At 38.7% G+C, this 72,089-nt stretch overlaps 3 protein-coding genes across 3 annotated transcripts; 1 reads left to right on the forward strand and 2 right to left on the reverse strand.

The window, feature by feature from the left end:
* Positions 1 to 23,138: 23,138 nt before the first annotated feature.
* LOC134741737 (uncharacterized) lies at positions 23,139 to 24,362 on the reverse strand. The gene has a single exon (XM_063674630.1). The coding sequence runs from the start codon at positions 24,360 to 24,362 to the stop codon at positions 23,139 to 23,141; it is 1,224 nt and encodes a 407-aa protein (XP_063530700.1).
* Positions 24,363 to 36,189: 11,827 nt separating this feature from the next.
* LOC134741738 (uncharacterized protein K02A2.6-like) lies at positions 36,190 to 40,392 on the forward strand. Its single transcript, XM_063674631.1, has one exon. The coding sequence runs from the start codon at positions 36,190 to 36,192 to the stop codon at positions 40,390 to 40,392; it is 4,203 nt and encodes a 1,400-aa protein (XP_063530701.1).
* Positions 40,393 to 54,174: 13,782 nt separating this feature from the next.
* LOC134741739 (uncharacterized) lies at positions 54,175 to 55,398 on the reverse strand. Its single transcript, XM_063674632.1, has one exon. It carries the CDS (start codon positions 55,396 to 55,398, stop codon positions 54,175 to 54,177), a length of 1,224 nt encoding a protein of 407 aa, XP_063530702.1.
* Between the last annotated feature and the right edge of the window lie 16,691 nt (positions 55,399 to 72,089).

Raw genomic sequence — 72,089 nt, forward strand, 5'->3', positions numbered from 1 at the left:
TTTATGAATTCTAAAATTATTTTCATTATTAGTGTCCTAAGCTGAATGCTTCATTTATTGCCTGTTCATTTATGAATATTCAGTCATTTATTGCCTTCATAGGTACATAATAAGGTATAATTTATTAACACTTACCCATTTCATAATGTATTTATAAGACGTGTTTGTAAACTTTTTAACGAAAATGAAAAATTTAAGAATTTGGATTTGTTATGTAAATTTTTCTTATGTATACTTATGTCACTTTCCGGTAATCATGTCATTACTTATTAATTTCTACATTAATAAAAAAAAGCCCTTTAAAAAGCACTTTAAAAAAGTGACGAAGCCTGTTGCGGATATCATCATTGGTATTTTTGGGACGAAGCATGTTGCTGATTTGTATTTGTGGCCACCTGACGAAGCCTGCGTTAATTTCAACTTAATTGGTCCAGAAGAGATTTTACAAAAAAAAAAACTACATTACTTATTAACCTTATTACCTGTACCTACTCATGTACTCATGTACTAATGTACTCGCCTATAGGTCGATTCACGAGAATCGGCGAGGATTTTCTTTTAGATATAATTTACAGTTTTAGTACAAATCTTCCGCCGGCTCTCGTGAGTTTTACCTATACCTTCAAACTATTACTACCTAGTACCTACCTACATTATGTTTTTGTTGTTTTATAGACTGCAATTTATATACAATAATGAAACTCCAGGTCTTAATTTTAAGAAATATTTGTAAACTTGTTTGTAAACGACTGTTTGTTTCTTAAATAAATAAATTAAAAAAAAAAAAACTACAAAATTGACATTTCGACACAAAATTTAAATAACTAGTTACTAATCTCCTCACACGAAAAGATCATTTATTTCATTGACTTGCTAATTTAAAATTCTTAATATTTGTTTGATAATACAAAAGAAATCAGTTGCACGAATTTAATGATTTTTTCTGTTATTACTTTCTGCTCCACTAAGAAAGGTTTTTTTGGAATTTTGGAATGGCCTCTGCCTCTACAGGGCTTGATCAAGTTTTCTTTGACGGCATTCATTTATTACGTAAAATTAAATTCAATGTCATACTAGGAGTCACAAACGCGGTTTCACCGAAATCGAAAAATTCCAGATAAACCGAGTTTTAACTTTGATAAATTACATACCTTACAAACTAACATACATACAATAATAAAAATCTTAAAAGCACTTACGTAAGACCATAAAAATACGCAAAATTAAGATTACTTCGAAAAAACGTGGACTGATCTAAATCTTATGTAAAGATGAATGATAAAAAAAAACATTAAAATAAAATAAATACTAGTAGAAATTTCTTTGAAAAATAAACATAAAAAAACAGTTCATTTTTCCTTTAGATTCTTAAACAGGGGGAGGGGGTCAATCTATTCCTATTTTTTCTTACATCAGGCGAAAGGGGGACAAAAACTGAAAACATCGTCTTACGTAATAAATGAATGATGCCTTTACTATAATTATGGCATCTATTTCAGTTCATAACTTTCCAATATTATGCTAGGGGCCAGATATCTCGCCAAAGCAGCACACATTTGTACACATAGAGGGTTATTAAAGAAACACGAACCCTGGTAGTGTGCCAGCGCGCGGTCCCGGGTTCGAATCCCATTTGCATTTAACAGTACCGCATGCAATATTAATAGGCTCGTTGCATAAAAAGACAGCAAAAGGATTATTGCGCTACAAGGGGCTTTATTCGGAAACGTATTTAAATTAGATTGGATGAAAAATACTGCTCAGTAGAGGATCCGAAAGTCAGACAAGGAGGCCGATTTTTAATTTACAAATGTATTTTGGTTTTGATCTGCTTTTGACACGACTTTGAAGGTCACTCACGCTGATTGGTACATGCGAAATGAAGGCCGTTCCATCGGTATGCCGCTATCACTGTCACATTTCGCAAAAAAGAACGGGAAAGACCATGCGCGCCAATAAGTGTCAATTTTGATCGAATTCTGTCGATTTTTATTTATTTTGAAAACGTCGCCTTACAATATTGAAATTCGAAAGCTATCAAATTACTATTTAGGTTAAGACTGTTTTTTCTTCTTTTTTGTTTATCTTTCTTTCTTCTTTTTTGTGTCACATAATAAATAACTGAGTAAAGTTTGATTAAAAGTCCGAGTTAGAGGTTACTTTGGGAATTAATTGTATCGGGCGAAGTGTCATAATTCGTGCATCGGAAGCTGTGTTATTAAAGATAATATAATCAAGAACTACGTATATTTTTTCCACGTCTACGAATATCAGCGTCGCTTAGAAAAATATAAGGAGATTTTTCGCCTTCTGGATCAGGGAACGGCCTGAACGTCGTGCGCGAGATGAGTTCGTATCAAAACAAGGACTAAACCATAACAAATTGCTATAAACAGAATATTTATACGCAGCATGGGTGTTCGTAGAACCGACCGTGTTAGAAACACTGAACTGCATTCATTGTGGATGTGGGTCATGTGGGCATGAAGGCCGCCAAGCTAAAGTGGGACTGGGCAAGGCTCGTCTGCCGTATGCACCCGGAGCGCTGGACGAAACTAGCTACAGACTGGGTCCCACAAGATGGATCTACCAAACTAGCTACTTGGTCCCACAGGATGGATCTACCAAACTAGCTACTTGGTCCCACAGGATGGATCTACCAAACTAGCTACTTGGTCCCACAGGATGGATCTACCAAACTAGCTACTTGGTCCCACAGGATGGATCTACCAAACTAGCTACTTGGTCCCACAGGATGGATCGCGGGGCAGAGGAAGACCCAAACGGAGATGGCGGGACCTTGACACATTTTGTAAATTGTGGTGGGAGTGTGCATTGGATAAGACCAAATGGCGGGAAAGAGGGGAGGCCTTGCCCAGCAGTGGGACACTCCTATAGGCTAATAAAAAATAAAAAATAAATTTTATAGCTCTGAATGCAGGCCAAGTTTTGCAATTATAATTTGTTTCCAACTAGGATTTTGTAGAGTTGAACGTGTACTTGTGATCACTCACTACACTCATTCCGTTGTTACATTTCATCTTACTTAACATTTTCAAGAATAGCATTATAATAATTGCATTTATTCTGTAGGAACGGTATTATTCCGTCTTATATTCGTAAATTCGTAGAAGCGAAGTATTTTTCAAACAGCATTACGGAGCCAAATGTCATTTCAGTACTATTTTGCGAGCTTTTGAGTTTCAAGGTTATAAACTGCATGGAGTTGACATCTGTCACCGTATACATGCTGTTTAGATTGTGTTACAAGGGAGCAAAATGACATATTTACGGCGAGGGCGTACATTGAATCCCAAACGAAGCGAAGGATTCTATAATAGAATCCCGAGAGTAACGAGGGATTCTAAAGTAAAATCTTGAGCTTAGTGAGAGTTTCAAGTGTGTTACGTCCAAGATGGAAAAAAAATTGCTACCCTGTGACACATACTGCTTTTCAGATCACCTATGAGGTAATTATGAGGTTTAAAAATATTATTAAAACTGAAAAAATAATGTGCAAAAAAATGTAAAAATAGTGTCCTAGAACAGAAAAGTGTTATTTTGATCCCTCCTAGCGGGGAAGAAAAGTGCCACTTTGATCCCTCCTAGCAGGGAACAAAAACCCCTTTTTCGAATTGGTGATGTGAAAAATAAATTAAACGGCTTTACTCACTTATTTTGAACGTAGTACACGCGACATTTTTTCGGAGGGCCAAAATGCTCTCTATCACTCTTCCATATTAATGCGACAGAAACATTAGCGTATAGTTCGTTACGTTGCGTAAACGATTGTCACCTTGGCTAGGCACCCAGCCGGCCTAGCCAAGGTGTCAATCGCTATCGCTTCGACAACGAAACGCTTTGTGTCTCTTTATCACTCTTCCATATTAGTGCGACAGTGACAGTTGCGTTTCGATCGCTACGTTTAGCATGTTGGCTACGCGGCCTGATCGGATTCACATTGCGCCGCGTACTAAAATAAGAGTAAAATAGCTGATTTAAACGTGTAGTTAAAATGTTCCTCATTAACGTTTTAACAAAGAAACTAAACAGATTAAACCAGATAAAATATATTTGGTATCTTAGTACAGAAAATTCAGTAAGTACTAAAACAAGTTAAACCATAAAACCCTAAAAAATTAAAAAGTATATGCATTTAAAAAAAAAGAAAAAAAAAAGAAAAATCCCGACGAGTCGAGTACGTATTCCTACAAAATTTGATGTCAGCTTAGACTAAATAACCAGTATAGTACAGAATATATGTCCAACCATACCGAAGGAAATAACAAATAAAAACACTACAAAAACTGCAGTATTATTTGTCAACACTAACATACAAAGCTGAAGTTTTCGGCGTATACGTATCATACGGCGGGGTTGATCGGCGATCGTTCGGCGCGTAGCCAACCGCCGTACCGATAGCAGCCGAAGTAAAAAGAAAATATCAACACCCTGATAAAAACCATCCAAAAAGGTACTACTTGCCGGTTTGTAGTTTAAAAAACAATATGTAGTTTTTATTTTACCACTTTGTCGCCATGATTTATGTAATTTATGCCAAAATACAGCTTTCAAGCACTAACGATCACGGAGAAAATCCGCGGACGGACAGACAGATGGACATGGCGAAATTATAAGGGTTCCTACGGAACCCTAAAAACAAAGCTTTATCTCCTACTTTTTGTCTGCTTAAAACTGCAGTATTATATTTTTTTTTTTTTTTTTTTTTTAATTAATTTATTTTCAAAAAAGTATAACACATTTTAAACTTATACAAGTTTCGCCAAACTTGCGTTTAACGGCGAAATGGTGCACTCATTTTCAATGTTAGTACCTTAATCTAGATTTAATGATTAACTTATATTACTAAGGTTAATACTTTTATATTACATTAACAGTGTAAGTTGTAATCAACGTGGGCATACATACACAGCTGAAGTTTGCGGCGTATGCATGGTATCAAGCAGCGGGCTTGATCGGCGATCGTTCGGCGCGTAGCCAACGGCCGTACAGACAGAAGCTTAAGTAAAAATTTTAAAAATAAACCGGACAAATGCGAGTGGGCCTCGCCCACCGAGGGTTACTTTTTAATATTTGTTGTTATAGCGGCAACAGAAACACATCATCTGTGAAAATTTCAATTGTCTAGATATGACGGTTCATAATATACAGCCTAGTGACAGACAGACAGACGGACAGTGGAGTCTTAGTAATAGGGTCCCGTTTTTATCCTTTGGGTACGGAACCCTAAAAAATTTATTATGACAAATTTTATTGTATAAAATTGACAATACTCTAAACCATGATGTTCTGCCCTAAGTAGGTTTATTATTTGTATTATGCATCTGCTGACCGTACCATAACGGCTCTGCGTTCTATTATACGTTGCATAACGCCTTACATAATAATACGGCTACACTTAGCAACTAAACGATCGAGGCACGAATAAATCTAGCTACTGAAACACAAAGGCTGTCAATATCTTAGCTTTTTAGGGTTCCGTACCCAAAGGGTAAAAACGGGACCCTATTACTAAATCCTCTGTCCGTCTATTCGTCTGTCTGTCTGTCAACAGGCTGTATCTTGTAGAAATTTTCACAGTAGATTCTGTTGCCGCTATAACAACAAATACTTTAAACAGAATAAAATAAATATTTGTGGACGCGGCGCGGCGCGGGGTGAATCAATCCTTTGATACCTCCCTAACAGCATTTCTACGTCATTATGACGTCAGCGACGTCATAATGACGCCATAATTACGACATAGTTACGTCATTATGACGTCGCTGACGTCACTTAGCTACCTGGGCTATAGAGGTGTCCTACGTGGGCGATATCGTTGCGAACGCGAACGCCGTGGGACCGCCGCGCCGCGCCGCGCCGTGCCGCTTCGCTTCGCGTTCGCGACATTCTCCCATACAACCCACGTGATTTTACTGTCGTTTTTTGCGCAATGGTACGGAATCCTTTGTGCGCGAGTCCGACTCACACTTGGCCGGCTTTTTAACCCAATGATCTCATTTAAAGCACATTATGCGGTAATATAGGTACAAGGGTAGAAAGTAGAAAGTAACCCGTTTTGTTATCCGAGGCAATTTATCGTTACCATGAGTCACTGACAGTGTCAAAACTAACATATAAGCTAACGTCTACGTAATTTACTTTCTATACATCTCGCTCGCACTAATATGCGATTACGAGCGAGATGCATAGAAAGTAAGTTACGTCGAGAACGTTTAACGTAATAGCGTTTATGTCAGTGCCAAACTGGTGGTACTGGTACCCACATAGGGGTTCTGAGCATAATGCCGTTCCATCGGTTTGCCGCTGTCACTGTCACATTTCGCAAGAAAGAACGGGAAAGATCATGCGCACCAAGTGTCAATTTTGATCGAATTTTGTCGATTTTTATTTATATTAAAAACGTTACCTTACAATATCGACATTCGAAAGCTATGAAATTACTATTTAAGTTAAGATTGTTTTTTCTTCTTTTTTATTTTTATTTGTCACATAATAAATAACCGAGTAAACTTTGATTAAAAGTCCGAGTTAGAGGTTACTTTGGGAATTAATTGTATTGAGCGAAGTGTTATAATTCGTGTATCGGAAGCTATGTTATTAAAGATAATATAGCCAAGAACTACATATATTTTTTCCACGTCTACGAATATCAATGCCTCTTAGGAAAACGTGATCACATAAGGAGATTTTTCGCCTTCTGGCTCAGGGAACCGCCATAAGCATTTAAAATGAGGGCATAACGTCGAGCGGCCAGGTTCTTGTGGCTCTTGAAATAAATTTCAAACCCGTGTTAGATTAGTACGGATGTCATTCCAGATCTAACGCAGAGCCCAACTGGGGAAGTACCTCCACCTTACAGAAAACCGCAGCCAAATAACACTAGACCCTACTCATAGTGTTGTGTTCCTGCCGGTGAGTAAGGTTGCCAGAGCTCGAGGGAGAGGAGTGTTAGGGTCGGCAACGCGCGTGTAATATCTCCGGTGTTGCAGGCCTCCATAGGCTACGATAACTGCTTACTATCAGGCGGGCCGTATGGTTGATTGCCACCGACGTGGTATAAAAAAAAAGGATGATTAGGTATACAAAGCTTACATCAGCAATTTAACCATCCTCCATATATCATATATAAAATACGTCAACCTCAAACTAAATAACTATTAGTTGGCTCTATCTATGAAGTTGCGAGAAGTTCGGCGTTAAACCAGATGCTACGCCAAATGGTAAAACAATGTAAGGCGGAAAAGTAACTTTTGAGAAATCAGATTTAGAACGTGTGGAACAATTTATGAAACTTTCTTTCTAGTGACAAGAAATAGAAATAAACCCGGCCAAGTGCGAGTCGGACTCGCGCACGAAGAGTTCCGTACCATTACGCAGAAAACGGCAAAAACAATCACGTTTATTGTATGGGCGCTCCACTAAAATATTTATTTTATTCTGTTTTTAGTATTTGTTGTTATAGCGGCAACAGAAATACATCATCTGTGAAAATTTCAACTGTCTAGCTATCACGGTTCATGAGATACAGCCTGGTGACAAACAGACGGTCAGACAGACAGTGGAGTCTTAGTAATAGGGTTCCGTTTTTATCCTTTGGGTACAGAACCCTAAAAATTAGAAGACTTTATCGCTTAAAGCTAATAATAACACAATATCCGATAAGTAAGGCGAATCGAGGAATTCGACGATACATTGCTTTTCAATCAAGTCACTAGATAAAATTCTCAAGATTGCTAATAAAAATTTTGGCAACCGTATTGTGATCTAAATAAAATCGCGTTGTTTTTAGGGTTCCGTACCCAAAGGGTAAAAACGGGACCCTATTACTAAGACTCCGCTGTCTGTCTGTCCGTCTGTCACCAGGCTGTATTTGCGTAATGGCACGGAACCCTTCGTGCGCGAGTCCGACTCGCACTTTTATATATTTAAAGTGATGTGTGTAAGTCATGCAGCCACGTCACGCTATAATAGGAGCAATACACTGGCAAATAATATACCTTATTGAATGGTAATAAGAATTACAAATGGTTAGTGATATTAACGAGTTTTAAATTCCCTAAACAAACCGTCGCCGGTTGTCTAATAAATGTCAGGCTAGGGTTTGGTAAATGATATGTTAATTAAATTAGGTTTGTTTGCTGAATACATTTTATTCCACTGAGTGTAATATCAGAGGTTATATAAAGGCTGGCGCGGATTTATATGTTTTTTTTTGATTTGTTGATCATTAACCGAACGCCCCGGCTTCGCACGGGCTACACATAACTTTAACAATTTATACACCTAAACCTTCCTCAAGAATCACTCTATTGATAGGTCAAAACCGCATAAAAATCCGTTCAGCAGTTTTTGAGTTTATCGTGAACATACACACAAACAGACAGACGAGGCGGGGTACTTCGTTTTATAAGGTGTAGTGACAATAAACCATAGTTCTATAGAACCAACAACCAACGAACCACCAACCAACCAACCAACCACCCACACCCTAACTCAGTGGATTTGATCGCTTTCCGCATTTATAAAAAAATTAAGTTTTTTTTTATTTATTAAAAAAGGCAAGCATTTGACCGCAATCTCACCTGATGGTAAGTGCCGATGCAGTCTAGGATGGATCATGCTTACCTAAAAGATGTCTATTCACTCTTGATTTAAAAAGATCCAAGTTATAGTGGACTGGGAATATATTTGCAGGAAGTGAATTCCACTCCTTAGCCGTTCGCATGATAAAGCTGGATGCATAGCGCTTAGTACGAATCAGTGGCAGAGTAACGACGTTGGTCGGTCAGAGTAAGGAAGTTGGTCGTTTTCTGCATAACTTGGCCTACAAAAGTACCCACAGCTCTGTTACTTAATCACGCTGCAATGCAGACTCCCAAGGGTCACTATTAGGCGACCTTAGTGTTCCTAGAAATAGACTTTCCGGCAGAGCGCCCGGGTGGCACAAAGGCAAAGGTCGGGGTAATTCACCTTCACTCTGTTACTGCCCTGACCTTTGTTAATATTTTTATTAAGACATTTTCAAACATTTCTGACGTTCTCAATCAAAACGTATCACATTGTCGCTTTCCATAAGGACAGCTTAGGTTATTCGTACAAAGATACAAGCAAGTTTTGTCTTTATCGTAAGCGTAAAAGGTACCTTTTGATTGAGAACGTCACATTATGACTGCATCGACCGTCCAGTGGCGCGCAGTTGGGGAATAGTGTTTTCTATTAAACCAATTAATTTCTGTATAATCAATATATTACTATTGTTGTCCTACTGATTCCCCAACTTTTGCTCTTGGTCACATAAGCGACTTTCTGAAAAAACCGTTATATTTTGACCAAGCTAAAACGAATCACTAACGCTCTGTCAATGAGTAAAGATTTAACTTTTAGGGTTCCGTACCCAAAGGGTAGAAACGGGACCCTATTACTAAGACTCCGCTGTCCGTCTGTCCGTCTGTCCGTATGTCCGTGTGTTTGTCTGTCACCAGGCTGTATCTCATGAACCGTGGAAGCTAGACAGTTGAAATTTTCACAGATGATGTATTTCTGTTGCCGCTATAACATCAAATACTAAAAACAGAATAAAATAAATATTTAAGTGGGGCTCCCATACAACAAACGTGATTTTTTGCTGTAATGGTACGGAACCCTTCGTGCGCGAGTCCGACTCGCACTTGGCCGGTTTTTTTTTTTCAGAACGGCTCCAGCGAATTTATTTAGCTAAACGTTTTTAAATACTTCATGAAATCCGTTTAATATTTTACTCAATGTAGTGTAAGTGGAACACCGAGCTCGGCGGCGCCACACGCACCAATTAAATTCCAGCCGAATCCAATTATGAGTGTCTTAATAGAGTAATTAGTTGACGACGTCTGGTCTAGTCGGTAGTGATTCTGCCTGTGAAGCCGATGGTCCTGGGTTCGAATCCCGGTAAGGGCATTTATTTGTATGTTCATCACTAGTATTTGTTTCTTACCAGGATTTGAACCCGGGCCCTCCTGCTTTGTAGGCAGGGTCACTACCGACCAGGCTAGAAGGCTGTACTTAAAAAAAATATATTATATAAAGAAAAAAGCTTTCCATCAATTCAGAGCCTCCACTTTCAAAATATTAAAAACGGTTATAAAAACGTTCTGAATCTGTCTATACCTACGTCTAGACGATGGCACAGAATAAGTAATAGTATTAATACAGAACGGCCACGCACCGCCCCGCCCCGACTCGAATTACCTCGCCCCGCGACACCAGATTGACGGCCGTTTGCCGGCCAACTTACACAATGACGCGTGACGCGTGTACAGACGTGCCGTTCACACAGAAACGCAAGTGATTTTTGATGTATAGCGTGTCCGTCCTGTGACGACGGTCCCAAAGCGATCTTAGAGCTGCCCGCCTGCTGTTCCGGAGTTCCGGACACGCGGCTATGTCCATTGTGACGGTCCGGAAAACACCGGCACTGTCTTTGTGAAGCGTCGGTACGAGAGTGTAGGTACAGTCAGTTACAAAGACGTTTGACATGCATTGAAGTTTGTATGCAGAGAGTATTTGTGGTATTTTCTATAAAAAGGGACTTTATTGTCTATGGCGCTTACGCCATTATAAACGATACTCCGATATAAATACAATGCCGCGCGACGCTGTGTGGCGTAAGCGCCATGGTCCCTTTTCATAGAAAATGCGCCATTTGTGCCGAGTTCAACCTAAAGAGTACCTACCTACTTGTTGTCGGTTGTCAATAAGGCGCTATTTTCGCAAAGCTTCATTGTGAAATCAACCTTATCGACAAAAGACAATGTGGTACCTTTTAAATGAAAACGTCACAGTTATCTCTGCGACTGTATCAACGTTAATTAGATATTCTCTTTCTGATTATAAAATTGTGCTATTTGTTGGGCTTTTCGAGCGACTTAAAAAGTATAGATAACCCTATTAAGTATATTAATAACGGGTCACTCACGTATTTTAAGTCGAAAAACGCTCGACATGTTTCACTCCGTACCGAGAAGTGTCATCAGGAGTTTGCGTTGACGGTGACGGACCGGCGCAGACACCGTCACCGTCAACGCAAGCTCCTGATGGTGTCATAATAACGGGTCACTCACGTATTTGGAGTTAAAATACGTGAGTGACCCGTTATTAATATATTTAATATGTCTGTGTCTCACGGAAGTTTTGTTATTAATAAAGATAACCCTATTGTAGAGAGTCAACGAGATTTTCATTTCTTTTTAGCAACGCAACCAAAGTTCGTCAATTGAAAAATGGTCTCATCGGAAGATCAGCGCTGGTTGTGATGAGACCATTTCGCGGCACTTTCTCCTTTTTATGATTTCTGTTTTGTATAATTGTCTCTTCTGTGTTTGTGCTTACGAATATATTATTTCTATTCTATTCTAATAAACAGTTAGGATTAGTTTCAAGTAAATAATGTGAACATTTCTAGTCGGAAATTGAGTCTTATGTGAAAAAAGGATCGCAATCGACAGATTAACATATCGTAATAGAATCGTGACCTAGCCTGTGATCATGGAGTAACTTATACTAGAGCGGTACTGTCATAGTAAATTTTGTAACCCCAGTAAATTCACTGCCATCTGTCAACACACTTTAAAACTAAAAATGAAGATTTATAAAAATATGATAAAATGTATGCATAAATGATTTTTTTCATTTGCATTAATTATTTTTATGATTTTGACCAATGTGCTTTCACTGATATGCGTTAAAATTGTTAAATAACAAACGAAACCGTCAACGCCATCTATACGACAGTAGGCCAAAGCTAGTAGCGCCCTCTGAACGAGAATCAAATTTTCTTGATTTTCGAGGCACGTTTTTTCCTTAGACTGTATCCATCTATTACGGAATTATGTCTATCTTTGCCTGTGATAGATAGATAAAATCTAGATTTGCCTCAAATAACCCGTCACATGCACGAGTCCATCTGAACTATCGTTATATCTGTAATTGGAAACGTTCTGTGACGGCTGTTTGATTGAGGTTAGAGATTACCGTAAAATGGGGTGAGTAGGGGCAAAACTGACATTCAAACCTCCATAACATTTTATTTTTAAATATGCACACTGAATGGTGTATATAATAAGTGTTCCGGACGATTGTATTTTAGTTTTTATTTTATTTTGGGTAGTTCCATTTCATAGCTTTGACGATAAACAGGAAATTCCACCTCACCCCGTAGTCCCTCGTAATTGGGGTGAGATGGGATTTCACACAAAGGTGATTTTGGAAGATTGTTGGATCGATTTTTTATTATTATAAGTATTACTATAGCTCCATTTTAAATTGGAATACATTATTTTTTTAGCAGTAGCCTTAAAATCCCATCTCACCCCCCTTTCATCCTCCTCTCGCCATTCATAACCCAACTCTCCCCGCGAACCCTACTCACCCCATTTTACGGTATACAGTAGTTACAACAACTAAACTAAACTATATAGTATAGTTACTAATAGTGGCTATATGTTATGTTACAATTACAATATTATGTTACAATTTACGTATAGTAGGAGAAAAGAGGACTTTGTTAAGAACTATAGATAATAGAAGAGGAAAGATGCTTGGGCACCTGATACGACACGACGAATTTATCAAAAACATCATAGAAGGGAAAGTTGAAGCAAAGAGGAAGGAGGGAAGACCAAGGAGAGCGTACATGCATCAAATAAAGGAAAAACTCAACGTCGTGTCGTATCAGGCTGTCAAAGAGAAGGCAGAGGACCGCGAAACATGGAAATTGCTCCACCGACAAGAGACTTACTCTTAAGTATATGATGATGATGTTACAATCGGGGGCATTGCCGGTGAACCCCTTCAGAATTTTTTACCCCGATCCTTACGAGCGAGCTAAACTCCGCCTCCCATAGATATAAATAATTACGATGCATTTAGAATTATTTATGGAAAGGGTAAAAGCAGGTAATGAGACAAACAATAGGTAGTAAGGACAGTTTATTAGTTATTGTTGTTTAAGCTAAGCTTCGCCTCCCCATTAAGATAACCAATTAGGATGAATTTTCGATTCCTTTTCTTAGAGTTTTGAATGATTCACGGTTAGTTTCACTAGACTTATATTGACCGGGATATAATAATACAAACAAGTTGTTTGCAGAAATCGCGAAGCGTCTGGTTGACGTAACTGGTGACCGAAGAGCTGGCGGCTTTCTTGCACAACGTATCAGCATTGCGATACAGCGGGGAAATGCCGCCAGCATCCTTGGTACAATGCCTCAAGGGCCTATTTTAGATTTAAGCTAGTTATTAATTTCTTTTACGTAGTACCACTGTATATATCTTGTATGTAAATAAATGTATAATAATACAAAAGGTAATCACGGTCTATATCCCGGTCAATATAAGTCTAGTCCTTTTCTTAGTTTGCAAATGCCGACCGTCACAGAGACAATGGACGGCAATAAACTTTGCTTGATCTAACTTTTTTTTCAACACCCACATTTTTAAGTGCCATGCTATTGGTCATCACTTTTATGATATCGCCTGACTCTGCAAGACGTTTAAACGATTTTTGCCCTTAAGGTGGTTCACCGGAAATGTCCGCGATTGTACCTAGACCACTCGGTACATATAGCCACTTTGTGTTCCTGCTTAGTATAAAACTAGAAGGTCTCACCGTACAAACATTATATTTAAAGCAATCTGATATATCGTTATACTTGGCGAAATAGCAATGCAATTATTGCATCTTATGTTTATTATATAGTCCTCCTCATCGTTTTCGATGACGGCGACCCCAAATAAACATTATGGACGTTGTCTAGCGTGAGCCCTAATGTGGCTGGCCAGGCCGAACTTGTTCTTAAATGTTCTATTGCACGCGTGACAATAAAGTTGGCCAGCTGCGTCTATTACTGCAACACGAAATCAGAATACCGACAGTATGCACTAATTGCTGTGCCTTGTGCATGCATCGTTACATCCGTTAGTGACTGTTGACAGATTTGTGTTCGAATAAAGTAGACAAAGTGGCCAAAATGAAGATATTCCTTATCTGGGTTGTGAGTGTGACAGTACTAGTAGACTCGCAGAATCGCGGTGTATTTTAGGTACCGTGCGAGCGAGATGTATAGAAAGTAATTTACGCACACGTTATAGCCTATATTTCAGTGTCAAATTGGTGGTAGCCATGCAGTTGGTCTTACTCGTAATCCATGGTTTCGAGGTGGCCAAGCCAGTGGAAGGAATGAGCTTTTACCTATTATGTTCGGCACGGCCATTAGTATGTAAGCTTCTTTATAATTAATAGCATAGAGTAACTTATACTAGAGCGGTACTGTCATAGTAAATTTTGTAACCCCAGTAAATTCACTGCCATCTGTCGACACACTTTAAAACTAAAAATGAAGATTTATAAAAATACGATAGAATGTATTTAAATATAGATAAATGATTTTTTTTATTTGCATTAATTATTTTTATGATTTTGACCCATGTTCTTTCACTGATATGCGTTAAAATTGTTAAATAACAAACGAAACCGTCAACGCCATCTATACGACTGTAGGCCAAAACTAGTAGCGCCCTCTGAACGAGAATCAAATTTTCTTGATTTTCGAGGCACGTTTTTTCCTTAGACTGTATCCATCTATTACGGAGTTATATCTATCTTTGTTAATAGTCATATTTTGACTAAGTAAACTCGAGTGAAATCCCCTAGTGTGCAAATATGGTACTAAAGTGTTGTCCAATGGTTAAATGTTATGTGTGTTAAATAGCAAATCTACATTATCATAAATATAATTAGATGAATTTAGACATATTCTATGAACGAATAAAATGATTTAATTCCTCCAATTATAATAAAGTACTGTAATTGACTTGGAATTGGTTAGCGGTTTCCGTTCGCGCTCTTTTATTAAAACGAAGTAGGAGGGATGTTTTTTACCGGTAACCGATACCATGTCCGAGCGCCATTCTGTTATTTGATTGCAAACTGTGAACAAATGATCGTAAAGTAAGGTGACCGAAATATAATCTAGTTATTTAAAATCAAGCCGTGGTTTGATTTATCTATCTAGCGGCATTGGGTTAGTGTGTGGTAGTGGTTTTACAAGTAGTTCTTTTTCGGCATTATTTCGGATCCTCCGACTGCCATCGTTTCTTTTGACGGGTCCCAGAATCTTCCTTAAGGCTTAGAAGAAGAAGAAGAAGAAAAAAGCGGTTCCGCAACCGCAAAAAATGTAACATATTACGGCATGCTTTATAATCGCACGCACTTAAAAGACTGAAACCGCAAGAAATTAGACTGAAACCGCAAGAAAAAAACCGCAGTGCGTTCTAAGCCTTACACCTTACATTCTGTGACTAGAAGGAAAATAGCGTATTTATATTTTTAAAAATACTTTACCTATAACAACAAAAATAATATTTACTATTGAAATCAAAACAGCAGTTTTACATTCATCAGTATTGATAATTGGTGACTTTGTTATATTTCAATGACAACGTAACCCGTTTTGGCTTTAAATAATTATACCGTAAGCCCATGACGACCTACTTAAAAACCCATAAATTAGTTGAAGCACCAGGGCTGGGTTAAATACAATATCACCCGCCGTTTGTCTTACCAAGTTTTGAAACAAGAAGTTAAAGGGTCTCATGTCAGAGTGAAAACGTAGGGTAACTCTAACGTATAATTAATGTCATTACCGGGTCTAACGCAATTAAATTTCATTATTTTACCTTTTCTCCGACGTTTCAGCTAGGATGCACTAGCTGTGGTCACGGAAGACTGATGTCCCAGCAAATGAGAATGAATGAATGTGAATGAGATTTTGGTAAACAACACTAAACTACCCGACATTAGTTTATATAAATGTTCAGGGTAGACAAATAAAGATATCTTGACACGTCGGAAAAAGGGTAAAATAATGAAATTCAATCGCGTTAGACCCGGTAATGACATTAAGGCGGTTCCCTGAGCCAGAAGGCGAAAAATCTCCTTATATGATCCTGTTTTTCTAAGTGGCGTTGATATTTTTAGACGTGAAAAAAATATATGTAGTTCTAGACCATATTATCTTTAATATCATAGCTTCCAATACACGAATTATGACACTTCGCTCGATACAATTAATTCCCAAAGTAACCTCTAACTCGGACTTTTAATCCAACTTTACTCGGTTATTTATTATGTGATACTATCAACAAAAAACAAGAAAAAACAATCTTAACTTAAATAATAACTTCATAGCTTTCGAATTTCGATATTGTAGGGTATCGTTTTTAAAATAAATAAAAATCAACAAAATAAGATCAAAATTGACACTTGGCGCGCATGATCTTTCCCGTTCTTTCTTGCGAAATGTGACAGAGACAGCGGCAAACCGATGGAACGGCCTTAATTATGTGTACAAAACGCGAGAGTTTAAAGTGTTATAACTCTAACGTACTTGAACAGGGTTGAATTTTCATTAGGCATCTTTTTTATGACATAGAATGAAAACGCGCATATGAAACATCTGATGGTAAGCGATTATCGTTGCCTATGGATACCTGCAACACCTAAAGGGCTGTAAGTGTAAGTAACAACACAAATCAAAAATAATTTGAATTGTTCCCGAGTTGGATAGATAGCAGCAGCATCTCTCTCGCCATACCGTAATCCAGTAAAGGATTCGTATAGAAGTCGCAAGCACGCACTGCTCGCCCTAAGAGTTGGTCAAAGGCGCCTAGGTTCTTATCTGTAGATGCCCTACTTTTTTCCACACACTCTGACAATAGGCGCAGCACTGCAGCGTCTTGATGTTAGCGCAAATGTGTTTTTAATCTACTCCTCCCTAGTAGTTAGTTTGTGCCGGTTCTAGCCCCTCCTCCTCCTCCCGTTCTAGACCAAAACTTTTCCGCTAGGGGGCGCCACTAGTTAGTTTGGCAAAGATCCGTCAGATGGCGCCACTAGTTAGTTTGGCAAAGATCCGCTAGATGGCGCCACTTGCTAGTTCCATAAAAGTCCGCCAGAGGCGCCACTAGTTAGTTCTAAAAATATCCGCTATGAAATGTATAGATGGCGCCACTTGTTAGTTCCGCAATGATCCCCGCTAGATGGCGCCACTGTGTATGTGTAAGAGCGCCTGTTGTTATTTTCATAGCAAATCCGTTAGATGGCGCCACTTGTGTTCCATAGAAATCCGCCAGAGGCGCCACTAGTTAGTTTGGCAAAGATCCGTGAGATGGCGCCACTTGTTAGTTCCGCAATGATCACCGCTAGATGGCGCCACTTTGTATGCGAGTTATCGATTCGCTTAATGGTTCTCGATGAAATGTATAGATGTCGCTAGAGTCAGTGGACGTGGAAGTTTTAGTTCCAAAAACATCCGCTACAAAAAGGTATAGATGAGCTGCCGTCCGAGTAGTTCTAAAAAAGTCCGCAGCTAGTTAGGCAAAGATCCGTTAGAGGAAGCTACGTTTCAAAAGTGCGCTAAGAAATGTATAGATGTCGCTAGAGTCAGTGGACGTGGAAGTTTTAGTTCCAAAAACATCCGCTACAAAAAGGTATAGATGAGCTGCCGTCCGAGTAGTTCTAAAAAAGTCCGCAGAATTAGAGCGGGGGTCACGGTAAGTTAGTTATCGATTTGCTTAAAGGTTCTCTATTAAATATATAGATGCCGCCTCGTCAGTGGACGCTGCTAGTTAGTTCCAAAAACATCCGCTATGAAATGTATAGTGTAGTATAGATGCCGCTAATGCCTCGTCAGTGGATACGTACATCTACAGCGTGGGCGCGCAGGTGATCAGGAGTCAAGAAATTCATGGCGCTTGTGTCGTTACGGAAGCGGGGCGCGTGAAACCACGGGGCATAAACGTGTAAGCGTCGTGGAATTCATGAATTTTACGACGTTTTGATCGCGTGGTTCATGCTCCACGTGGGTGATTGGATGCATAATAAAATAATGTATTCACTCACTAAACATTTTTATTTAGTCAATAGACTTAAAACTAAATTTATACCATATATATGTAAAATACAAAAAATATTATCAAATATTAAAATCTAAAACAAACACGTGTAAAATTAGAATATAATATCTAACATAAATCTATAAATAAACTATAATATGCATCTATCTCCTTATGTCCTAATGCCAATGTTTGATGTGGTTTTGATGGGATTGGGAATCGCTTGTCATCATAATTCTTTAGAGCGATTTTGTTGACAGTTTGTGAATATAACTGATGACCTTTACTTCGTATAACATTCATGTTCCTATATTGAGGTGGAGCGTTCATTACACAGTTGTAAAAATCCTCACCTCGTACAGTTTTAGCTATGACATATTTTTTTATGCCCTTGATTTTTTTAATAACATTATCCTCTTCCTCTTCCTTCTCTCTACCCCCTATTTCCCCCATAAAAGCATTCTCTGCTTTCTCTATATAATAACATTTGGATCTTATCCCTATAAATTTTGAAATTATTCTCCCACTAACTTCATCCTTCATTTTTCCCAATACATTCTTATTAACTCTAGGTAAAGCGTAAATATTATCAATTTGCAAATCTGATGTATCGAATCTACCTTCTACATCCGGTTTGATATCCTTATAGAAATCATGAGTATTAATGTTATAGATGAATGAGTCTGTATCTGTGTATAATAGCTGTATATTTTCATTATATTTAGGTAGCATGTAATTATAATGGAAATCATACATATGGGTTTTACTTAGTTCTAAGACTGTAAACCCTACATATATAGGCTTATCATACTTTATACTATTTCTAGTCATTTGTATTATCGAGATATCATCACTGATTATGCATGAGCTATGAAAATTAAGACGACCGATTAGAGCGCGCGCACCTAACCGTCTTCCTTGACTCTCCCAAGCACTAACAACTCTAACATCCTGCCGTTTTTCAACGTTTTCCATAGTTTTACCAAAGACTGCATTGTTCATTAATTTATAAAAGTCTTTCTCAAACTTGTTTCTAGACTGTATTCTTTTATCTGTATTGAGATCAATGTACGATTTAAGCCATGGACGTTGAGTAAACTCGAGGATGCGGTGAATTTTTTTTACTTTCAATCCATGTCTTATAGCCTGTAGCAGATTTATATAATGAATTTTATAATTGCTTTTATCTTCTAGTGTAGCTAATAATTTCTTTGTTTTACTCATACCTATCGATGGAACCTTATTTTCAAGACAAAACGGGAGGTCGTTGTGTAAATCATGCAAGCTCGTAGGATACTCTAAATCTACTTCAAAAAAGTAACCCTTATCATTTTCAGGACATAATGTACTCATATCGAAACTGATGATTTCCTCTTGAGACAGCCAGCGAAAACTTCCTGTAGGCAAATACTGGGACATAGCCCATCCATATAAATTATTAGCATCTAAATAAACGATGTAATTGGAAGGTTTATCCGAATCATAATTTTTCATATATTTATTATTTACTACTGCATATTTCCCACAACACTGACTCAGCCCCCCTCGTATTCCAGATGAAATGAATTTTATCATAGATATGTCAGTAAGTAGTTCTAACTCGATTTTAGTATGCTTTAGCATAGAGTCCCAGCTGAGTCCGGGGGCGGTATAATAATGAGCCGGGTCAAGCTTATACGTCTTAAGACAAACATCACGGAAGTTCTCAAAAACTTCTGCCAATAACATGACGTCGGTCTTAAGGTAGTGGTCACTATACTCCCCCAGAGTTCCGATATTGAAGGCATCCCAAACATCTCGGGCATATTGGTAATCCTCATCGGAAATGGGGGAGCTGGCGAGGCTGTTATAGAAGGCAGTCACAGCAGGTAGTGAAGTTTCCTCAAGCTGGGCCCACCCTCGTACATACTCATATGGGAAAACCCCCTTGCGCGTGAGTAAATCTATTTTATCATGAGGGAAATGCGAGGTGATAATGCTAAATTGATTTTTTGGAAGGTTTTGCACTAATGTATCCAATGAGGATGCCATGAATCTAAAAGAGTCTATAAACCTAAGATCTAACTTTAGAACCTCACTCTTTAAACTAAGTGATATAAATTTCTCTTTATTCTGAGGTATAACATTAACATTATCATACTTTTTCAATGATTTAATTATAAAGTGTGAGTCATACCCACTGAAATTATGCATCACTATGGGGATTGCGTTAATAATCTTATAATTTAAGTTGCAGTTAGAATGTGCAGCGCCCCTAAACTCACCTGTGAGGTGACAATGATCACGTACCCTATCATCTCCTAACACACCCCCACAAATATGACAGTTTATAACAGATTGGAATTCTACCTGCTGCTCTCGTGTAAGAGAACGCATAGGTTCTATAGTATTAATCTTGTTTACAAATGGCACTAACTCTGTCTCTAATGATTTAATAAACTCTTTCGCACAGTCCTCACCGCGAAATGTAACATATTTCGATTTTGATTCATCATATGAGCATTTAATAAAATAACCAAAGCTATACGGTTCATGTGACTGATAGTCTAGAGTATATGAGGAAGATTGAGACGGCAAGCATGTAGGTATTATAGGCTTTAGTAAAGCCTCGAAATCAGCATACACGACAACTGGTGCTCGTAATTGATTTCGAAAGTTTTTAAACTTTAATATATTATCCCCATCATTTGGTATAATTGTTTTAACATGGGAACAGTCATGTTTTATATGCTGCTTGAATTTAATTTCATTAGAAAAAGGTAAGAGACATCCATCACAAAACCACATCTTATGATGATGTCTTGAAAGCTGCGCGCTTATCAATCTACTTAATTTTTTTATCCAACAGAAGTGTTTCTTCTCACCATCTTCGATTATAAGCATATTTATATGACGGTCGCGTCGTTTTTTCGAATGATACACAGGTCCCGCTATTGACTCCTCAATGATTTCAAATACGTTTACACTTATATTATTCAATACTTCAAAACGTTTAATCCCACTCAATGACATGGGAAAAGACACTCCTTCAAGGTTTAGTATCTCCTTATAGTGGGGATATGATGTGGGGCGATCCACATGTTTATCACCAGGGTAGAGAGCACTAACAACGGTCCACGCAAAGCATGCGTTATCATCATTTTTAACATTAATACAGGCCTTCCTCGCTTGCACCCACTTTGGAAGGGGGATGTACGATGATCCTTGCAAGGGTTGATACTTATTAATATTCACTTCTAGATGCAGCACTTTACTTATAGCCCACCCACTGTCACGTTCTTGAAAGTCTTCAGCCTTGACTCGGATCTCCTCCATAAACGATTGATATATTTTATTTATTTTGCTAGCATCTAATGAAATCACTTTATTCTTAGTATTGAAAGATTTCACCTCCTCCACCTCCTGATCATTATCATTAACCTTTATCCATTTACTGTATCGTCCGAAGAGTTCTAAATTCACCTTAACAGCGCTCTTAACCCTAGAAATGTTCTCCTCTATAAGGTTAATAACTCGCAGGCGTACACTCTCCATGAAATCTTCAGGAGTGAGATATTCATCCTTCGAAAACAGTCTATATGAGATTATCCGGCTCTTGAAAGCGGATGTTACTATTTCCGTATCTCCATCATACATCTCACATTTTAGACTCTGTTTATGCATTGCACTCTTCAGGTGATTATGTAATGACGTGACATCTGTTTCACATATATCACATTTTCGCTTTTTGGAGGTTGATGCGTCATCTTTAGCTCGTAGTGGTAGCTCTTCATCGCTAACTCGACTGCGTTTCTCCCCCAACCGCTGATATGAATTTTCACATTTGGCAGGTATATCTTGCTTTGGAAAGGTCTTATCACGTTTAGAACACGCTGACTTATCCGACTTTAAATGTTTCTTACAGTAAACCACATGTCGAAGCATGTTATCTTTCCGAGTAAAGTTTTGGTTACAATATTCACAAACAATGACCATGTTTACTTTTTACACATCTACATACACTCAGACTGACGAAATTATTATTAGCTGGAAATTATTTACGAGGTACGGGGCGTGCCACGTGACGGCTGACTCGCAGGCAACTGGGCGTGCGTCTGCGGGGCGCGGGGAGCGGGGGACGTGGAAGTGTCTAGAAAGATGACGTAACTCAGGAATGCGGCGGTGAGGTGCGCTGGCACTGCCTGGTACACTCACATACACACACACACACACACACACAAATGTCGCGACGGCAGGTGCAGGACGGCGGGTGCCGCCCACGCACATATTATTATTATTGTGATTATTGCATCATCAATCAAAGACAAGTCAAAGAAGAGACTGCATTTTTTTTTTGCTTAAAGAATAATAAGGGTTTATGTTAAAATAAAAAAAATGGTTAGTTATTGATACTTTTTATTTTCATCAATCTTTAATCTATTCAATGAAAATATAGGTATTAAACAAAATATCGGCTGCATAACACTTTATTTCAGAGTCGACAATATCGTTTACGTTGCACAAACTACTTATAATATTGCGTGCCTGCTGAATATTGGTGGGGTAATATATCTTGAAATGCTTTTTGAAAAAGTTGAGACGGTTCTCATATGTAGACTTTATCTTGTTCAAGTATCCGATACGTGCGTTAATACACTCCATAACACATTCGATAAGACTCCATTCCATGTGGTTAATCACCAAGGGGTGTGAGTTTGTCATAGATTCATCATCATCGTCACCGTCACATGTGAGTAAAAGCAACGGTACTGGAGAGATACACATCCGAAGACGATCGCACTGAAGCAGCTCTGGTGAAACACTCATTGGGTTATGAAAGTAGTTTCCAATTACATCAACTTTTTCCGCAAACATTGTATTCCATTCTTCACAGGTGAGTTTATATTGTCCATTAAAACTGACACAGGTATCTAATCTGATTTTAGCTTCAATAAACTGCAACTTTAAGTATACATGGATATTTTCAATCAGAGCACTTGCGTCAGCAGGACAGCGTTTAAGATTGTAGACACTCTTGCTCAGCTCACAGCAACCGAAACCAACAACATTAGCAGCAGCAGCAGCAGCAGCACCGGAACAATCAATTGACGGTGTGTAAGAAGGTGAAAAAATGTTTGAATAATTCATTTTTTTAATTATTATTTTTTTAAAGCTCCAAGACACGTTTACAAGTGAAGACGGTCAATGGTCTACTGAATGATTTTACGCGTGGTACTGGTGAGTGCGTTGTACTCAAACAGTGAATCACTGATAATGAGACAGTATGCCGTGGTGTTAGCCGGCACGTTCCCTTTAAACTCCATTTCCAATTTAATATCAATAGCCCCAGCTCCCGAGTTGAAGCTGTCACACTGTCTTGACGTGTCGATGACTACCAATGGAGATTGTGTCTTGTAATGAGCATAATTTACTTGGGGGCTGGTATGATCACGGTTGTAGTAGGATAGTTGGAAATTGGTAAATGCGTCATATAAAAGCACATAGTTGTTTGTTTTAAATTCAGCCGAAAAGGAATCGTATGGATAATACTGTGCGTTCAAATACGCCCTGCAATTGGTGAGATTACAATGGTCGAATATACTCATATCTTTGCTCTTGTCGTTCCTACGAGCCGTTTGGAAACCAACAATGAGATAGCGAGGTTTCTCCAGCTGAGTACTCGTCTTGATGCACCAAATATGACGTTCTGAGGCAGGTAGTATGGGGTATTCATACAGCTCCCATGTGCGGAACGCTATCTGAACCGGTATGCTTCTCTCAACATACGACATTAAGCGCAGTTTCTCCTTGTCTGATACTTTTATGACTGGCATCCTCCATGTGACACGGGTGATTTCAATCTCACCATTTGGAACCGGCGGTTGCGGTACCGTGTTGGCATCAACGGCTGCTAAATCTAAACAGTTTACATCTGTACTGGCGCGATTCAATATCAACTCGTGTTTCCCATTCATTATAACCTTCTTATAGTCCTCGGCGAAACCCAAGATATGAGATAGTGGTATAGTTACAGTAAACTTGTCATGTATCTTTTTGGCGCCAACTTCCCACCCCGCCGTCTGAAGACTATGATCCATTTCCTTGGTGTAGGAGACTAGTCCCTTCATGGTGGACGTGATACCGCAGTTTCTCGCTTGATCAATCTCCACACCGTTCAATTCATAACGAATGTCTTGAAATAAAAATGCAGCACCATTGTTCACCAGTAGACATCCTTTCTCCACTGTGCCCTCCACTAATATTTGACTCTGACTCGGCAGTAGAATTAGATCTTGACGGTTGATACAAATGTGGATGTTGTCGTTATTTTTGAAAGAGTCATTATACGGAGTGTATGGGTGAAATTCTATACTTTCTATACTATCGTCGAATAACACCTTCTCACCAATGTCTAATATAGATGACGAGGACATACTTTGAAACCGATACTCTGTAAAAATGCACTGTTTTCTCTAGTCAATTTCTTTGGCTGTTGTTGTTGTTGTTGTTTCTGTAGTGACTGGTGCAGCTGTCTCTTGTTAATACGACGATGACGATGAGGATGAAGAGTAGTAGTTCTCTCAACGAGAGCAAGATCTCGACTAATTGTAGAGGTGTTGTTACCAGGGCTTTTATTGTTATGAATAATCATTTTACTTTTTACGAATATGCAAACGAAGTGCAATGCTTTCACCTCGAAAATTCACCGTATCACCGTGCTCGTTTACAATGCGCAAACCAATGTTTTGTATGCGAATGTTACTCTTCTTGACAGGCAGATATATAATGTTGGTGGGTTGTTCAATAATTTGATAGCCGGGCGGGACGTCAGGTGAAAACTCGTGTAAAACATGTGACGGCTTGTTGTTTACGAATGAGCCCTCCACAATGTTACACTCTATTCTTATAGTGTTTGTTATGATTATGTTAATTGTTTTATCCGACCAATGTGCAGTTTTTGCTTTGAGCTTTTTCGGTGAATAACCAAACAGTGACCCTATGCTGTTTGGTTTGTCAAAGTGAATATCATACTTTGGCGAGAAAATCATACATTTGGAGGTATTGTTATTTACCAAGATGTCTGCCACTGCCACCATTCCTTCACCCTCTGACCCTTTAGTCCTCTTTGACATTTCCTCCTTCAACAAGTGTATTATGCTGGAGAGCTCGTATGAACCTTCAGGAATTGCGATTATATCATCCCCATAGTGAAACAGATTATTGCTCTTATCAACATTGGGAATAGTGTTGAAAGTCTTAAAGTACACGAGAGCACACTCGTAAAAACCATCAATGTCCAATTCTAGAGCCGGTTGAAAGTCTACATTCAACACAGGCTCGTTACCGCTCACACTAATTGTGAATGATGTCATAGACATGATGATGATGATACCTGCTGACGTCTACCACGTTTAATGTAAGAATGAAGCTACACATGTAATGCTCATGATATTTATTTAAAACAAACGCTTAGCATTGGTATATAGGAAATCCAAACACAAGTGTCCACAATTTACAGTATTAAATTTCTGCAATCGATTGTAATTATACTCTATTCGCACGTTGCGTTGTTGTTGTTGTTGTTGTTTGACATCATTTATATAATCAATAAACTCTCGAGGTGGCCTCAAATCACCAAAGCTATCAAAATATAGACAATAATCACCCTTTTTCGCATAGGCACACCAATGCGTACCTTCACCCCGCTGAGAGTCCAAATTGATAATACCAGTTTCATAATAGTGAGGTTTCTTTGGGAGATTATCTCGCATGAAAACACCTCTAAAGTAGGGGATTTTCACTCTACGTTCAAATCTCACAATGTCCACATCGGTGAGAGCTTTACCCATTGGGGGTAAATTTAATTTCTTGTTTTTTTTTTTTCATCGCCTCCATTAGCCGGTGTAATGTAGAGTCCCATTCCACGTTTATAAGGTGCTAAATATAAACCTCTACCGACAATCTTGCTTTCGGTATTATTATTATTATTATTTCTGCTCTTTACCATTTCATAAATATTTTTAGCAACAGTGGTAACACCACCGGCCAAAGTTCCCGTGGCGGCTAAAGCACCCAGTAGCGGTATCAAAGCTGGCAGGAAACCGCCTCTCTTGGGTATCGGGATGACTCGCTGTTTGTGTTGTCCCTTGACAATTTTTCCTTTAACAAAATGTTTTGCCGCTTTTACACCCACTTTGAGTAGTGTATTAGTAGTTGTATCTTTCTTTTTCGCAATGTGTTTCTTTACAGCATCACGACTTGCTTTTATGACTTTTGATATGGGAATCATGCCCATACCGTGTTTAACTTTATACTTCATAATCTTATCTACCGCCAACGCGGCAATACGTTCACCAATTGGACGATTGTGGCCACCAAGCCAACGATTTTTAGCAGCTTTGGCCAATAGTAAATCTGCTTGATGTCGTCCCTCCAATGTCTTGTCACGCGAGTAGGCTATATCGTGTAATTTACAAGCTTCGTCAAGCGGATTCACACCGGGATCGTTGCGAGCCAATCTCTCCTTCAATCTAGTACCGGGACCGCAATAATTGTAACCGGGTATGTGCACTTCAAATGGTAGATTATTAATTAAACTATTTATTATACCACCGCCGCTACAGCTATTATGAGGTTGCTGTCGTCTACGTCGTTTGGGATTATGTTTAACACTAACCCCACCAATGTGTGTTATCATCTCAAGTATCTCTACTTGACTGTGCCGGTGATTATAAAGTATGCCTATATATATCTATATAATTTTTATACTTTTGGACATGTGAATGTGTATAAAATACACGTCCTTACGATTTGGTACATCACACTGAAATGAAGCTTAAAAAACAAAACACGTCACTCGCTATTAAAGATTGGAGTGTTGTGCTGGATGACAATGTAAAAGCACATGATCAAAACTCTTTTAAACATGGCTCGTTGCTGGCGAATAACATTAGATGTCTCATCTGTGGACCTTCCAATTGTGGCAAGACAAATGTTTTGTTGTCTCTACTCTTACATCCGAACGGTGTAAAGTTTCATAATGTGTATCTGTATTCGAAATCATTGAATCAACCTAAATACAAGTTTCTGGGTAAAGTTTTAGAGCAGGCGGGTGACATACCGTTTCACACGTACAATGATAAGAGTCAAGTCGTCCCACCGGAAGAAGCCGCCGAGGACAGCGTCATTGTATTTGATGATGTGGCTTTGGAAGATCAAGATGCCATTCGTCAGTACTTTGCAATGGGACGTCATCGTTGGTTGGATTGTTTCTACTTGTGCCAGACATATAGTAGGATACCTAAACAGTTGGTACGTGACAATGCCAATCTTATATTGCTATTCAAGCAGGACGAGTTGAATTTAAAACATGCCTATGACGATCACGTAAACACCGATATGAGTTGGGAAAAGTTTAAGGAAATTTGTCGCGAGTGTTGGCAGAAAAAGTACACTTTTTTAACAATCGACAAGGAGAGAGACATTAACAAGGGTCGATATCGTAAAGGATTTGACGTTTTCATTATTGTATAAAATTTAGTGTCATCTCCGGTTTATTATCAGTTTTATGCGGTCGGCTACTGAGGACGAACCTCTATTAATTTACATTAGCAACGGTGCACTTGTACTAAAAAAGAAGAAGAAGAAGAAGAAGAAGAAGAAGAAGACATGTTTGGTAACAAAAAGTTGAAACGGAAACTCGTAGACTCCATTGAGAGTGTAAAGAGAAAAGTAAAAGCGTTGCGAGCAGATAAGACGTCGCTCGACACTTCGCTAGCGCAAACCTTTGAACCAATTACAAAACCGCTCAATGTTTTGATGAATAAAGCTTTAGAGTCAAAGGGTAATAATAAGAATGATAATGGTGACAATGCCAAACCCACAGTAATGAATTACCCTCATCATCCTCATCCTCCCTTGATAAATACCTCCACACCATTACCACAAGGATCACGTAAAAGGAAATATCTAATCAAAACCGAAGAGCCCAATAGTAAACTACTCAAGTACAGTAATAATCTTTTAAAAAAAACACAACAGTTTGCTGTTGATGATGATGATTATGATTCTAATGATTTTAATGATGATGATGATGATGAAGAAGAAGAAGATGATGGAACAAAAACAGAGGGAGATGAAAAGCTTACGAGTAGCGATAATGATGATGATATGAAGTCGGCTCTTGACATTGACGCCGATGAAGGTGGTGGTGGTAATAATAGTAGTATTGATGATCTACAAAACAAATATATTAAACATCTTATTAAAACGCCAAAAATACCATTTGGTGTTTATCTCGAGGATGATAAAATGCATATTGGTAATAGTCGAGTTAAAATCATTGATGACGTGTTACATGTTAAACATTTACGATTCAACATGACTCCTGGACTGTTGGAACTCATCTTTAAAAGACTACCAAACAAGCATATTGTTTCGAGAAAAGATGTAGAGGATTACAATAAGATTTTAGACATGACAAACGCTCATCGTAGAGGATTCTCACCAAACGGTCAATTGAGTGGAGATAGAAGTTTAAAGTATCAACGCTACATTAAACAACTACAAGAATCAAAGAAACATAAAGGAGGTGGATGTTTGAACTCTGGTAAAAGGGATTTATTAACAACTAAAACTTTTTATCCGAAAACTGATTACATCTATTGGGATGATCCAAACGAACTGGTGAGTCGTTTACAGCTTTTGATAGCATCACAGAGTGCTGGCAACACCTCTCATTCGAACGAGATCAATGCAATCGTTGAGGAACTGACTGAGAGCGGTATAGTTTTAAAGTAAGAAAACTGACCCTCTTCTGTTGGCTGTTTTTTTTTTTAAACCTGTTATCTAATAAAACAGACCTGTTTTGTATCCAAGCCTCCCCACACGTACACGCCCCTTGTTATAAATACGGATGAGGACTCTCTCCATGGTTCACTTTCACAATGCCTCTTAACAAGTTTGGACAATACTTGGGTAGCGAATCTACAATCCGTGACGACATAAAAGTGGAACGAGATTTGGTAAATTTTGAAAATAGACGAGTGGCGGGAATTCACAAGTCTTTTCTCAAAACTGATGCCATATGTAGAGCTGAACTAGATGAACAAGTGGTATTTTTAAACGCAAAGCTAAAGGCAAATGTTAAAGATTTAAAAGATTTACGGTTCAAGTTTGAAAAATTATCACAAAGAATTTCTACACCACAACCACAAACACCATCGGAAGCGGCAGCGTTTCCAGGAAAGCGTATTATATTGAAGAAAAATGAGTAAAGCTCAAGTAGTCGACGAGATACATAAGTATGCGAGAAAAACATTTCCACGTCGTCGATTCGTTCAGAGGGGGCTCGATGACACGTGGCAGATTGATCTAATTGATATGCAAAAGTACTCCAAGTATAATAACAACTATAAATACATTCTAGTGTGTATTGATACCTTTTCAAAGTACGCTTGGATGCAACCGCTAAAATCTAAAAGCGCTGAACATGTTACAAAGGCAATGAGCAGAATTTTGAGTCAAGTCGGCAGAAAGCCCAAGAATATTCAATCAGATGATGGGAAAGAGTTTTTCAATGTCAAATTTCAATCGCTCATGAATAGTCATCACATCAATCACTACTCTACCTATAGTGCGATGAAAGCTTCCATAGTGGAAAGACTAATTAGAACCTTAAAACATTGGATTTGGAAACAATTTAGCTTGAATGGTTCATACAAATGGCTACAACTGATAAGCCAAGTGGGATATTGTTACAACAACAAACTGCACCGCACTATCGGTATGACGCCGGCGAGTGTGAATAAAAACAACTCTAAACAGTTGTTACATAAAGTCTACAATCACATTAAAATCAAACCTCGTGCCAAGTTCAAGGTGGGTCAACATGTGAGAATTAGTAAATATAAATCCACTTTCGCCAAAGGCTACATAGGCAATTGGACTACGGAGATATTTACAATAACTAAAGTGCAAACTACGAATCCAGTGACATATTTACTTCAAGACGCTAATCACCAACCCATCTCTGGATGTTTCTACGAACAAGAGTTGCAGAAAACTAAACACAATGACATTTATCTAGTGGAAAAAGTTTTGAAACGTCGTGGAAATAAAGTGTATGTAAAATGGCTCGGCTTAAATGAAAAGAGTTGGATAGATAAAGATAACATTGTCTAAGTTTTCCTTTTTCTCAATAAATATTTATCTACTCTAAGTCAATGAGGTTTCATTCAATAAAAACATCTATATATATATATATATATTTATTTTATAATTGTGTAGTACCTATTTATACATTCGCAGCGAGCTAGCAATTTAAAATTAAACAATTAGAATGGGAAAAAAAAACATCTATATCTGTACGAGGACTCTTACACACATTCATAATCACCGGAAGCTATTATGTTCGGACCTACCACACAAAATATAACATTGATCAAACAATTAAAAGATTTCATATTGAACACTGCACGTGAAAAAAGTTCCGCTTTAACACCGCCTAATAACACAATCCAGTCTTGATAGTTGATTTGAGCGTCTTCTACAATCTCTTCCACTGTATCGTTTAAATCATACCACATTACAATTAACCAGTAAACATGACAATCGTCTGCATGGTGACCTTCGAAATATATACGTTTCAACAATTTCGCTACTTCCCCTCTAAATGTGTGTAATGCCATGGGCAGGCGCCATCTTTTAATCAGAGTATTGTCCTCGAACGCTTTTAGCCACTTGATTTTCATTTCATCACTGCTGCTGCTGCTGCTGCTGCTGCTGGTATCGCTCTCGGTATCGCAGCAGTACATGGCCCCATCGTCTTGTGCTTTTGTTGTTGTTGTCATCGGTTGTGCTGCTGCTGCTGCTGCTGCTGCTGGTGGCGATTGAGAAGTGGAACTGCTACAACCACTGCCGCCGACGCCGCCGCCGCCTGTTTTAATGGTGGACAACCAGCACTGGCAGCACCAAGTGGTGGTGGTGGTGGTGGTGTTGGTACCGTCAGTCGTGTCAGCTGCAGCTGGGGAAGATATAATACAAAATATTGTAATTATTTATATTAAAAGTAAGCAAGTGTAAAAAGTGATAGATTTTCAAATTACATAGAACAGAGTTTAAATACTCAACATGTTAGTACAACTTGTATATAATTGAAATAAAAACTTACATTTGGTATGTGATGAAGCTTGCAGATCCATCGTTATTGACTATAACGCGATATTCGTTGTGACACTGGAATAGTAGTAGTAGTAGAATATGGTAGTAAGATGACTGTTTTATAAAAATATTGTTTACGAATCGCGAGCTCAAACGACACCGTACTGCGTGACGTCGCGTGAGGTTGGCTGGCCGACAACAACTGGGCGAGAGAATAACTTGCGTCATGCGCCGGGTGTCTAGACGCATGACGTAATCATGGAATGCGTACGCGGCTGAGTGGGCGTAGGGGGCGGGGTGTCTGGGTGCATACCTCATTTGCACGTGTCACTGCTGTGATGCCACATTCCGACATTCCAGTAGGACTCGCTGCGAATTTCACACAACGCCTAGTCCTACTATGATTCTGCTGCTGCTGCTCACATATAGTCTCGAAATTTGAACCTGTTATACAGTGACGAGGTGGCCTAAGGGTTCATCATCATCATGAATGAGAGACGTTAGCTAAAGAATAGCGCCGGTTCGAATCCGACCTTAGCCACTGTGCATGGATGCGCCACCCCGTCACTTTTTTCTTTTTTTTCTTTATAAACTTAGCTTACAAAGTGTACTCAGTGCTGCTAGCGCCATCTATACATTTCTTAGCGCACTTTTGAAACGTAGCTTCCTCTAACGGATCTTTGCCTAACTAGCTGCGGACTTTTTTAGAACTACTCGGACGGCAGCTCATCTATACCTTTTTGTAGCGGATGTTTTTGGAACTAAAACCTCCACGTCCACTGACTCTAGCGACATCTATACATTTCTTAGCGCACTTTTGAAACGTAGCTTCCTCTAACGGATCTTTGCCTAACTAGCTGCGGACTTTTTTAGAACTACTCGGACGGCAGCTCATCTATACCTTTTTGTAGCGGATGTTTTTGGAACTAAAACTTCCACGTCCACTGACTCTAGCGACATCTATACATTTCATCGAGAACCATTAAGCGAATCGATAACTCGCATACAAAGTGGCGCCATCTAGCGGTGATCATTGCGGAACTAACAAGTGGCGCCATCTCACGGATCTTTGCCAAACTAACTAGTGGCGCCTCTGGCGGATTTCTATGGAACTCACAAGTGGCGCCATCTAACGGATTTGCTATGAAAATAACAACAGGCGCTCTTACACATACACAGTGGCGCCATCTAGCGGGGATCATTGCGGAACTAACAAGTGGCGCCATCTATACATTTCATAGCGGATATTTTTAGAACTAACTAGTGGCGCCTCTGGCGGACTTTTATGGAACTAGCAAGTGGCGCCACCTAGCGGATCTTTGCCAAACTAACTAGTGGCGCCATCTGACGGATCTTTGCCAAACTAACTAGTGGCGCCCCCTAGCGGAAAAGTTTTGGTCTAGAACGGGAGGAGGAGGAGGGGCTAGAACCGGCACAAACTAACTACTCTCCCTCCCCCCTTTCACCCCCTATCTTTCCGCTCTTTACGGCTAATATATCAGGATTCCTGTTTTTCGTGAAGGATTGTGGAATGATCTTAGGGGGCTGGAGATAAACGGTTTTATGTTAACTCGATCGGATTAATAAGAACAAGAATAGAATAAAAACATTTATTGGTGGTTTTTTTTATACTACGTCGGTGGCAAACAAGCATACGGCCCGCCTGATGTTAAGCAGTCTCCGAAAGAGAGCAGATTCTGAAAGTAGGATTTTTTTGTGATTAAAGGTGACGTTCGGTTTCAGACTGCACCAGCATTACTGCTGCTGTATTGTAGCACGACATTACTGCATTACTGCCGCTAAAATGTATAGCCGAGGGATGCAAAATTTCAAACGAATGTATATTTTGAGAGTAATTGAGATGAAAGGTTTAACCCGCGCAACGGATATATCTTCCGTCGCAAGTTTCGTGCGTCGCGCCATATATTTTTAATGTCCTTCTAATTTATTGGCGTTACGCCCTTCTTAATTAAAGGGGCTCACTGACTATCAGTCCGCCGGACGATATCGGCCGGTCAGTTGTTCGGAACTGTCAAATTTTTGTTCTAACTGACAGGCCGATATCGTCCGGCGGACTGATAGTCAGTGGGCCCCTTAAGGGGGATTGACATTAGACCTGTAATTATAATCATTGAGTTATAATTACTATAGTGAAGCCATACCAAACGATTAAATTGTCGTAATCGCAACCTTAAAACCCAACAAGAATTTAAAACCCAATTAAAAAAATATCTACTACAGAAAAACTTTTATTCTACTAAAGAGTTTTTTTTCGGAAAACTAATAATTCATTTTTACCTGCCAGTATCTTTACTCTCATACCTAATATAATTAACACTAAAATTTTAAAGTATAATTCTAATTAATTTAAATTCTTCATAAACAATAAAGATGTAAGCCAATATTTTGACTCATATTTAATTATTTAATATTTAATAATTCGATTTTTATTAAATTTATGTATTAATGATATTATTTTAATTAAGTACATATTATGATTAGTACTAGAAATGTAAAAATACACCTAGATTTAAGAATGTTGCAGTGCCCTACCAGGGTGTCATGTACCTACAAATGTATTTATTGTAACACCTGTACTATGATGAACATGATAGCAATAAAGATATGAAATGAAATGAACCTGTACCACACGACAAAAACGTCGTAAGCGCCGAAAAATTCAAGGCGCTTACGCGTTTAGGTCGCGAGACTCTCTCCGCTTCTATGGTTTGATGCCGAAACGGCAGCAACTCATGGCGCAAAATACTGGTTCCCCGTGCCGGTTAATTCAGGGTGAAATTTTAACCAACTCATACTCTACGTAGTGACTTTATAGGTCATACTGAACAACTTTTATTATGGAACCAATGCTGAAATCGCGAAAAAAAATTGTCTGTTTCATACATTGCTGATGGCTGATGTGATGCCACAGATTTTTATGGGGCAGCTAAAATTTTTTTCGCTATTTCGGCATTAGTCACATAACAAAAGTTGTTCAGTATGACCTATTAACGTCACTAGTGTCACTACGCAGTATGAATGGTGGTTAAAATTTCACCCTGTATAATGAATAATTCAATGATTATAAATGATGGAGATAGTTTTAATAACTATACTTCCGTGAGACACAGACATATGAGACAACGGGTCACTCATGTATTTTAAGCTCCTGGTGACACTCCTCGGTACGGAGTGAAACATGTCGAGCGTTTTTCGACTTAAAATACGTGAGTGACCCGTTATTGATATATTTAATATGATGGAGATAGTTGATAGTTCCTAGTGGAATATTGGCAAGTTGGCAACTATCCGCTTCCTTCGCCTGTCGCGATACCACAAATTGGTTATTGGCACAAACTTTGTACAAGTTCCCTGCTGTTCCAATCAGGGGAGCACTGAAAGTTTTTAGACTATCAGCAAGCAAAACGTTAGCCGATTACGGTGTACAAACCTGTCCCAATTATAATTTTTTTACCTTAATAAAGAAAATAAAGAAAAAAATATACATATAAAATGCCAAAAAAAAAAAAAAAACGAAATAAACTTTTCTTTAATGCATAATTCACAACCAATCAGCCACGGATTAATGGGAATTTACTGGCACATTACTAAATAAGGCTGTATAGAAAACTACTTTAAATGTACCAAAACTAGCAAACTTTTAAGCAACCGACCTATTAACCGCGATGGGGTTTTGAGATGAACTCAGTTAAATGTTAAGGTTACCCTTTCAATAAACTTACCGTTACAATCAGGTAACAGTATGATAGGGTTACCGAATGATAAGGTAACTGAATTGATTGTGTTACCGAATCGATAAGATTAAGCGTAAAGAGAGGTTTCTGGTTATACTTATTATTCTTTTTCATTACTTATGCTCTGAAAGAGGGTTATTGATGTTCTAAAAAATGTGTAGAAAGTGACACGTTTCTGCACTAGAGCATTTTACTTTCCAAGTACGATTTTTTTAATTTTTTTAAGATAAACAATTTAAATTTGCTTTTAAATGGATTTGTTATACAATTTCCATTCTGCTATTGAACTCCCTATTCCACAACGTTTACCTAAATTGTGAATTGAAATTATCCTCAAGAAATAGTATAAATGTACGTAGTCATGTTTTTAAAAAACACATGCATTTTACTTTCCTCATATTCGTAATGAAAAGTAGTCTTTAACTCGGGTGAAAGGCATCATATCAGCCTCGGACTGTTGACGCTCCCACCGCGTTCGAGCGCCAAACTACTTCGGCAGAAATGAGTGCCTTTCATCCCTTGGTTAACGATTACTATTCCGAGTCTGCGATACGCATTACGAACACAGAAACTCGTTTACGCCCGAACAACTCCGGATTGATCCCCAATACTCCGATTCACTAATCACTTAGTTTCACGAGCTTCGGCTTGTAATTAGCCTCATGCATCAAGTTTTTATTTGAACGAAATATGTTTTATTCGGATGTTTGTTACCGTTATATCATGTTACAGATGCATTTCCGTTTTTAAATTACCATTTAATTACTTAAAATTATAAATAAAAAGTACAAAAATTTGCCCGCGAAAAGCTAGTGAGCGAAACGCTTGAAACGCCACGTGACGTCACGCGTTCGACAGATTAGTGTAATGACACTAATGAGTAGCAAACGTCAGTTGGGCCGCCCAACGTGTGACGTCATCACGCTCTGTCGAATTCGCGCCAAAAATTATGAGCGTTTCAACCGCTCAAAATTTTTCAACATTTTAAATATTCATGAAATAAAACTATGAAAACGGATTATATCGCGTATATTGAATTTATAATACATCCCGACGTTTCGAACTCTTCGAAACGTCGGGATGTATTATAAATTCAATATACGCGATATAATCCGTTTTCATAGTTTTATTTCATGAGTAACTATCGCGGTTGTAGGTATTTGTATCATCTGGCTAAGGTGGGTAGCATCATACTCGCATACAATAAACCAGTCTCAGCTCGGTGCCCGTGTTTGATTCACGACTCCCAAACAGCGTACCTTGACATGGCGCAGTCGGTACCTAAATATAATGATATTTACAGTGTTTAATAAAGTCGATTTAGTTTGATTTGTGCGGCTTATAAATGACAGACAGTGGAAGTGAGAGCGGAAGTGCCGATTTGGAGAAGAGCGTCGACATTTCTTTAAAAATGGAGTCGGTTTTACAACCACCACCGCCATTCTCGTTCGAGAATAATCTAGTTAATGTGACTTCCGGAAATTTAAGTGCTGAGTGGGACAATTGGAAGAAATCTTTTAAAATCTATTTCGAAGCATGTGAACCTTCAGCGAAAACTAATAAAGTGCAAGTAAATATATTGTTGCATGTCATCGGAACCAAATGTCGAGAGGTGTACGAGCAATTTACAAACAACGACACGGATACGGTGGGAGACTTGCTACAGAAGTTTGATGCGTTTTTTGTTCCGGTAAAAAATTTGGCAGTCGAAAGGCATAAATTTTTTAAAAGAGATCAGAAGGAGTTAGAGTCAACCGAACAGTACATGTTTGAACTAAATAAGATAGCAGCCAAATGCGAGTTTGGAGAATTACGTGATGGATTACTGTGCAGCAGGTTCATATGTGGTGTGAGAGAGGTGACCCTTTCGGAACGGATGCTGAGGGAACCAGACATTACATTAAAGAAAGCCATGGACATATGCAAGTTAGCGGAGATGTCAAAAATACAGGCATTGAATATAAAAACAAATAGTGTCGAACAGCACGTACACGAAGTTTCACAAAACAATAATCAATCCGGAACTAAAACCTGTGACGTGCATGTAGTAAATAGGCGTTATGCCTCAGCCGCCATAAACCGCCCGCGCCGGCCGCCTCACACACCGATGCGATCAAACGCGCCCAGCGGTGCTCGGGAGCAACAGACATATCATACCAGATCTTCATTTTCCACTCCTAACCCCAGAGAGAGGACGTTTAATCGTTACAACAATCCATCACCGCAAGGAACTTCAAGTGAACCGCAGAGAACTTTTAACGGCTGTAGTAATTGCGGTCATGCACACAGAAGGATGGAGTGCCCCGCGTTCGGAGTACGGTGTAACAATTGCAATCGGATGAATCACTATGCGAGAATGTGTCGATCGTCGCGTCGAGTGTACGAAATACAAGAGGACTCCACCGATCAGGTAATCGCTCAAGTTAATAATGTTAACAGTGACTGGTCAGTAAATTTAGAGATAAATAAAGGGTGTATTACGTTTAATCTAGATTCTGGAGCGCAGGTAAATGTATTGCCTAAAAGATTCTTGAGTAAAATCCAGTTATCAACTGATGATTTAACTCAAACATCAACAACGTTGCGTGGCTATTCTGGGGAAGAGATTGCCGTATTGGGAAAATGTTATTTAAAAGTAGTTTGCAAGGGAAATACATATTTTTTGAAGTTTATAATTGCCGATGTTGATTCGTGTCCGGTACTTGGTAGGAGTTCATGTGAGGAATTAAATTTAGTTAAACTAGTTAGGTCTATTAGCGAACATTCTCCAAGTGAAAAAATATTAGACGAGTTTTTAGACATTTTCGAGGGTATGGGTTGTTTGCCAGGGGAATATAAAATACAGTTAAAAAATGACGTTTCCCCAGTAGTCCACGCTCCGAGAAAGCTACCGTTAGCATTAAAAGATCAGATAAAAAACAAATTGGATGAGATGGAAAGGGAAGGTATTATTTCAAAAGTAGAGGGTCCAACAGATTGGGTAAACAGTATGACTGTAGTCAAGAAGCCAAATGGTGATTTACGCTTATGCCTGGACCCCCGCGATTTAAATAAAGCAATTAGGCGCGAATATTTTAAACTGCCAACGTTTGAGGAAATTACGGCGGAGTTGTTAGGTGCGAAGTATTTCAGCACATTAGACGCGAAGCAAGGCTTTTGGCAGGTAAAACTCCATCCAAGTTGTACAGACCTTTGTACTTTTAATACGGTATTCGGGAGATATAAATTTTTAAGGATGCCTTATGGAATCTCCTCGGCATCTGAAATATTTCACAAGCGGCTGTATAGTCATTTTGATGATATAGAGGGTGTAGTGTTATTTGTTGACGACTTGTTAGTGTATGGACCAACTAAGGAAATTCATGATCAGAGATTAAGAGCGGTGTTGAATAGATGCAAAGATATTAACATAAAACTAAATAGGCAAAAATGCAGAATCGGCTTATCCGAGATAAAATATCTTGGCCACAAAATTGGCAGCGATGGTATTCGTCCGGACGATTCTCACATATCAGCGATTAGGGACATGCCTACGCCGCAAAATGTAAAAGACGTGGAAAGATTTTTGGGTCTTGTAACATACGTTAGTAATTTTATACCCAACTTCTCTGAGAAGTCTGCTAAGCTAAGAGAACTTTTGAGAAAAGACATTGAATGGCATTGGGACAAAAATCATGAAGATTGTTTTAAAGAGCTTAAAACAGGTCTAACCTCTTCACCAGTATTGCAATACTATGATATAAACGCACCAGTGGTGATTTCTGTTGATGCGAGCAAACATGGTTTAGGTGCTTGTTTACTACAAGGGAATTTACCAGTTTGTTACGCTTCCAAGTCGTTGACAAAGACAGAGCAGGCATACGCTCAGATCGAAAAAGAGCTGTATGCTTGCGTCTTCGCTTGCGAGAAATTCTATACATATATATATGGCCGAACAAACATAATAATAGAAACCGATCATAAGCCACTTGTAAACATAATTAATAAACCCCTTGCCAATGCTCCAGCACGATTGCAGAGAATGTTGATGCGTTTATATCCATACACGTTTACATTAGTGTACAAGCCTGGCAAATATTTGTATATCGCGGACGCACTATCGCGTGCACCTGCACCGAACGCAGGCACGCCCCTCCCCCCGCTCGACCATCTCGAAGCGCAGGCGCAAGTATGCGCAATCGCGGCTACTAATGCTTTAACCGACACACATTTATTAGAGATACAAAGGTGCACAAAGGTGGATGATGAGCTTCAAAGTTTAATAAAAGTAATTAAACGTGGTTGGCCAAATGGGAAGGATAAACTAAACGATACTTTAAAATGTTACTGGAATATTAGAGACGAACTTACTACTGATTTTGGAATGATATGGAAGGGTAATAGGATTGTCATACCAAGGTGCATGCGACACGATATGTTAAAAAAAATCCACTCCAGTCACTTGGGATTAGATAAATGCAAACTTAGGGCTAGGGAGACAGTGTACTGGCCAAATGTTAATTCACAATTACAAGATTATCTGTCTAACTGTCAAGCGTGCCTCACCTATAAAAAACAGAATTCGAAGGAGCCTCTGATTTCACACGAAATACCGAAAAAACCATGGCGTAAAGTAGGCGTAGATATTTTTCATCTAGCGAATCGGTCGTACATACTTGTTGTAGATTACTTCAGTAAATTTATAGAAATAGCGAAATTACAAAGTTTAAAATCAGAAAACGTAATTTCTGAACTTAAATACATATTTCGAAGACACGGCATACCGAAAATTATAATGAGCGACAACGGACCAGAATTTTCCTCTAACCTTTTCAAAGAGTTTTCTTTAAATTGGAAATTCCACCACGTCACTTCGTCCCCTGGATACGCGCAATCAAACGGCCAAGTGGAACGATCCATACAAACAATGAAGAATATTATTAAAAAAACTAATTTCGACGGGTCAGATTTAGACATTGCGTTGTTAGAGTATGTATGTACACCGATAAGTGATAATTTACCGTCACCTGCAGAGTTGTTATATAACAGGAAACTTCGAAGTATAATACCGCATAAAACTAACCCAACGGTACCTAAGATAAGAACGCAACAAGAGTATCACGATATATTAACACAAAGACAGGGAATTCAAAAACATTATTTTGATTTACGGACTAGAAACTTAAGCCCCTTAAGAATTGGACAAAAAATAAAATTAAGACTATTAAATAGTTGGGTTCCAGGTATAGTGCACAGCATTTTAGGGCCTAGGTCATATCTGATCTCAATGCCTAACGGTAACATTCTGCGACGCAACAGGAGACATCTAATTATAGATGCGTACAAAAGACCAGAACCAACATATTTTAACCTAGACGATGACGTAATCTCTCCCTCGTTGGTTACGCAACCACAAACAACATCCAGCTCCAACCAACCGATTGTTCAGTCAGCTGATCAGAATGTGCAAACTAATATGTTTTATCGTACTCGTTCCGGCAGGACAGTGCGACCTCCTGATCGGTGGGGATACCCCTCCACGTCCGCCGCGGTCAATCGTGTCACGTGAGCCATCAAATTATGTACTTATATCTATTATCATAGGTGCGTATCATACAACGTGTGCATGTAATCAATTACAGAATTAAATTAAACAATAGTGTAGTTACTTTAAATAACTCTGCACCTAATGTTATCATAAGATTAAAACTTAGTTGAAACTTACTTTACAAAGAACTTGAGTAAGCATAAAATGTATGCACTGTTTATAAAAACAAAATAAAATAAAAGGCATGTTCTTGATCTTTGTGTTAGAATATAATATGTCGTATAATTAGCAAAATAATAAAAATTAAAAAAAAAACATAAAATGTATAAAATTCAATAATTAAGTATTTAATGCTGTACTCGTACATTATACCGCATGATGGTCAATTAGCCATGTTATTTTTAATGCATTTTTATTACTAAATTTATATCATCTTACTTCAATGTAAGAGATACTCAAGTTTAGAATAAGAATAAGTAGGATATAATCAATTAATTTGGCATGTAATAATTTTCTAATTAATCAACTTAAATTACCTTCTTCTTGCATTTGTGTAAGAAACATAAATTAAATGTTATTTCAGTTGTAATGTTGCAATTGTATTGATTGTAACTAATGTATATTATTACATATGTGGTCAAGTTCCTGTTATTCAAGTGTTTACGAATAATACCTAACAGTAATTTGTACCTGCATAAGTATTTATATTAAGGTGTGTGTTTGAAAACCCTTTTCTATCCGTCACTAATCTCTGTAAGATAATACGCGTGTTAATGCAAAATAAACTTTCTGGCATTTAGATAAAGTTTAAAATTGCCAAACATCTGCGATTTCTGTGAGGGATGGAAAGGTGATTTAAACATCTTGATCATTGCCTTGTTTGACATTTAAATTATTTAATTTTCAAAGAAAGAGGTTGTAGGTATTTGTATCATCTGGCTAAGGTGGGTAGCATCATACTCGCATACAATAAACCAGTCTCAGCTCGGTGCCCGTGTTTGATTCACGACTCCCAAACAGCGTACCTTGACAGCGGTAACCGAAGACAATATTTTAAATATTTTTTAATAAAATAATGTTAAGGTTTACAAAAGTATTTTTATCATTTCCGGTGTTCCAACGATATAAATTATGAATCCAAAAATAAAAATAAATTAATGCATGGAGCTAATTTATACAGGGTGGGGCTGTCTGTTGAGTGTAATTGATAACAATTGGACTCAGTTTTACGACTCGGTGTGAAGACTTTATATTTATTAGAAAACAAAAATAGGTACCTAGCTAGGTATCTTTAGGCAGATATAACAACGCGCATTTTTATATATAAAGATATGATATGATATGATTTATTTATCTCACAATATGCAATTGCACTTAAAATTACACATGGTAAATTCTTAGGAATTTATATTGTGATTGTCAGTTTTTTTTACATTATGAATAGTTGAATATGAAAAATAACAGTGACAATCAAAATTACATTCAAAATTGTTAAATTACAATCGTATGTCAGGAGTTCCATAATTAATTAAAAACATTTATGTATTTAATGTATTTATAGGTTTATATATTTTTTAGTCATTTATATATTTAACGACCGGTTCGGATACATAATACTCGTACAGTGGCTCTGTGAGCTGAAAACCTCGCGAGCATAACTTAAAACTGAATAAATTTTGCCATTAAAAAAAAAATTATTCGTAAATATATCCTACATTTGCACTACAGATAGAATTACAAGGCCAATGGCTATCGGTTCTTCAATCTTTTATCTCCATTTTTGTCTACCGGATTTTGAATAAACTAATACTTTTTTTTGTTATTTTTTGTTTAAACATTGTCTAAAAAAACACTTTTTTAGTACCTCGATTGCTGTGAAAGATCTTACATACGAAATCTACATAAGTATTTGGGTTCGTCTTTGACGTCTCTAAAACCTGGCCTAGGGTTTTAATTTTAAACTAATTAACACAAAAGTTATGGCCAAAAAACCAGTTGCTTTCTGGCCTGAAATTGTTCATCTTCGATGACAAATATCTCGAAGACAATGAACTTTGAAGTAAATATGGGATACTATATTGCTTAAAGCCATTGCTGTCAATATGATAAGCTACAAAAAACATTAGCAAACTAAGGGATTCAGATCGAAGGTCATTGGGGCATGGGATCCCCTTAATCATCGAACCTGGTCACAAAAATTCACGAGAATCGGTTGAGAATTGCGACCTGTAAACGAGAACATCCGGACATTGAAAGCATTCTTGCCCAAGCTGAAATGGACGTTTCGCTAACGCTCGTTCAACTAGACTAGGTCAGGCGTGGGCGGCTTGGCTCACTCCGCGATTTCGTCGCGTCGCTACAAGTACATGCGGCCCACACCAATTTTGGTGTCTAGCCATAGTAGTTGCCGCGCACCGCTACGCTCACGCTTGTTCCACCTAGCGGTCATATCTGTCGTAATAGACGCGGTTTGTTAGAGAGTGAACCTTCTGTACCAAGTACTGTTATTTATTCTATGGCTAGGTATTGCGACCAAGTCTAGACAAAATAAACTGTGTCATGCGGCGGAAGCGATAGATTGCAGACTCCGTTATATCCTGTTCGAGTCCCGGGAGAATATTATAGAGCCGGTTATTGGCTATGTGCGAGACTGTGGCGCCCGCTTGCACCAACTTTGCACATAGCCGCAATAGATATATTATATCAATAAAAAACCGGCCAAGTGCGAGTCGGACTTGCGCACGAAGGGTTCCGTACCATTACGCAAAAAACGGCAAAAAAATCACGTTTGTTGTATGGGAGCCCCCTTAAATATTTATTTTATTCTGTTTTTTAGTATTTGTATTGTTGTTATAGCGGCAACAGAAATACATCATCTGTGAAAATTTCAACTATCTAACTATCACGGTTCATGAGATACAGCCTGGTGACAGACGGACAGACAGCCGAGTCTTAGTAATAGGGTCCCGTTTCACCCTTTGGGTACGGAACCCTAAAAAGTAAGTTTCAGTTGATTAGTAACTTTCAGTTCGGATTCATACGACATGTACATGCAATAATGCAGCGCGACATTACTGCCGCAAATGCCACAATGGTTTAATGCGGGTTGGAGACTTCACATACACCAATGATATGCATAAAGGTTTCTTGACGATGTTTTCCTTCATCGAAAAGCTAGTCGTGAATATCAAACGATCTTCCGTACACAAGTTCCGAAAAACTCTTTGTTACGAGCCAGGATTTAAACCCGTGACTTGCGGATTTAAAATCGGACATCAAATCCACTAGGAAACCCACCGCTTGTATTGTGTAATTTGTGTATGATAATATTTTACCTTTTATTTCTATGACAGCGCAGGGATCGGCAAACTTTTGAAGAGAAGAGCCAGACAGTAGAAATCAGGGATGTTGCGGATGACGATTTTTTGACATCCGCGGATGCGGATGCGGATGCGGATGTCGAGATTAGGCACATAAAAAAACGTCAAATATTACACTTCAGTAAATAAAACTATGAAAACGGATTATATCGCGTATATTGAATTTGTATATTGTCGGGATGTATTATAGATTCAATATACGCGATATAATCCGTTTTCATAGTTTTATTTCATGAGTAACTATCGCGGTAACCGAAGACAATATTACACTTCAGTAATTTTTATTTAAAAAAAAAACGAGACAGTCTTTGAACAAGAATATACCTACGTGCCCCACAGTTGCATAACTAAAGTCCAAATAAATCAAACTTTTCACTTCTTTTCGCTGTCGATCGACGAAATTCCTATTGGCTAATGACGAAATTACCTGGAACAGTACTCCTGTACCTACCTGTTCCACATCCGCATCTGCATTAAGCTCCTCATCGATTTTATGCGGATGCGGATGTTGAAAACAACGCGGAAGTTCCGCGGATGCGGATGCGAATATACGCAACATCCCTGGTAGAAATTATCAAATTGAGAAATATCAAAGAGCCACAAAAGTTGAAGAGCCGCAATTGCTCCAAAGAGCCGCAGTTTGAACACGCCTTAGCGTGATCCAACTAGCGACGAGAAAAGCCAAATAAGCATAATTTATCGGCCAAGGTTAAAAAGGTGCGATGCCTATGGGGGACATGAAATGTCTGTTGGAAGTTTCAAAGTCAAAGTCAAAGTCGTTTGTTACCGGTGATGGGACTGGGGACGTTTGGAGTGATTTAAAAGTCCCCGGCGAGCTCGACCAAATTTCACCTTCCCATACAAACAGAGTTACGTTCTCATTTTAAAACTACCTGTTGGATTGTAATGAAACTTTGCACATACAATGACATGAGGTATATCTAGGTCTGTAATTAGTTTATATAGCTCCAGATTGTAAAACAAATGAAATAGATTAAAAACAAATGTTGTATGAAAAACTTAAATTCGCAGTAGTTTTATAACTATATATGAATGAATGAATGAATATTCTTTATTTCAGACCATGTCCATATACAATTGAATTACATATAAAATTAATATTAAATTATATAAAAAATTACATTTGTTAGTAGTATGGTATCTGGAACTACATAAAATAATTACAGACATAATGGCAAACTAGCTATTAGTTTTAAAATGAGAGCATAAATACGTTTGTATGGAGAACAGAGCTTGCCGGGGGGGGGGGGGCCTTAACGTTTCGCTATATGAAAGCTTACATTTTGGCTGGTTCTATGGGAGGGTAAATTTTTTTCGCGATTTCGTGTTTGGTCCCATAGTAAAATTTGCTCAGTATAATGCCAAAACCTCCCTGGCAACGGGAATGCACTTATTTTTTTGCACATTGCTCGCAGAACTGATGGCCGGTGGGGCCGGAAGGTTCTGGAGTGGCGTCCGCGTACCGGAAGACGAACTGCCGGTAGGCCTCCAACGAGGTGGAGCGACGACCTGGTGAAGGTCGCGGGAATTCGGTGGATGCGAGCGGCACAGGATCGGTCGGAGTGGCGAGCCTTGGGGGAGGCCTATGTCCAGCAGTGGACGTCTTTCGGCTGACATGATGATGATGATGATGAAGATGATGATGATATATTATACTAAAATAACATAGATAACTCAAGAACAAATATTTCTGTACACATACAAATGCCCTTACCAAGCCTCATGTTTCGTAGGAAGGGTCACTACAATACATTACAATACAAATACTCTTTATTGCACAGTGTGTGACGTTTACATACGACATCTATTGTTATATGTCTGTGTCTTGTTTTATAAAACTGAAAACTAACATAGATCTGTCTCGCTACACCTGCACTGCAGAGGCTTCCGTGAAAAATGCACTGCAGTGCGAAAAATGCACCCTAAATACCTTTTATCCTGGGAGGGTATTAAGGGAGAACTACAATACTAAAACGTTCAAAAAGACTAAGTGCTTAATGAGTTCGTTTCATTCTATAACTTCTTATGATTACTCATTAAACAAACTATTGCAATATGATTGCAATCATAGCATTCTAATAGCCAATCGTAAGCGAGGTGTCATTTAAACCACTTTGCTAAATCACCTTTGCAGCCCGAGGTTAAAAGTACTTAAATCTGTGAGCGATGTCTCGCAAGCAAGCAAGCGAGCAATAGAGATGACGTCAAAGATATGTTTAGGTACAGTTTTGAACCTTACTCGTTTAATCTTAACTTTCTTCACATTGGCGCCCAACGTGGGGCTTAGTCAATTTCATTATACAAGCTGTAACAAAAATAGTGGGGATAAGTTTAAGGGCATATTGAAATTCAATTACTTTTTAGTATATAAGTAATCCAATAAAAAAACGATACGATATTAAGTCGATAACACGCGGTCAGAGCAGACCTCCTCTATATGCCTTAAAAGTAGCTGTAACATGTTTATCCTGATAATGAGACTGAATGATGAGCTACCATCAAAATATTGAGGGTCTTGTAGTATGGGGTTCTTCAAAAAAAGAGTGTACAGATTTTTAAAGGGTCGGCAACGCGCATGTAACATCTCTGAAGTTGCAGGCATCCATAGGCTACGGTGACTGCTTACCACCGACGTGATAAAGAAAATTCAAGAGAATTACCCGGCCGGCAATAGAAAAACTCATCATCGAATTTAAACTATCGTGAGACATAATTACTTAACTAACATAGCGGTTTCACTCACGTGTTTTTAGTCACTCGCGCGACATGTTTCGGAGAGCCTAGCTGCCTAGCTGTGCTGCTAGCTGGGTACGTGCCGCCCATCCGTCGTGACCGCTACTCACTCAGGCACTGTTAGTGCTTGAAAATGGAGACCTAGGCTCTCCGAAACATGTCGCGCGAGTGACTAAAAACACGTGAGTGAAACCGCTATGTTAGTTAAAACTCATCATGTATCAATTTCAGTAGATTATGAGATACATACCCGTGACACATAGACGGACAACGGAGTCTTATTAATAAAGTTCCGTTTGAAAACAAGCCCATCTACGCGGCATCGGGAAACTTATAAAAAAAAACATTCCAGCTCCTTATACTTTTCCTCAACAAAAATTGTCATGGCCGACTAAGATTGCTTGCGAGGCCGTTCCGAAACCAATAAAACCTAACGGCACATGTACAACATATGAAACACGTGACAATGCGAACGTTTTACGACTAATAAATAGCGGGGACACATTTGTCGCAACTTGTTTCAGAACGTGCACGACCAAAGTGCCGGCTATGGATGGTATAGAAAGGATGTCAATCATATAATCGCTGATGATATGGCAGAATTGTTGCAGAAGTGACCAGCTTTCAGCTGTAAATAATAGTTCCTAATCTCTCCGATGGCGCTAGGTAGGCTCTGAGACCAAAGAGTATTGTAATCTATAGGAGACTCTATGACATTAACTATAGAGGTATAATAATGTAAATGAAATGGGGGAGGGGCAGCAAATAACCCGACCAAATTACGTAGGTTGTTTCTGGTATGTTGTCAGGAATGTTCTGTCTTTCACGGTCGCACGGGTGCACATCTATATAAAATACTAGTTGTATGGTCTAGGTACTTCAGTGTATGGTGGCGCCGCCTATTTACTGTTTTTACGGTCACTTTTTGATACATGAAGATTCATTTCCTTACCTCTACCTTCCATAGTGCCGACTATTGGAACACTTTTATGAAGATCCTTAGAGTTGTCAAATTTGGGACAAACTTTGGGTTATAGTAACTATTTTGCGGACCGATAGGTCCAAAAAAGTGTCCATGGGCGAAGGTTATTGCTTATCATTAGGATTCAGATATAACTACTTGTTATGGTTTTGATCTTGTTTTAACACGACCTTGACGATCACTCATGCTGATCGGTGCATGCCAAGTGAAAGTCGTGCTTGAGATACGCGGCAATTACGAATGCTATTGCCAAAATCGTATCAAAACCAGTTGAAAAACAAAAACAAATTGCTAAATTAGAATCCACATCCTAGAATTTGTATTCAAGTTCCCTAGCAGTAAACGCTCTGGGTGTAGAAAATACGAGGTGTAGATCCATATTCCGATAATCCGAGATATATCCGATATTTCCTGTACAAGGGGAAAGTTTCCAGCTGCACAACGGTTGTGTTCGAAAAGTAGTTAGTTTGTGCCGGTTCTAGCCCCTCCTCCTCCTCCCGTTCTAGACCAAAACTTTTCCGCTAGGGGGCGCCACTAGTTAGTTTGGCAAAGATCCGTCAGATGGCGCCACTAGTTAGTTTGGCAAAGATCCGCTAGATGGCGCCACTTGCTAGTTCCATAAAAGTCCGCCAGAGGCGCCACTAGTTCTAAAAATATCCGCTATGAAATGTATAGATGGCGCCACTTGTTAGTTCCGCAATGATCCCCGCTAGATGGCGCCACTGTGTATGTGTAAGAGCGCCTGTTGTTATTTTCATAGCAAATCCGTTAGATGGCGCCACTTGTTAGTTCCGCAATGATCACCGCTAGATGGCGCCACTTTGTATGCGAGTTATCGATTCGCTTAATGGTTCTCGATGAAATGTATAGATGTCGCTAGAGTCAGTGGACGTGGAAGTTTTAGTTCCAAAAACATCCGCTACAAAAAGGTATAGATGAGCTGCCGTCCGAGTAGTTCTAAAAAAGTCCGCAGCTAGTTAGGCAAAGATCCGTTAGAGGAAGCTACGTTTCAAAAGTGCGCTAAGAAATGTATAGATGTCGCTAGAGTCAGTGGACGTGGAAGTTTTAGTTCCAAAAACATCCGCTACAAAAAGGTATAGATGAGCTGCCGTCCGAGTAGTTCTAAAAAAGTCCGCAGAATTAGAGCGGGGGTCACGGTAAGTTAGTTATCGATTTGCTTAAAGGTTCTCTATTAAATATATAGATGCCGCCTCGTCAGTGGACGCTGCTAGTTAGTTCCAAAAACATCCGCTATGAAATGTATAGTGTAGTATAGATGCCGCTAATGCCTCGTCAGTGGATACGTACATCTACAGCGTGGGCGCGCAGGTGATCAGGAGTCAAGAAATTCATGGCGCTTGTGTCGTTACGGAAGCGGGGCGCGTGAAACCACGGGGCATAAACGTGTAAGCGTCGTGGAATTCATGAATTTTACGACGTTTTGATCGCGTGGTTCATGCTCCACGTGGGTGATTGGATGCATAATAAAATAATGTATTCACTCACTAAACATTTTTATTTAGTCAATAGACTTAAAACTAAATTTATACCATATATATGTAAAATACAAAAAATATTATCAAATATTAAAATCTAAAACAAACACGTGTAAAATTAGAATATAATATCTAACATAAATCTATAAATAAACTATAATATGCATCTATCTCCTTATGTCCTAATGCCAATGTTTGATGTGGTTTTGATGGGATTGGGAATCGCTTGTCATCATAATTCTTTAGAGCGATTTTGTTGACAGTTTGTGAATATAACTGTTGACCTTTACTTCGTATAACATTCATGTTCCTATATTGAGGTGGAGCGTTCATTACACAGTTGTAAAAATCCTCACCTCGTACAGTTTTAGCTATGACATATTTTTTTATGCCCTTGATTTTTTTAATAACATTATCCTCTTCCTCTTCCTTCTCTCTACCCCCTATTTCCCCCATAAAAGCATTCTCTGCTTTCTCTATATAATAACATTTGGATCTTATCCCTATAAATTTTGAAATTATTCTCCCACTAACTTCATCCTTCATTTTTCCCAATACATTCTTATTAACTCTAGGTAAAGCGTAAATATTATCAATTTGCAAATCTGATGTATCGAATCTACCTTCTACATCCGGTTTGATATCCTTATAGAAATCATTAGTATTAATGTTATAGATGAATGAGTCTGTATCTGTGTATAATAGCTGTATATTTTCATTATATTTAGGTAGCATGTAATTATAATGGAAATCATACATATGGGTTTTACTTAGTTCTAAGACTGTAAACCCTACATATATAGGCTTATCATACTTTATACTATTTCTAGTCATTTGTATTATCGAGATATCATCACTGATTATGCATGAGCTATGAAAATTAAGACGACCGATTAGAGCGCGCGCACCTAACCGTCTTCCTTGACTCTCCCAAGCACTAACAACTCTAACATCCTGTCGTTTTTCAACGTTTTCCATAGTTTTACCAAAGACTGCATTGTTCATTAATTTATAAAAGTCTTTCTCAAACTTGTTTCTAGACTGTATTCTTTTATCTGTATTGAGATCAATGTACGATTTAAGCCATGGACGTTGAGTAAACTCGAGGATGCGGTGAATTTTTTTTACTTTCAATCCATGTCTTATAGCCTGTAGCAGATTTATATAATGAATTTTATAATTGCTTTTATCTTCTAGTGTAGCTAATAATTTCTTTGTTTTACTCATACCTATCGATGGAACCTTATTTTCAAGACAAAACGGGAGGTCGTTGTGTAAATCATGCAAGCTCGTAGGATACTCTAAATCTACTTCAAAAAAGTAACCCTTATCATTTTCAGGACATAATGTACTCATATCGAAACTGATGATTTCCTCTTGAGACAGCCAGCGAAAACTTCCTGTAGGCAAATACTGGGACATAGCCCATCCATATAAATTATTAGCATCTAAATAAACGATGTAATTGGAAGGTTTATCCGAATCATAATTTTTCATATATTTATTATTTACTACTGCATATTTCCCACAACACTGACTCAGCCCCCCTCGTATTCCAGATGAAATGAATTTTATCATAGATATGTCAGTAAGTAGTTCTAACTCGATTTTAGTATGCTTTAGCATAGAGTCCCAGCTGAGTCCGGGGGCGGTATAATAATGAGCCGGGTCAAGCTTATACGTCTTAAGACAAACATCACGGAAGTTCTCAAAAACTTCTGCCAATAACATGACGTCGGTCTTAAGGTAGTGGTCACTATACTCCCCCAGAGTTCCGATATTGAAGGCATCCCAAACATCTCGGGCATATTGGTAATCCTCATCGGAAATGGGGGAGCTGGCGAGGCTGTTATAGAAGGCAGTCACAGGAGGTAGTGAAGTTTCCTCAAGCTGGGCCCACCCTCGTACATACTCATATGGGAAAACCCCCTTGCGCGTTAGTAAATCTATTTTATCATGAGGGAAATGCGAGGTGATAATGCTAAATTGATTTTTTGGAAGGTTTTGCACTAATGTATCCAATGAGGATGCCATGAATCTAAAAGAGTCTATAAACCTAAGATCTAACTTTAGAACCTCACTCTTTAAACTAAGTGATATAAATTTCTCTTTATTCTGAGGTATAACATTAACATTATCATACTTTTTCAATGATTTAATTATAAAGTGTGAGTCATACCCACTGAAATTATGCATCACTATGGGGATTGCGTTAATAATCTTATAATTTAAGTTGCAGTTAGAATGTGCAGCGCCCCTAAACTCACCTGTGAGGTGACAATGATCACGTACCCTATCATCTCCTAACACACCCCCACAAATATGACAGTTTATAACAGATTGGAATTCTACCTGCTGCTCTCGTGTAAGAGAACGCATTGGTTCTATAGTATTAATCTTGTTTACAAATGGCACTAACTCTGTCTCTAATGATTTAATAAACTCTTTCGCACAGTCCTCACCGCGAAATGTTACATATTTCGATTTTGATTCATCATATGAGCATTTAATAAAATAACCAAAGCTATACGGTTCATGTGACTGATAGTCTAGAGTATATGAGGAAGATTGAGACGGCGAGCATGTAGGTATTATAGGCTTTAGTAAAGCCTCGAAATCAGCATACACGACAACTGGTGCTCGTAATTGATTTCGAAAGTTTTTAAACTTTAATATATTATCCCCATCATTTGGTATAATTGTTTTAACATGGGAACAGTCATGTTTTATATGCTGCTTGAATTTAATTTCATTAGAAAAAGGTAAGAGACATCCATCACAAAACCACATCTTATGATGATGTCTTGAAAGCTGCGCGCTTATCAATCTACTTAAATTTTTTATCCAACAGAAGTGTTTCTTCTCACCATCTTCGATTATAAGCATATTTATATGACGGTCGCGTCGTTTTTTCGAATGATACACAGGTCCCGCTATTGACTCCTCAATGATTTCAAATACGTTTACACTTATATTATTCAATACTTCAAAACGTTTAATCCCACTCAATGACATGGGAAAAGACACTCCTTCAAGGTTTAGTATCTCCTTATAGTGGGGATATGATGTGGGGCGATCCACATGTTTATCACCAGGGTAGAGAGCACTAACAACGGCCCACGCAAAGCATGCGTTATCATCATTTTTAACATTAATACAGGCCTTCCTCGCTTGCACCCACTTTGGAAGGGGGATGTACGATGATCCTTGCAAGGGTTGATACTTATTAATATTCACTTCTAGATGCAGCACTTTACTTATAGCCCACCCACTGTCACGTTCTTGAAAGTCTTCAGCCTTGACTCGGATCTCCTCCATAAACGATTGATATATTTTATTTATTTTGCTAGCATCTAATGAAATCACTTTATTCTTAGTATTGAAAGATTTCACCTCCTCCACCTCCTGATCATTATCATTAACCTTTATCCATTTACTGTATCGTCCGAAGAGTTCTAAATTCACCTTAACAGCGCTCTTAACCCTAGAAATGTTCTCCTCTATAAGGTTAATAACTCGCAGGCGTACACTCTCCATGAAATCTTCAGGAGTGAGATATTCATCCTTCGAAAACAGTCTATATGAGATTATCCGGCTCTTGAAAGCGGATGTTACTATTTCCGTATCTCCATCATACATCTCACATTTTAGACTCTGTTTATGCATTGCACTCTTCAGGTGATTATGTAATGACGTGACATCTGTTTCACATATATCACATTTTCGCTTTTTGGAGGTTGATGCGTCATCTTTAGCTCGTAGTGGTAGCTCTTCATCGCTAACTCGACTGCGTTTCTCCCCCAACCGCTGATATGAATTTTCACATTTGGCAGGTATATCTTGCTTTGGAAAGGTCTTATCACGTTTAGAACACGCTGACTTATCCGACTTTAAATGTTTCTTACAGTAAACCACATGTCGAAGCATGTTATCTTTCCGAGTAAAGTTTTGGTTACAATATTCACAAACAATGACCATGTTTACTTTTTACACATCTACATACACTCAGACTGACGAAATTATTATTAGCTGGAAATTATTTACGAGGTACGGGGCGTGCCACGTGACGGCTGACTCGCAGGCAACTGGGCGTGCGTCTGCGGGGCGCGGGGAGCGGGGGACGTGGAAGTGTCTAGAAAGATGACGTAACTCAGGAATGCGGCGGTGAGGTGCGCTGGCACTGCCTGGTACACTCACATACACACACACACACACACACACACAAATGTCGCGACGGCAGGTGCAGGACGGCGGGTGCCGCCCACGCACATATTATTATTATTGTGATTATTGCATCATCAATCAAAGACAAGTCAAAGAAGAGACTGCATTTTTTTTTTGCTTAAAGAATAATAAGGGTTTATGTTAAAATAAAAAAATTGGTTAGTTATTGATACTTTTTATTTTCATCAATCTTTAATCTATTCAATGAAAATATAGGTATTACACAAAATATCGGCTGCATAACACTTTATTTCAGAGTCGACAATATCGTTTACGTTGCACAAACTACTTATAATATTGCGTGCCTGCTGAATATTGGTGGGGTAATATATCTTGAAATGCTTTTTGAAAAAGTTGAGACGGTTCTCATATGTAGACTTTATCTTGTTCAAGTATCCGATACGTGCGTTAATACACTCCATAACACATTCGATAAGACTCCATTCCATGTGGTTAATCACCAAGGGGTGTGAGTTTGTCATAGATTCATCATCATCGTCACCGTCACATGTGAGTAAAAGCAACGGTACTGGAGAGATACACATCCGAAGACGATCGCACTGAAGCAGCTCTGGTGAAACACTCATTGGGTTATGAAAGTAGTTTCCAATTACATCAACTTTTTCCGCAAACATTGCATTCCATTCTTCACAGGTGAGTTCATATTGTCCATTAAAACTGACACAGGTATCTAATCTGATTTTAGCTTCAATAAACTGCAACTTTAAGTATACATGGATATTTTCAATCAGAGCACTTGCATCAGCAGGACAGCGTTTAAGATTGTAGACACTCTTGCTCAGCTCACAGCAACCGAAACCAACAACATTAGCAGCAGCAGCAGCAGCACCGGAACAATCAATTGACGGTGTGTAAGAAGGTGAAAAAATGTTTGAATAATTAATTTTTTTAATTATTATTTTTTTAAAGCTCCAAGACACGTTTACAAGTGAAGACGGTCAATGGTCTACTGAATGATTTTACGCGTGGTACTGGTGAGTGCGTTGTACTCAAACAGTGAATCACTGATAATGAGACAGTATGCCGTGGTGTTAGCCGGCACGTTCCCTTTAAACTCCATTTCCAATTTAATATCAATAGCCCCAGCTCCCGAGTTGAAGCTGTCACACTGTCTTGACGTGTCGATGACTACCAATGGAGATTGTGTCTTGTAATGAGCATAATTTACTTGGGGGCTGGTATGATCACGGTTGTAGTAGGATAGTTGGAAATTGGTAAATGCGTCATATAAAAGCACATAGTTGTTTGTTTTAAATTCAGCCGAAAAGGAATCGTATGGATAATACTGTGCGTTCAAATACGCCCTGCAATTGGTGAGATTACAATGGTCGAATATACTCATATCTTTGCTCTTGTCGTTCCTACGAGCCGTTTGGAAACCAACAATGAGATAGCGAGGTTTCTCCAGCTGAGTACTCGTCTTGATGCACCAAATATGACGTTCTGAGGCAGGTAGTATGGGGTATTCATACAGCTCCCACGTGCGGAACGCTATCTGAACCGGTATGCTTCTCTCAACATACGACATTAAGCGCAGTTTCTCCTTGTCTGATACTTTTATGACAGGCATCCTCCATGTGACACGGGTGATTTCAATCTCACCATTTGGAACCGGCGGTTGCGGTACCGTGTTGGCATCAACGGCTGCTAAATCTAAACAGTTTACATCTGTACTGGCGCGATTCAATATCAACTCGTGTTTCCCATTCATTATAACCTTCTTATAGTCCTCGGCGAAACCCAAGATATGAGATAGTGGTATAGTTACAGTAAACTTGTCATGTATCTTTTTGGCGCCAACTTCCCACCCCGCCGTCTGAAGACTATGATCCATTTCCTTGGTGTAGGAGACTAGTCCCTTCATGGTGGACGTGATACCGCAGTTTCTCGCTTGATCAATCTCCACACCGTTCAATTCATAACGAATGTCTTGAAATAAAAATGCAGCACCATTGTTCACCAGTAGACATCCTTTCTCCACTGTGCCCTCCACTAATATTTGACTCTGACTCGGCAGTAGAATTAGATCTTGACGGTTGATACAAATGTGGATGTTGTCGTTATTTTTGAAAGAGTCATTATACGGAGTGTATGGGTGAAATTCTATACTTTCTATACTATCGTCGAATAACACCTTCTCACCAATGTCTAATATAGATGACGAGGACATACTTTGAAACCGATACTCTGTAAAAATGCACTGTTTTCTCTAGTCAATTTCTTTGGCTGTTGTTGTTGTTGTTGTTTCTGTAGTGACTGGTGCAGCTGTCTCTTGTTAATACGACGATGACGATGAGGACGAAGAGTAGTAGTTCTCTCAACGAGAGCAAGATCTCGACTAATTGTAGAGGTGTTGTTACCAGGGCTTTTATTGTTATGAATAATCATTTTACTTTTTACGAATATGCAAACGAAGTGCAATGCTTTCACCTCGAAAATTCACCGTATCACCGTGCTCGTTTACAATGCGCAAACCAATGTTTTGTATGCGAATGTTACTCTTCTTGACAGGCAGATATATAATGTTGGTGGGTTGTTCAATAATTTGATAGCCGGGCGGGACGTCAGGTGAAAACTCGTGTAAAACATGTGACGGCTTGTTGTTTACGAATGAGCCCTCCACAATGTTGCACTCTATTCTTATAGTGTTTGTTATGATTATGTTAATTGTTTTATCCGACCAATGTGCAGTTTTTGCTTTGAGCTTTTTCGGTGAATAACCAAACAGTGACCCTATGCTGTTTGGTTTGTCAAAGTGAATATCATACTTTGGCGAGAAAATCATACATTTGGAGGTATTGTTATTTACCAAGATGTCTGCCACTGCCACCATTCCTTCACCCTCTGACCCTTTAGTCCTCTTTGACATTTCCTCCTTCAACAAGTGTATTATGCTGGAGAGCTCGTATGAACCTTCAGGAATTGCGATTATATCATCCCCATAGTGAAACAGATTATTGCTCTTATCAACATTGGGAATAGTGTTGAAAGTCTTAAAGTACACGAGAGCACACTCGTAAAAACCATCAATGTCCAATTCTAGAGCCGGTTGAAAGTCTACATTCAACACAGGCTCGTTACCGCTCACACTAATTGTGAATGATGTCATAGACATGATGATGATGATACCTGCTGACGTCTACCACGTTTAATGTAAGAATGAAACTACACATGTAATGCTCATGATATTTATTTAAAACAAACGCTTAGCATTGGTATATAGGAAATCCAAACACAAGTGTCCACAATTTACAGTATTAAATTTCTGCAATCGATTGTAATTATACTCTATTCGCACGTTGCGTTGTTGTTGTTGTTTGACATCATTTATATAATCAATAAACTCTCGAGGTGGCTTCAAATCACCAAAGCTATCAAAATATAGACAATAATCACCCTTTTTCGCATAGGCACACCAATGCGTACCTTCACCCCGCTGAGAGTCCAAATTGATAATACCAGTTTCATAATAGTGAGGTTTCTTTGGGAGATTATCTCGCATGAAAACACCTCTAAAGTAGGGGATTTTCACTCTACGTTCAAATCTCACAATGTCCATATCGGTGAGAGCTTTACCCATTGGGGGTAAATTTAATTTCTTGTTTTTTTTTTTCATCGCCTCCATTAGCCGGTGTAATGTAGAGTCCCATTCCACGTTTATAAGGTGCTAAATATAAACCTCTACCGACAATCTTGCTTTCGGTATTATTATTATTATTATTTCTGCTCTTTACCATTTCATAAATATTTTTAGCAACAGTGGTAACACCACCGGCCAAAGTTCCCGTGGCGGCTAAAGCACCCAGTAGCGGTATCAAAGCTGGCAGGAAACCGCCTCTCTTGGGTATCGGGATGACTCGCTGTTTGTGTTGTCCCTTGACAATCTTTCCTTTAACAAAATGTTTTGCCGCTTTTACACCCACTTTGAGTAGTGTATTAGTAGTTGTATCCTTCTTTTTCGCAATGTGTTTCTTTACAGCATCACGACTTGCTTTTATGACTTTTGATATGGGAATCATGCCCATACCGTGTTTAACTTTATACTTCATAATCTTATCTACCGCCAACGCGGCAATACGTTCACCAATTGGACGATTGTGGCCACCAAGCCAACGATTTTTAGCAGCTTTGGCCAATAGTAAATCTGCTTGATGTCGTCCCTCCAATGTCTTGTCACGCGAGTAGGCTATATCGTGTAATTTACAAGCTTCGTCAAGCGGATTCACACCAGGATCGTTGCGAGCCAATCTCTCCTTCAATCTAGTACCGGGACCGCAATAATTGTAACCGGGTATGTGCACTTCAAATGGTAGATTATTAATTAAACTATTTATTATACCACCACCGCTACAGCTATTATGAGGTTGCTGTCGTCTACGTCGTTTGGGATTATGTTTAACACTAACCCCACCAATGTGTGTTATCATCTCAAGTATCACTACTTGACTGTGCCGGTGATTATAAAGTATGCCTATATATATCTATATAATTTTTATACTTTTGGACATGTGAATGTGTATAAAATACACGTCCTTACGATTTGGTACATCACACTGAAATGAAGCTTAAAAAACAAAACACGTCACTCGCTATTAAAGATTGGAGTGTTGTGCTGGATGACAATGTAAAAGCACATGATCAAAACTCTTTTAAACATGGCTCGTTGCTGGCGAATAACATTAGATGTCTCATCTGTGGACCTTCCAATTGTGGCAAGACAAATGTTTTGTTGTCTCTACTCTTACATCCGAACGGTGTAAAGTTTCATAATGTGTATCTGTATTCGAAATCATTGAATCAACCTAAATACAAGTTTCTGGGTAAAGTTTTAGAGCAGGCGGGTGACATGCCGTTTCACACGTACAATGATAAGAGTCAAGTCGTCCCACCGGAAGAAGCCGCCGAGGACAGCGTCATTGTATTTGATGATGTGGCTTTGGAAGATCAAGATGCCATTCGTCAGTACTTTGCAATGGGACGTCATCGTTGGTTGGATTGTTTCTACTTGTGCCAGACATATAGTAGGATACCTAAACAGTTGGTACGTGACAATGCCAATCTTATATTGCTATTCAAGCAGGACGAGTTGAATTTAAAACATGCCTATGACGATCACGTAAACACCGATATGAGTTGGGAAAAGTTTAAGGAAATTTGTCGCGAGTGTTGGCAGAAAAAGTACACTTTTTTAACAATCGACAAGGAGAGAGACATTAACAAGGGTCGATATCGTAAAGGATTTGACGTTTTCATTATTGTATAAAATTTAGTGTCATCTCCGGTTTATTATCAGTTTTATGCGGTCAGCTACTGAGGACGAACCTCTATTAATTTACATTAGCAACGGTGCACTTGTACTAAAAAAGAAGAAGAAGAAGAAGAAGAAGACATGTTTGGTAACAAAAAGTTGAAACGGAAACTCGTAGACTCCATTGAGAGTGTAAAGAGAAAAGTAAAAGCGTTGCGAGCAGATAAGACGTCGCTCGACACTTCGCTAGCGCAAACCTTTGAACCAATTACAAAACCGCTCAATGTTTTGATGAATAAAGCTTTAGAGTCAAAGGGTAATAATAAGAATGATAATGGTGACAATGCCAAACCCACAGTAATGAATTACCCTCATCATCCTCATCCTCCCTTGATAAATACCTCCACACCATTACCACAAGGATCACGTAAAAGGAAATATCTAATCAAAACCGAAGAGCCCAATAGTAAACTACTCAAGTACAGTAATAATCTTTTAAAAAAAACACAACAGTTTGCTGATGATGATGATTATGATTCGAATGATTTTAATGATGATGATGATGATGAAGAAAAAGATGATGAAACAAAAACAGAGGGAGATGAAGAGCTTACGAGTAGCGATAATGATGATGATGATATGAAGTCGGCTCTTGACATTGACGCTGATGAAGGTGGTGGTGGTAATAATAGTAGTATTGATGATCTACAAAACAAATATATTAAACATCTTATTAAAACGCCAAAAATACCATTTGGTGTTTATCTCGAGGATGATAAAATGCATATTGGTAATAGTCGAGTTAAAATCATTGATGACGTGTTACATGTTAAACATGCACGATTCAACATGACTCCTGGACTGTTGGAACTCATCTTTAAAAGACTACCAAACAAGCATATTGTTTCGAGAAAAGATGTAGAGGATTACAATAAGATTTTAGACATGACAAACGCTCATCGTAGAGGATTCTCACCAAACGGTCAATTGAGTGGAGATAGAAGTTTAAAGTATCAACGCTACATTAAACAACTACAAGAATCAAAGAAACATAAAGGAGGTGGATGTTTGAACTCTGGTAAAAGGGATTTATTAACAACTAAAACTTTTTATCCGAAAACTGATTACATCTATTGGGATGATCCAAACGAACTGGTGAGTCGTTTACAGCTTTTGATAGCATCACAGAGTGCTGGCAACACCTCTCATTCGAACGAGATCAATGCAATCGTTGAGGAACTGACTGAGAGCGGTATAGTTTTAAAGTAAGAAAACTGACCCTCTTCTGTTGGCTGTTTTTTTTTTTTAAACCTGTTATCTAATAAAACAGACCTGTTTTGTATCCAAGCCTCCCCACACGTACACGCCCCTTGTTATAAATACGGATGAGGACTCTCTCCATGGTTCACTTTCACAATGCCTCTTAACAAGTTTGGACAATACTTGGGTAGCGAATCTACAATCCGTGACGACATAAAAGTGGAACGAGATTTGGTAAATTTTGAAAATAGACGAGTGGCGGGAATTCACAAGTCTTTTCTCAAAACTGATGCCATATGTAGAGCTGAACTAGATGAACAAGTGGTATTTTTAAACGCAAAGCTAAAGGCAAATGTTAAAGATTTAAAAGATTTACGGTTCAAGCTTGAAAAATTATCACAAAGAATTGCTACACCACAACCACAAACACCATCGGAAGCGGCAGCGTTTCCAGGAAAGCGTATTATATTGAAGAAAAATGAGTAAAGCTCAAGTAGTAGACGAGATACATAAGTATGCGAGAAAAACATTTCCACGTCGTCGATTCGTTCAGAGGGGGCTCGATGACACGTGGCAGATTGATCTAATTGATATGCAAAAGTACTCCAAGTATAATAACAACTATAAATACATTCTAGTGTGTATTGATACCTTTTCAAAGTACGCTTGGATGCAACCGCTAAAATCTAAAAGCGCTGAACATGTTACAAAGGCAATGAGCAGAATTTTGAGTCAAGTCGGCAGAAAGCCCAAGAATATTCAATCAGATGATGGGAAAGAGTTTTTCAATGTCAAATTTCAATTGCTCATGAATCGTCATCACATCAATCACTACTCTACCTATAGTGCGATGAAAGCTTCCATAGTGGAAAGACTAATTAGAACCTTAAAACATTGGATTTGGAAACAATTTAGCTTGAATGGTTCATACAAATGGCTACAACTGATAAGCCAAGTGGGATATTGTTACAACAACAAACTGCACCGCACTATCGGTATGGCGCCGGCGAGTGTGAATAAAAACAACTCTAAACAGTTGTTACATAAAGTCTACAATCACATTAAAATCAAACCTCGTGCCAAGTTCAAGGTGGGTCAACATGTGAGAATTAGTAAATATAAATCCACTTTCGCCAAAGGCTACATAGGCAATTGGACTACGGAGATATTTACAATAACTAAAGTGCAAACTACGAATCCAGTGACATATTTACTTCAAGACGCTAATCACCAACCCATCTCTGGATGTTTCTACGAACAAGAGTTGCAGAAAACTAAACACAATGACATTTATCTAGTGGAAAAAGTTTTGAAACGTCGTGGAAATAAAGTGTATGTAAAATGGCTCGGCTTAAATGAAAAGAGTTGGATAGATAAAGATAACATTGTCTAAGTTTTCTTTTTTTTCTCAATAAATATTTATCTACTCTAAGTCAATGAGGTTTCATTCAATAAAAACATCTCTCTATATATATATATATATATATTTATTTTATAATTGTGTAGTACCTATTTATACATTCGCAGCGAGCTAGCAATTTAAAATTAAACAATTAGAATGGGAAAAAAAACATCTATATCTGTACGAGGACTCTTACACACATTCATAATCACCGGAAGCTATTATGTTCGGACCTACCACACAAAATATAACATTGATCAAACAATTAAAAGATTTCATATTGAACACTGCACGTGAAAAAAGTTCCGCTTTAACACCGCCTAATAACACAATCCAGTCTTGATAGTTGATTTGAGCGTCTTCCACAATCTCTTCCACTGTATCGTTTAAATCATACCACATTACAATTAACCAGTAAACATGACAATCGTCTGCATGGTGACCTTCGAAATATATACGTTTCAACAATTTCGCTACTTCCCCTCTAAATGTGTGTAATGCCATGGGCAGGCGCCATCTTTTAATCAGAGTATTGTCCTCGAACGCTTTTAGCCACTTGATTTTCATTTCATCACTGCTGCTGCTGCTGCTGGTATCGCTCTCGGTATCGCAGCAGTACATGGCCCCATCGTCTTGTGCTTTTGTTGTTGTTGTCATCGGTTGTGCTGCTGCTGCTGCTGCTGCTGCTGGTGGCGATTGAGAAGTGGAACTGCTACAGCCACTGCCGCCGACGCCGCCGCCGCCTGTTTTAATGGTGGACAACCAGCACTGGCAGCACCAAGTGGTGGTGGTGGTGGTGGTGTTGGTACCGTCAGTCGTGTCAGCTGCAGCTGGGGAAGATATAATACAAAATATTGTAATTATTTATATTAAAAGTAAGCAAGTGTAAAAGTGATAGATTTTCAAATTACATAGAACAGAGTTTAAATACTCAACATGTTAGTACAACTTGTATATAATTGAAATAAAAACTTACATTTGGCATGTGATGAAGCTTGCAGATCCATCGTTATTGACTATAACGCGATATTCGTTGTGACACTGGAATAGTAGTAGTAGTAGAATATGGTAGTAAGATGACTGTTTTATAAAAATATTGTTTACGAATCGCGAGCTCAAACGACACCGTACGTCGTGACGTGGCGTGAGGTTGGCTAGCCGACAACAACTGGGCGAGAGAATAACTTGCGTCATGCGCCGGGTGTCTAGACGCATGACGTAATCATGGAATGCGTACGCGGCTGAGTGGGCGTAGGGGGCGGGGTGTCTGGGTGCATACCTCATTTGCACGTGTCACTGCTGTGATGCCACATTCCGACATTCCAGTAGGACTCGCTGCAAATTTCACACAACGCCTAGTCCTACTATGATTCTGCTGCTGCTGCTCACATATAGTCTCGAAATTTGAACCTGTTATACAGTGACGAGGTGGCCTAAGGGTTCATCATCATGAATGAGAGACGTTAGCCCGGTTAGCTAAAGAATAGCGCCGGTTCGAATCCGACCTTAGCCACTGTGCATGGATGCGCCACCCCGTCACTTTTTTGTTTTTTTTTTCTTTATAAACTTAGCTTACAAAGTGTACTCAGTGCTGCTAGCGAGCGCCATCTATACATTTCTTAGCGCACTTTTGAAACGTAGCTTCCTCTAACGGATCTTTGCCTAACTAGCTGCGGACTTTTTTAGAACTACTCGGACGGCAGCTCATCTATACCTTTTTGTAGCGGATGTTTTTGGAACTAAAACTTCCACGTCCACTGACTCTAGCGACATCTATACATTTCTTAGCGCACTTTTGAAACGTAGCTTCCTCTAACGGATCTTTGCCTAACTAGCTGCGAACTTTTTTAGAACTACTCGGACGGCAGCTCATCTATACCTTTTTGTAGCGGATGTTTTTGGAACTAAAACTTCCACGTCCACTGACTCTAGCGACATCTATACATTTCATCGAGAACCATTAAGCGAATCGATAACTCGCATACAAAGTGGCGCCATCTAGCGGTGATCATTGCGGAACTAACAAGTGGCGCCATCTCACGGATCTTTGCCAAACTAACTAGTGGCGCCTCTGGCGGATTTCTATGGAACTCACAAGTGGCGCCATCTAACGGATTTGCTATGAAAATAACAACAGGCGCTCTTACACATACACAGTGGCGCCATCTAGCGGGGATCATTGCGGAACTAACAAGTGGCGCCATCTATACATTTCATAGCGGATATTTTTAGAACTAACTAGTGGCGCCTCTGGCGGACTTTTATGGAACTAGCAAGTGGCGCCATCTAGCGGATCTTTGCCAAACTAACTAGTGGCGCCATCTGACGGATCTTTGCCAAACTAACTAGTGGCGCCCCCTAGCGGAAAAGTTTTGGTCTAGAACGGGAGGAGGAGGAGGGGCTAGAACCGGCACAAACTAACTACTTCGAAACTTTCTGGCGAGTAACGCGCTAACGTGTAGCACCGGCTTTCCTAGTTACAGATACTTTTTAAGTTACGAGGTGAAATATATTCTGGTTTGGGGTTTTTAAATTTTAAATTAAGTGATCTATAAATCGATGTATGTACTGTCCGCGCGCAAATTCCGTGCATTCGGAGGTCGAGGAAGTGGGGGGGGGGGGGTGTGCGCCGCGCCCGTACGTCAAAATGACACCACTCGGTCATGACGCCCAACATTCCTAACATTCCTCATCCGTGCACGGAATTCGCGCGCGGACAGTAGTGTATTATACGCTTTATTCATACATCTATTACACTTGTCAAAAGAATCAGAATATCGAATTTAAACTGTTGTGAGACATTAAATCATTTACGGCATAAAATTGTCTTCGGTTACCACGATAGTTACTCATAAATGATGTATGGATGTATTATAAATTCAATATACGCGATATAATCCGTTTTCATAGTTTTATTTCAAGAATTTGACGGCATTTTTTTTGTTAGTGCTTGAGAAAGAAGACCTAGGCTCTCCGAAACATGTCGCGCGAGTGAGTAAAACAAGTGAGTAGTAAATTTATTTAATCTGAATATCAATTTCACATACTATATTTGGAGTTGAAACTCTAGGTCCATGGGGTCCCAGCGCGCATAAGTTGTTTGCAGAAATCGCGAAGCGTCTGGTTGACGTAACTGGTGACCGAAGAGCTGGCGGCTTTCTCGCACAACGTATCAGCATTGCGATACAGCGGGGAAATGCCGTCAGCATCCTTGGTACAATGCCTCAAGGGCCTATTTTAGATTTAAGCTAGTTATTAATTTCGTTTACGTAGTACCACTGTATATATCTTGTATGTAAATAAATATTTACTTCATTTCACATACAAGATAAGACCTGTAACATATCGAATAACTGCAATATTTCAGCGTATCGGAAAAGTATTAGGTTCCGTGCAAACTAGGACAGAGACTGGTAACTAATACACATACAGACCGAGAGCCAGTAACAGTTTTTCATTGAAAAGTTCAATCTTACGGGGCATTTCACAAGTGTTAACAATGTGTTTATCAGAAGTGTTAATAAAAATGCGTCACGGATCCGACACTTTTCTGAAATGCCCCTTACGGTCGTAAAATGCTTCAGATAGCGTCAGCTAATCTCTGTCAGTGGGATGAACAGTGACAGACTTGACGATACGCGTGTAAAAAAATTGTTACTTATTGTTGCTACAAATTGAACCATGAGCGTAGCGTAGTTTCCAGGCACGAGGGTTAAACAAACTTTGCTACTAAGTAAAACACAAAATTGTTCACCACATCAATGCGAGTAAAATATTTTTCTGAAGCAGTTTTCGAGAATTCTACAAAGTGTCTGACGAAAACGTACCTAGCTCGTGGACTATTGGATATGATGCGAAAAATTCAATTAGGTACACTCGCGCGTTTGCTGGTGGAGTCAATGCTTATTGGATGGCAACGGACCAAATGTAGTGATTTGAGGTTATATGGGCCGTGTACGGGATGAACTGAATGGGGCGGAATTTCATTTTGTGATCGAATTTTTTTCTTAGATTTCGATTAAATTTGGTGGAATTTTACGGTTTAGACTCACTTGTTTTTAGTCACTCGCGCGACATGTTACGCGATACACGGCCGTCGTGAACGTTGTTCGCACTGTTAGTGCTTGAGAAAGGAGACCTAGGCTCTCCGAAACATGTCGCGCGAGTGACTAAAAACAAGTGAGTCTAAACCGTAAAATTATTAAATGTTTGTACGTCGCACAACAGTTTAAATTCGATTGGTGGATAGATCTTACATAATAAGCGCAATTTCACCGTATCTCCTAAAAAATCTTTCACTGAGTTATGAAAACATGTGATACCTATTTAATTTTCTTAACTATTAACAGGTATATAGGGTAGTTTTAATAACAAAACTTCCGTAGCTCCTGATGACACTCCTCGGTACGGAGTGAAACATGTCGAGCGTTTTTTGACTTAAAATACGTGAGTGACCCGTTATTAATATATTTAATATATAGGATAGTCTACACAAACTTGAAGTACTTACATATAATTTATGGACCGCTCGCTGTTCAAAGCTTAATATACATTATTATTTTCATTTTTCCTAAACGGGAAATAGTCTCACAGCAAAATAAATCAAACTACTTCCTTGGACGAGGAAACACGTCTCGAGATGTAGTATTTATTTCTTATTCATTGTTATTTATAGATGAATAATATGGAGAGCTTACTATACTTCGTTTTTTAGGGTTCCGTGCCCAAAGGGTAAAAACGGGACCCTATTACTAAGATTCCACTGTCCGTTAGGGTGAGTCATTTTTACTTTATTTAATTTTATTAGGGGGCACAGTTAAAAAAAGGTACCATTTGTTTTAATTATTTCACGTATTTTTATTTTATTTTTAACTTTAATTTAACTGCCTCTGGATTTAAGTTAGTTTTAGTTAAAATATATGTGACATTGTGAAAAAAAATGTTTCTTTTTGAGTACTTTTTTTCTTAATTTATTGGCTCTGAACCTTAACCATGCTATTTCGAGCCATTTTTTATTCGTTACTAGTCACTTTATGGTATAAAAAACTTTATTTAATAACTTTAAAATTATAGTCTCTAGAGACAATTAACTTTGTCACAGAATTTATGGCTAGACTACTCTTTTTAGTGTTCCGTACTCAAAGGTTAAAAACGGGACCCTATTACTAAGACTCCGCTGTCCGTCTGGCCGTCTATCCGTCTGTCCGTCTGTCCGTCTGTACGTCTGTCCATCTGTCCGTCTGTCCGTCTGTCCGTCTGTCCGTGATATATTTCTCACAGATGATATATTTCTGTTGCCGCTATAACAACGGAACAAAAAGTACGGAACCCTCGGTGCGCGAGTCCGACTCGCACTTGGCCGGTTTTTTTTTGGACTGCCCTGGGGTCGGGGGCCGTCAAGGGCTAGGTTATATGTTTCCTGAGTAATCAGCTGGCCTGCGACCATGCGAACCACCGAAGGCGACATTCTTGGATCTTCTCCGCAACGTCACGGACTGCGATGCTGCCACGGAAGTACTCGTTACGGATGCGGTCAACGCAAGTGACAATCACCGCGAGCGATCTTCAAGACCGCACTAAAAGAGATGAATATGAATAAAATCTACTAAGAGCTGTTAAGTCTTTCAATCATATATCGCAACATATCGCAACATAATCAAGATATCGCAACTTTTTTACTAATCTTCTAAGAAGGCTTAAAGCGGAACATGAGGCAAAAGAACTTACTGCCCATAAAAAGTCGCCTAAAAAACTATGGAAAATCATAAACAAAATTATACATCGGAACCCTACAAAATCTACTGCGCAAAATCTGACAAAGATTAAAAGTACTGAAAAAGAGTCCCTGAACGTATGTAACGAATACTTTGCTTCTGTCGGTCAGAACCTTGCCAACATAATCTTAACAGAAGAAAATGAAACACAAGAGTCTTTGGCAACCAAAGTTAAAGTAAATACATCAAGATTTAACTCAATTTTCATCTCCCCCACCGACAAAAGTGAGGTTCTCAGCCTGATCCAAAAATTGGACCCAAATAGTTCTCCAGGCCTTGACAACATTAACAATAAAATTTTGAAAGCCATTGCTTCGGTTATTGCTGAACCTCTTGCAGTGATTTTCAACAAAAGTATAGAAAGTGGCATATTTCCCACGGCTTGGAAAATATCGGCAATAGTACCGATTCACAAAGGTAATGCCAAAAATGAACCCTGCAACTATCGGCCTATATCACTACTGGGATGTTACTCAAAACTTCTAGAACGAATTGTAAATAAAAGAATAGTTACATACCTTGAATCCAATTGCCTTCTAGCGGATCGTCAGTTTGGTTTCAGAAAGGGAAAATCGACCGAAGATGCCGTTACTCTTCTCACAAAAATTGTCTCTTCACATTTGGACGGGGGCCGGGCCTGTGTCGGAGTCTTTTTGGACTTAGCAAAAGCCTTCGACACCGTTTCTGTCCCCGTCCTTTTGAGAAAATTAGAGGCGTATGGGTTTCGAGGGAATACACTAAGGTGGTTTACTAGTTACTTGACTGAAAGAAAGCAGTGTGTCCAAATTGGGGAACACTTTAGTGACCTGGGGGCGGTTTCTTTCGGCGTACCACAGGGCAGTATTTTAGGTCCTACACTTTTTCTATTGTATATCAATGACATTACACTTACTCCGCTACAGAATGCTGAGCTACTGTGTTACGCCGATGACACCGCTATCGTCTTTCACGGTTGCTCTTGGGAAAATGTCTATAGCCACGTCGAGCATGGTATGTCTCTACTGTCAAATTGGTTAAAGCAGAATCTGCTAACTTTAAATACAACCAAAACGAAATTCCTTTGTTTCCATAAGACAGCGGCTTCTTCACCTGGACTACAGATGAAACTTAAAGTCCACAGTCGTGGCTGCACTGTTTCTTCAGCCCAAACTTGTATGTGTGACCATATGTCAAGATCGAACAAAATAAAGTATCTCGGTATCGTGATAGACGAGAAACTAAACTTCAGGCTGCATGTGGAGGCGGTGGCGGGTAGGGTCCGAAAGCTGATGCACACTATGAAGATGCTAAGAGAATCGGCTGATTTACCCCTATTAAAAACTATTTATACCGCTCTTGGACAATCGATAATCAGATACTGCATCCTTGCATGGGGAGGTACAAACTCGACTAACGTTCTGAAATTAGAAAGAGCGCAAAGAGCGGTGTTGAAGGTAGCCTTGAAGAAATCAATTAGGTATCCTACGAAGGTCTTGTACAATGACGCTCAAGTACTCAGTGTTCGGAAGCTCTATCTTCTGAGGGTGGCTATGTCGGTACACAAAATGGTTCTCAATTCATCAGACTACAATAAGTTACTTAAAAATCGAATATTTAAAATTCCTACGACTGCCGCCAAAACCACATTTGCACATCGTTTTTCGGACTTTCTCCACCCCCGAATCTACAATCGTTTAGTTAATTTGTACAACTTTAAGGAATACTCGGTCTTGGAAACAAAAAAGCTATTAACGGTTAATTTGATGAACTTATCCTTTTTAGACACAGAAAACATTATTAGGATAATATCCTAACATAACACACCCATGCACACCTCACACACACACACACACACACACACACACACACACACACACACACACACACACGCACACACAACGCATTGACACTCAATCAGAATTAGGCTTTAAGTATATGTTTCTCTTTTATGTTAGCTATAGTTGTATTATTTATTACTAAGCTTTACTAGTTTGAATTACCTTATTCTACTTTTAATTTTCTGTTCTACATGGTTGCTATAGCCGCTTATGTATATCTTTAAGTAAATCATATGATTTCCCTCACGGGACAGGCTTTGCCTAGTGTGGGGGTCAGTATAAACTGTAAATGCTCTAATGTTTCTGGAAATAAACTATTTGTATTTGTATTTGTATTTGTATAATCAGCTTTGCAAACATCATGATCTCATCGATCTGTTCTGCGATAGCTTTAGTTCGATACGTAAGCTAATGACTCAGGACTTTTCCCACTGTTAAGTGTTAACAGTGGAAAAAGTGTTAACTCAACATTGTATCTCTATCCTGTTCTTTTTTCTCTCTTTTGTTCTTCTTGTTAACTGTTTAAACCAATTTTCCCTCTCTAGTAAGATAAGTAAAGTATATTTATAAGTTAGTAAGTATTATTAGTTGTAATTTCGCACACCATGCACTTTACGCAGTTTCTATCTGTGGAAACTTGTAATTGGCTCACTGCTTCTATGTTATTACCTAACGTGTTACTTCAGCTGTAAGTTTTCCTAATAAATAAAGTAAAATAAAATAAAATAAAATAAAATAAGATCAAAACCATAACAAAATGTAAATCTGAATCGGCCTCCGGAGCTAGCTCTCTGTCTAAGTACGCAAAAAAAGATGAAACGATACGGACATCAATGGAATTATTTCGGTTACATTACCTTTGATATTTCTAAAAAAAATCTTGTTTACGGATGCTTATTTGAGGACGGGATGAGAGTGAAGATAGAACACACCGATAGTTATTTTCAGGGCATCCGCCAGTCAAGGGCATAAATATATATACATTCCCAAAGTTTCAAAAATATGTGTACGTTCTTACACCTTAGACAATAAAGTCGTGTTCACATATTTTCGGCCATTTGTGTGGATCGATCGATGCGTTTACGAAAAAAAGTAGAAATAGTAACAACGCTAACTGGCCATACCGGTAGTATTCAATACTATTAGTTATTCTGTGGCCATACATCAAAAATCATTTGCGTTTCTATGTGTGAACGGCACGTCTGTACACGCGGCATGCGTCATTGTGTGAGTAAGTTGTTTAAAAACAGAACTGAGCGGTCGGCAAACGGTCGTCAATCTGCTGTCGCGGGGCGAGGTAAATCTCATCGGGGCGGGGCGGTGCGTGGCCGTTCTTTATGATAATACTATTACTTATTCTGTGCTGGCGCGGACGCGTGCGACAGATTTTGCCTACAATGGCACCATGTAGGTTCAAGTTACATATATCTATATCTGGTACTAGTTTTTGTTGCTAGGAAAATACAAAGAAATTAGAGCGAGGAAACGTTTTACATACAAAACTTTATCCTTTCGTCCGCGTATGTAACCGAGTTTTGTACCATGTACAAAATAACCAGGTACACTATTTTATTTATCATAAAAAAATTAAGAACAAAACCTAATACCAGAGCACCAGACAGATTATAAATCATAGACATAGTATATACAAATAGTAATAGACATGGAACCGTGCGACTAGGGGTCAGAGAAAGACATATTCATGTATTGACAGTTTCATGTATGGCAGCATAATCCGTTTTCTCTTTCATTTATAAATTTCGTTATTTCGCCATCGCCTCCTTACTATGATGCCATAACCAGACCATGAAAAAATGCCCGGTCGGTGATAAAGAAAGCATGGCACTATTTTCTCTTTCCTCTCATAGGAATCGCAATAAGACTATCTTTCTCTATCAAAAAGTGTCAGGCCCTTGTATAGGAATAATACAGCGTGTGATGTTCAGTTGCTCACACCATAAACAATGAAAGGTATTTTATTATAGACGGCACACGCCGTCGGCCACGAAATGAGCGATCGACGTTAACAGTGACGAGAGTTTTTTCATGAAAGGATATTGTAATTGGCGATAAGCGGATTTTTCATTGTCAGCGCTGATTTGCTTTAACGCCCAATTAGAAACTTAACTACCTTTACCTTAATATCATAAACGGTTATTATATTTACGAGAATTGCCAGCGATTTGGCAAACTAATTTGCCAGTATAAAAAGGAGGCCAATTTGAAGTATGTTGGAAGTATGAAGTTATAGGTTTGGTCTTTCATTTTTACAGCAAATTGGTATGTAGTCTTGTAGGTACATTGTAGGACTACTTATTTAGGTACAGTCGAAGGCAAAAATATCGAGACAAATGGCTCAAAAATATGTTAACACGACTTTATTGTCTAAGGTGTAAGAGCTTACACATATTTTTGAAACTTTGGGAAAGGAACTTTGAAACTTTTGGATATTTATAAGGTACTTAATTTTTTAACATGCAGATACGTCTGCGAGCGCCACCCCAAAGGCGTGTATATAAGGGAAGGAATGGAAAGATTTGCAAGGTTCTGGTAGGCTTCCGTAGCTCAATTGGTTAAGAGCAACGCACGGATTGCGGAGGTTGCGGGTTCAAATCCTGCCGGAAGTGTAACTTTTTCCATTTTTTCCTTTAATATAAAAATTTATAAAGTATTTAACTTATTGCTTTAGGCTTAGAAAAAATATGGACTGTTTAATAATCATAATTGCAAGAACAACAGATGGATTGTTTTACTTAAAGTAAATTACATTAGTCTTTTTAATATATCAGGATTTGAAATTAAAAGGATTTCAGTTAAAAAAAATCTTCTTCAGTCTTTCTTCGGGACCAGGAGGCAATGAAATGTCGCTCAAATAGTCGGAGGTATTTTTAATGTCCATTTCTAATTTTATACACAATTAAATAACGTGTTAGCAAATAATAATAATATATAAAGATAATATAAAGTCTGTGAGTTAAAGCTGTAGATTAGAGTATATAGGTATATAAAAAGGGGTCCCTTTGTTTGACATAATTATTGAAAGTCATGTAATGATTGTCATATTATCATTAGTCATAATTCTGAAACCGTTAACTTTCAGGATTTTCCTCGGGTTATCCTATAGATAGGTTAGGTTAGGTTTGTTTTATGGCAGCCCTGAAAAGTTACGCGTTTCTGAGAAAAACCAAATTATGACTAATGATAATATGACAATCATTACATTATGACTCGATAATTATGTCAAACAATAGAGACCCATATAAACATTGTAAAAATGTAATTAGTATGTTTAGCAGCAACAGCCTCCGTGGGGCGCTGGGTGGGCGCCTCGACTGTCCCATTGTCCCATAACTAAATACT

Source organism: Cydia strobilella, chromosome 5 (assembly GCF_947568885.1).
Source record: "Cydia strobilella chromosome 5, ilCydStro3.1, whole genome shotgun sequence".
In the NCBI taxonomy this organism is placed as follows: Eukaryota; Metazoa; Arthropoda; class Insecta; order Lepidoptera; family Tortricidae; genus Cydia; species Cydia strobilella.

What these genes read in the sequence shown, in the direction of transcription:
- LOC134741737 (XM_063674630.1), bottom strand. Translation starts at nt 24,362, where the DNA reads ATGTCCTCGTCATCTATATTAGACATTGGTGAGAAGGTGTTATTCGAC.
- LOC134741738 (XM_063674631.1), top strand. Translation starts at nt 36,190, where the DNA reads ATGACAGACAGTGGAAGTGAGAGCGGAAGTGCCGATTTGGAGAAGAGC.
- LOC134741739 (XM_063674632.1), bottom strand. Translation starts at nt 55,398, where the DNA reads ATGTCCTCGTCATCTATATTAGACATTGGTGAGAAGGTGTTATTCGAC.